Source organism: Nicotiana tomentosiformis, chromosome 8, assembly GCF_000390325.3.
Source record: "Nicotiana tomentosiformis chromosome 8, ASM39032v3, whole genome shotgun sequence".
In the NCBI taxonomy this organism is placed as follows: Eukaryota; Viridiplantae; Streptophyta; class Magnoliopsida; order Solanales; family Solanaceae; genus Nicotiana; species Nicotiana tomentosiformis.
Genome location: NC_090819.1, coordinates 26,519,936 through 26,592,024, shown reverse-complemented (window position 1 = coordinate 26,592,024; position 72,089 = coordinate 26,519,936). Strand labels below are relative to the sequence as shown.

Genomic DNA, 72,089 nt, shown 5'->3' with positions numbered 1-72,089 from the left:
ATAAGGACCAGGTACATAAATGTGGCAATGTGCCTCATTTCCTTCCTTGGCAGCACACATTTGTTAACAAATTCGAAAAATACTTTGTGGTGGCTTCATCTCACTTCTGTAAATAGCTTTGGGATCAAGCTCCTCTTTATTGTCACCAAACTTCCTAGTAATGGCAAGGGCAGTAGGGAGATTCTCTAGACTTGTCCATTTGAGCTTCTTATAATCATTGTACCCTGCAGCAGATATACCTAAGATCTCTCCTAGTTCTTTATCATCATAAGTCACTGTCACCCCCTTTACCACACTGGTGACCCTACTATCTTTGATCTCGCAATTTACCATGAACTCCACAATCTCAGTTCTGGCCAGCCTTCCATCCATCTAAAGGACCTTGTCCTTCCAACCTTGCAATTGTAACTTCTTCTGCAACAGTAACATACATTCCTCCTCCAAGTCCCTGAGGAGTCTGCCTTTAAAGATGGTTCTCTTCCCAAATTTGACCGTCTTGTCCTTCTCAGCATTAGATTCTTCTTCTTCTTCTTCTTCTTCTTCTTCTTCTTCTCCACTCCATTCCTCTTCCTCCACTATTTTTACTTTTCTTAGTTTCAATGCAGACCTGGTTCTTTTAGCCAAAGTGGATAGCTCCGTAGACTTTGTTTTTAAAACATATTTCTTTGAGGAAGTCTTGTCTTTCTTTGCCTTTGGAGTCACAACCTCCATTTCTTCTGTCTTCTCTTCATCCTGAAGAACCAGGTCTATCTCGTCAATTTCAACAGCCTCAACAGGCTGAACCACCTTCTGTTTTCCTTTAGCAGCAACTTTTCTTTTACTTTCTTCTAAGTTCTTTTCCAGTTCAGCCTCACTTTACTTCTTCTGAGTCCTTGTAGCTCTTCCTCTTGTAGGAGGAATCTCTAAAGGGATAGAAGAGACAGCCTTTCTCTTCTTGTTTTCCCTAGCAGTGCCAGGAACTTTGATTCCTGAACTCCTTTTCTTTTTGGGATTGTAACTGTCAGTCACCCTTTTTAGTAGGTCTGCGAGGGTTTCCTGCTCATATGGAACAGGTTCTTGAGCATTTTTCTCTAATCGGACCAACCCTTCAGCAGCTTCTCTAGACCCACTTCCCCCCGATTTTCTCACACTCTCTTCTTCTCCTCAGATTCCTCACTCCAAACTACCATAACACCTAATTTTTTAGTTAAACCAACATGAGTGGGTGAAGAATCAACCATTCCTTTTCCTATACCCCTCACAACACTTCGAGCACCCTCACTCTCTTTTTCTTTTCTCTTATCATTTTTACTACCAACCTTTCCAGACTCAGTAGTTTCAACACCTGCCACAGTTCCTACCAGAACAAACCTAGTCTCTAGATTTGTAGCAACCTCAGAAATAATTTGAGGAGTAACTTTGGCGCCAGAAGTTACCTTCTATTTCAGAAGAAACTGTTTCTTCCCCCTCAGTATCAAACTTGAATGATTCATCAGATTTCTGGGGTTCTTTTTCTCGACTTGCTTCTAAGTTTTCATTAATTTTCTTGAGTTGTTCTTTACCCAGAACAACCTTGCGAGCAAGCATCTTGACTCTTCTTTTCTTATAGATGGGCGTGGTTGAAGGTATGATAAATGGTGTGGGTGTGATTTTTTTGGGTTGTGATGAGGGATTCTCGGAAGGGTTTGCCATTTGTGTATTTGGAAATTTTGGGAAAATGGATTTGTGTGTGCTTTGGAAGATAAGAGAAGAGAGGAATTCTTGACGGCTTGAGAATTGAGAAGTGAGGAAGAAACTGAGGCCTAATCAATTTAAAGTGAAAGTGTTTGATTGGGTAACGACAACCTTTGTAGAAGTCTAATCAAACTGGAATTCAGTTTGAAAAGACGTTGAAAAGTGTCCCTAGAATCTAGGCACTTAATGTGGTTTGGACTCTGTTGAATGAAACCAGTCCATTTCGTAACTGATAAGATCAAGGGGTTTAGGATTGAATGGGACTCTCCTCTTGATCATAATCCAAATATAATTATTTCAAAATATGTAGAGTGGAGAATACGTGCCGAATAATTTTGATGAACCAGGTTCTACACTGAGAAAACTCTTGTGTAAGTTTGAATTTTCTAAGAAAATATAGATAATATCATTATAGATTTAATGACTCATTTTAGAACGTGGCACAAGAGTATACTGATGAAAGTATGAGACTAAGCAAAATCTAATCTAATTATATACAAAAGTTCACAAATTTTCTAACCAATTTTTGAGTTAGAACTGGTTCCGTTTAGGTGATCTTAATCATCCCTAATTCTAACCTGTTTCTTTCAAAGTGATCTCTACTTGGAGATTTTGTGAAGATGTCAGCTATTTTCTTGTCAGTAGCACAAAATTTTACAGTGATCAAACTTTTTTCATAATTGTCCCTTAAAAGTGAGGCCTAATATATATGTGCTTCGTTCCCTTGTGATGAACCGGATTCTTGGTCATACTAATTGCACTAGTATTATCATAGTATATGGGGATACAACTCAGATTGAGCAGTAGATAAGGCCATAGAATTTCGCTTTTTTGGTGGCCCAAGACACAAGACATGAGCCAAGAAAGTGTGCCATACCTGAAGTGCTCTTTCTGTCCACAAGAAAACCTGCATAATCAGCATCAACATATCCCACTAGATTAAAATTACTACCTTTTGGATATCATAGACAAAGGTCAGTGGTGCCTTTTAGGTATCTCAAGATCCTCTTGACAACAGTCAAGTAATACTCATTTGGATTTGCTTGAAATCTAGCACAAAGGACCACATTGAAAATAATGTCAGGTCTGCTAGCAGTGAGATACAACCAAGAGCCAATCATTCCCCTATACAACTTCTGATCAATAGATGAACCAGGTTTAACTACATCTAATTTTGTGATTGTTGCAATAAGAGTGTCAATTTCTTTGGAATCTTCCATTTTAAACCTTTTAAGCAACTCTTTCGCATACTTTTGTTGATAGATCATAGTTCTATTTGAGTTTTTTTTTAATTTGTAAGCCTAAAAAAAAAAATTAAGCTCACCCATCATACTTATTTCTGTAGTTGCTCCAAAGATTATCTCATCAACATATATCTGAACTACCAAGAGATCTTAACCCTTTTCTTTAAAAAATAAAGTATTGTCAATTTTACCTCTCTTATAGCCATGCTCAAGAAAACAATTTGATAATATTTCATACCATGCTCTTGGAGCCTGCTTTAGCCCATAAAGTGCCTTGTCAAGCTTGTACACATGATCAGGACATTCCTTTCTTTCAAAGCCCGGAGGTTGCTTAACAAACACTTATTCCTTTAGATAGCCATTGAGGAAGGCACTCTTGATATCCATCTGATGGAAAGTGAATTCCATGTAAGTAGAAAAGGCTATGAGGAGTCTAATTACTTCCAATTTTGCAACAGGAGGAAAGGTCTCATCATAGTCTATGCCCTCCTCTTGACTATATCCTTGAACCACCAATCTTGCCTAGTTTCTTGTAACTGTTCCATCTTTATCAAGTTTGTTTCTGAAGACCTATTTTGTGCCAATTACTGATCTGTCCTTGGGTCTTTGTACCAGATGCCAAACTTGACTTCTCTCTAATTGGTTGAGTTCATCTTGCATTGCATTCACCCAGTCTGCATCCTGCAAAGCTTCAACAACATTTTTAGGTTCAATAAGAGATAGAAAAGCATCAAAAGTACAAAGATTCTTCAACAAAGATCTGGTTTTGATTCCAGAGGTTGGATCAGTAATTATGTTCTCAATGGAATGAGAACTTTAATACTTTTAAGGTTTCACAACCAACTTGTTTCCCTTAGATATCCCTTCAATGTTTTGTTGCTGAGGAACAAGTTCAAGGATAGGTTCCCTTGAGGTTTGAGAATCACTTCCCATTTGTTCAGTTCCCCCTGTCAAGTTGCCCTGGGTGGAAGGACCTGTTTCGTCCCCTGTTCTACTTCTGGTGCAGCTTCAGTCTGGGCTGTGATTCATTTGAGTTTCTCAGCAGCACAATTGCTTCATCATCATGTTCCTGTCTCTCAAAAGGAATGTTAGTTTCATCAAAAACCACACGCACACTTTCTTCTACACACATAGTTCTTTTGTTATAAATCTTATAAGTTTTACTATGTGAAGAATATCCCAAGAATACTCCCTCATCATTTCTGGGATCAAACTTACCTAGGGAGTCTTTACCATTATTGTGCACAGAACATTTGCATCCAAATGCCCTAAGATGGGATATGTTTGGCTTTCTCCATTTAAGTAACTCATAGGGAGTCTTCTCTACAAGAGGTCTAGCCATGCACCTATTTATGATGTAACATGCAGTGTTCACAGCTTCTGCCCAGAAACTATGGGGCAGTTTACTAGAAAGAAGCATAGTCCTAGACATATCTTCAAGTGTCCTATTCTTTCTTTAAACTACTCCATTTTGTTGTGGAGTCTTAGGAGTAGAAAAATTATGATCTATGCCATGCTCATCACAAAATTCAACAAATTTAGCATTCTCAAATTTAGTACCATGATCAGACCTAATTGATACAAGTTGATTACCTAGTTATTTCTGAGTTTTTCTAACAAAAGAAATGAACATGTCAAATGCTTTATCTTTAGATGTTAAAAACAATGTCCAAGTAAACCTAGAGTAATCATCAACAAGCACCATCACATATCCCTTACCGCCTCTGCTTAATATTCTCATTGGTCCATAAAGATCCATATGGACTAGTTCCATCGTCCTGGTGGTGCTTACCACTTTCTTCCTTTTAAAAGAGGATCTTACTTGCTTCCCCCCTGCACAAGCTTCACAAACATTATCTTTCTTGAACTTAATGTTAGGCAGTCTTATCACTAAGTCCTTGGAGACTAGTTTATTGAGTTGATTTATACTAGCATGTCTAAGTCTCTTGTGCAAAAGGAGGGGATCATTATCCAACACAGTTATGCAAGTGAGTTCATTTTCTGAAAGTGTGTACAGATCTACAACATATATGTTGTTCACTCTTTTTCCCTGCAAAACAATCTTATCAGTGGTAAGATTAATCACAAAGCATTTGGTAGAGGTGAATGCTACCATGTTACCTCTATCACACAATTGTGATACACTTATTAGACTGTACTTCAGTCCATCTATCAAGTAGACGTTCTCAATAGAGTGAGAATCGGTCTTACCTACCTTTCCAACACCAATGATCTCACCTTTCTTCCCATTTTCAAAGGAGACATTACCTCCTTTAAGGCCCTCAAGTGAAAGGAACTGGTTTTTGTTTCATGTTATATGCTTTGAGCAGCCACTATCCATGTACCATATTTGACTGCTCCCCTTCACTTGGACCTGCAAAAGTAAATCAGAGTTTAGTCTTAGGAACCCAAACTAGTTTGGGTCCCTTTGTATAGGCAAAAGGATGAATCAAATTCTTTTTAGTCCAACTTGATATCCTATTCTTCCCTTGAACAAATTCTTTGTTCTTTTGACTTGCCTTTTCTTTTGCAGTGCATTCACTTTTATAGTGACCTGTTTTACCACAGTGTGTGCAAATCTTGTTCTCAGGAAGTGTGAGGTACTTACTTTTGGGATTCCATTTAGGTGCCAGATTCCCAAAGACAAGTCCTCTTCTGTTGCTACTATGGTGTTCCTGTAGCCATGAAAGTGCATCGGAGGACCTGTTCTATTTACAAGTTCTGTCTAGATCATTCTTGACCTTTCTTAGATCCTCTTTTAGGATTCTCACCAGCTCATTCCTTTTATACAACTCATCTTTCATTTTCCCTACATTTTCTTCTAGAGTGAGTTGTGTGTGATCAATTGTCTTTTTACCTGTTCCTAATTTCAGTTTTAGATTTTCAGATCTAAGTTCTAGAACAGTTAAGTCAAGTGCATGAACCTAGTTTTTCAATACAGAATTTTCACTTACAGTCTCACTAGCCCTAAGTTCTAGGTTTTTGTACTTAGCCTTCAAAATCACACATTCTTTAGACAACTATTCTTTTTCATTGTTTACATACTCAGATTCATCAATTAGTTCGAGAAGTAACTCAGATAACCTTTCTTTAGACAAAAATTTAATCTTGTCTTTGAGATGATTTACACTTACCTCAGTTTCTTCATCAGATTCTCCAATGGCCATAAGTGCTTGTTCATCCCCATCATCATCTGAGCTTTCATCTGATCTTTCTCCCCAAGTAGCGACCATAGCCTTGGTTAATCCTTTGCTTTTCTTGGGTTGAACCTGTTCCTTCTTTCTGTTCCTTCGTTCAGCTCTTTCCTTCTTCCATTCAATTTCCTATTAAGGACAGTTCTTGATGTGGTGATCAGTCTTTCCACACTTGTAACATCCATCGTTGGTTTGCTTCTTAGGAATTTTGACTTACTATAGCTTCCACTTCTTGAGGGACCCTTTCCTCTCCTCAGGTACTTCTTGAAGTCCTTGGTGATCATAGTCATTTCGTCATCTTCTAGATCAGAACCTTCAGTGATTCTGAGTGCCAGACTCATTTCTTTCTTAGATTCATCCATTTTCATGGTTTGTTTCCTAAGTTCATAGGCAGTAAGATTTCCAATTAATTCATCCAGTGGGAGAGTGTTAATGTTCTTTGATTCCTGAATGGCAGTGATTTTGCTTTCCCAAGTAATAGACAGGACCCTTGTCAATATGTTCTCGACTCTATATTCTTCAGAAATAATCCTTCCAAGAGATTTTAGTTCATTTGTCAATGTAGTGAACCTTGTGTACATCTCTTGAATGGTTTTTCCTTTCTTCATAGTAAAGTTCTCATATTGAGAATACAGTATAGTTCCTCTGGATCTCTACACCTGAGGTGTTCCTTCATGAGCCACTTGCAGAGTGTCCCAGATTTCCTTAGCAGTGGTACAACTTTGGATTCTGCTGTACTCATCTGGACCAAGTCCACAAACAAGCCATTTCTTGGCTTTAACATTCTTCTCCCATTTCTTTAAGTCCTCAGCAGTGCAATCAACTCTTGTCTTTGGCACCTCTACTCCTTCGGTATTTATATTCAAGGTAGTTAGTGGACCATCGATGACAATGTCTCATAGCTCATAGTCCTCTCCTATAATGTGATCTCTCATCCTGTTTTCCACCAAGAGTAGTACTGGCCATTAAAAGGTGGTAGACTAGTAGTGGATTGCCATTCCCAGTTTCCAGGTGGTGCACCCATCTTGATCTTCTCCTAAGGTGTTAGGCTCTTCAAGGATAACCTCGCTCTGATACCAATTAATGTTTTATACTTCAATGCCACATAATAGGGGGTTATTTGTATGATGTCCAATTTTTGCATGCATTGATTATAAAGGGACCTAGTTCTTCTAAGTGTTCCTTATACTACTGTTGCAGAAATAGTAAATGCGGAAAGTAAAGAACACAAGTATTTTTACGTGGAAATTACCCGGCTCAAAAGGTGAAAAAACCACGACCTACTACTCAGTATGATTTTCCCCAACACTTCACTAAATCAATGAGATAAAACAACATTTACAATACTCTTTGTAAACCTAAGGATTAACTCTAATTCCGTTGTGGCAACCAGCCTCTAACTGTTACGACAACTTCAAGTTAACTGTAACTTGAATACTCAAAGTACCTAATACAATTGCTTCTAGATAAAGCTAAAAGGTACAACTTGAAAACACCTACTACAATTGAACTAGAATAAAAGAAAGACGCTTGAAATTGGTTCTTCTATCTGGTTCATGTAGCTTCAGGTTCGCACACTTGAATCACACAAGAATTGTTTGCAAAATGCCTTGCTATTTTGCTCTCAACTCACATTTAACTTCAGCTTTTGTGCGTCCTTGTAGAATGAGAACATCCTGTAATTTATAGAGTAGAATAAGAAATAACTAGAGTTCTAATGCTACTCGTCCTTGGTAGAAGAGTTCTAGTTATCCACAATTTCTAACTCCTCCTTTATCTTGGATAATGTTCTCTTTGAGTAAGGATTCCTTCCCCTTATCAATTATGCAATCTTTTCGATCAGGCGATATCAGATATAACAAGTTAAGCTTATTTCCTTCACGTGCATCCGTTATACTCGAATATGCCCTTGTTTGTGTACATAAAGGATGGACCTGGTTCATGCCTGAGTTCCTTTGTCAATCTTCAAAACAAACTTCACTTGGGCCAACAGGTTTTTTATAGGCTATAGCTGTATTAAATTTTTCATTCACTCTTGTTGGCAAGACTCTGAGCTTTCTTAATGATGCACGTCTTGCATTTGCTATGGTAAGGTAATGGATTCTCGTAAGTATCATATTTTACTGCACATCCAGCCTTCAAAATAATATCATCAAAAGGCAATTTTCTTACTGAATCCTCCACACAAGAAAGGACATCTTAAAAGGGATATATTTTTGCCAAATCTTCTTAAAGAAATGCAATTTAGCACTATTTGCGTGATCAAATTCCAAGATGAAGCAGCGGTAAAAGAACCAGTACCACTTGGAACCCAAATAGGTAAATATGGACAGTTAGGATGTCCTATGGTTATGGACTTTACATGTTTAACTAAAGACTCAGGGAAATGCATATGTTCATCCCTGATCATTTGGTTCCTAGGAGGTTATTCCAAGTGTATGAAACTACTATGCATTATATTATATATAAGAGATAGCAACAAAGAACAATAACAACAAAACCCAGTATAATCTCACAAGTGGGGTTTGGAAAGGGTAGTGTGTATGCAGACCTTATCCTTACCTTGTAAAGGTAGAGAGACTATTTTCGATAGACCCCCAGCTCAATGAACAGTGACAAGAAAGCAACCAACCATAACAACAACAAGGAAAAGAAAAAGAAAAAACACGTATACCAACAAATATCTAGAGATAAGAAATATAAGAATATTACTAATACTATTGGTAAGAAAGACACAACATATAATAAAAAGGTCTAGGAATAGGAAATAAGAATATAACTAATACTACCGATAACATTAGGAGACACCCTCAACTACCTATCAACCTACGACCCTAATTCCCGGCCTCTGATGACGTCTAAATCTACTACTAAAAAGTAAATGGACACGGTCGCATATAATATAATATACCCAACTATGAGTCTAGGTCGAATCCCATAGAGAACAATATGTAGGCGATTAGGCAATGTAAGAAGATTATCGCTTATTATGCTAAGCCAAACACTTAAAAGGTGATTGTGAAAATAATTATGTCTAATTACGAAAATGTAATCTAAACTAAAAAGCGAGTAAAGTGATAAATGGCTACAAGCATGAATACAAAAAAAATTACACTCAAGTAACGATCTAATGTATTTCACGATTTTACAAATATGAGCGTGTTTATGTTAATTAGCCTCAAATATTAATTCTATATTAGCTTTTTTCGAAGACTAACAAGACTTCCTAATTGAATTATCCCTAAAATAATTAAAAGATTAAGCACATCCGAATATGGCTACAAGTAGTTCAATCTTATCCCTAGGTAGAATCTATAAAGTGAGGGTTAATGCCTCAAGTTCTTGTTAATTAATCATTCTCAAACCCAAATTACCTTTTTCAAGATTAATTCAAAGTTAATGGGCGAGTCCTAAGGTTAGTTAATACCTTTGAAAACATTAAAGAATAAGAATAATTAAAGAAATAATAACTCACTTCATAATAAATAAAAACCGTTCAATACATAAGCACAATAAGATATTTAATCCACCCTTTAAATATGAATATTTCCATAAACAAGATTCAAGTGTTGAAAAAAATATTACACTTAGATATACAATAAAAAGCAAGGAAATAAAGAAATGAGTAAAAATGGGTAAGAAATTCTCAACCAAAAATTTCAAATCTTCAAGACCCAAGTGTGTGTGCAAGAACCCTAGCTCCAAAACTTGTCTTCTCTAGTCAAGAGACTGAAAAATAAGCTAAAGATCTGCCAAAGATGTGCTAGGTCGTGTATTAAAGGGTTTGGGGCCAAAAAATATAAAATTACAGAAGTGCCAAGAATTGAAGCGCAATATTCGCATTTGCGAAGGAATGTTCGCATTTGCGAACCTTGACTTTTCTGTTGATTATCGCATTTGCGATGAAGGACTTCGCATTTGCGGCCCTCATTTCGCATTTGCGAATATTGTTTGACTTAGTTGTCTTCGCAATTGAGAATAACATGTTCTCATTTGTGAACGTTGACTGGCATGGTTGACTTCGAGATTGCGGGCTCCTGCTCGCATTTGCGACACCTGAGGCCAATTTCTAGATTTCTGCTTTTGAGCCCCTTTTTGATTTGTTTTCGCTTGGTTTCTTCCCGCTCACTTCTAAATCAAATAAAACATGTAATATAGAAGTAAACGACATTGAACACACCATTTTATCAATCAAATATAGCAAAAATCGAAGATTAAAGACGAGATAAGTTGGTAAAATACCACCTTATCAACATCCACACCATCCTATCTAGGGTCATGTCGTCTTCGGTAAGTTGAAGAAACGCCATGTCCTGCCTAATCACCTCTCCCTGTTACATCTTAGGCCTACCTCTACCCTTCCTCAGACCCGCTATGGTCAACCTCTCACACCTCCTAACCGGCGTGTCTATGTCTTTTCTCATCACGTGCCCCAACCATCTCAGCCTTGATTCCCACAGTTTGTCTTCCACAAGGGCCACTCCCACATTAACCCTAATAACTTCATTCATAATCTTATCTTTCTTGGTATGCCTACACATCCATCTCAATATTCTTATTTCTGCTACTTTTATCTTCTGGACATGGGATTTCTTGACTGGCTAGCACTCTGCGCCATACAACATAGTTGGTCTAACTACAACTCTGTAAAACTTGCCTTTAAGTCTTGGTGGCACATTCTTATCACACAAAACACCAGATGCGAGACTCCATTTCATCCATCATGCTCTAATACGATGTGTAACATCCTCGTCTATCTCCCCACTGCCTTGGATAACATAGCCAAGATATTTGAAACTATCACTATTGGGGATGACTTGTGTATGAAGCTTCACGTCCCTTCTGCTTCATGCATCCCATCACTGAACTTGCACTCCAAATGTTTCATTTTCGTTCTACTCAACTTAAAACCTTTAGACTTCAGAGTCTGTCTCCAAACCTCTAACCTAGTGTTGACCCCGCTACGCGTCTCGTGAATCTTCACTATGACTATATATAAGATATAGCATAAAAACATAAACTATATCTCTGTAGTCTCATCTTATAAGTTATACAAAGAATATCATAACAACTATCTAATGACATATTATTTTCCCATAGTGTGTCAAAAGACTCTATGAATGACAAAAAAGATACTCATGAATGCACGGGACGCAGCCCTCTTATACAAAGGAGTGGTCACTAAAGCGCGATTAAATATGTTTATGGTAGTTTCTTCAGCACCTCACATGCCTTTTTTCGCTAAAGTGAGATACTATCAACTGCACTACTACCCTTCAGTAAAAATGCAATATAATGAACGTTTTGTGGAGTTGAAAAATAGTCTTAAAGGGCTTTATATTTTGTTGTTGCTAGGAACATGCATTTTATTGATAAACAGAAACTAAAGTATTACATGGAGGGAACTGAACGGGTAGTTATCGTGCCCATTATGTCTGAAAGTAAGTGCGATAAAGTAAAGGTGGGAGGGTTATCAAAAATAACAATATGTTGTTGTTAATCAGCAATTAGGTCTTTCAAAAACATGCCAAAGCATCCGCCACGCCATTCCCTTATCTAAATGTGTGTTGGATCCTTGGTAGGCATAACTCACGGAGCATCAAGCTGCAATTATTAAAAATATGTGAGTATTTTAACTTTCCAGTTGACAGTAGTGTTATCAATACATGTGAGTCAGTTTTCACTATGAATGGTGTGAAGTTGTTGATAACAATGTATAATCTGTAGAAGAGTAGTAGGATCGACATCACCATCAATATTGAGTTCGTAAGTACCTTGTTGTGGTGGCATCCAGCAGACAGGGATGGGAGAGTAGGAATGGCACTTGGAGGAAGTGGTTGTCAAGTAAAGGAATTCAATTGCTTGAAGGGATATAGAGCGAGTAGAGATAGTGGCAAGAAATGATTAAAAATGTTATGGTTATAATTTAGTAAGATATGCCATAGGATAAATGGTGTAAGAATGTCTAAGGATATGGCTAAAGTATGATTAATGGGGATGAGATTGTGGGACGTACAGAGATTGTGCAACCAGTCGATGTGGTCAGTGCTTGGGATTTAGATTTAAACTGGCTCCAAATTTGAACTGCCGGAGGGCAAATGGTGAAGATATGAAGGATTTCTTCTATGTGGTGGCCACAAATAGTGCTGGCAGCAGTAGGTAGTATCTTCAAATAAAAGAGCATGGCTACAATGGTAATTTAGAACATAGTAATAACCAGAGAAAGTGTTTTGATATTTTGTACTCCAATACCACACGAGAGGGGATGATTTGTGTGGTGTTCAATTTTTCGCGTGCATAGATTATAGAAGGACCTGGTTCTTCTATGTGTTCCTTATACTACGATTGCAGAATAATAAATGCAAGAACAAAAGTATTTTTACGTAGAAAACACCTTGCTCAAAAGGTGAAAAAACTACGACCTACTACCCAGTAGGGTTTTTTCCAACACTTCACTAAATCACTGAGCCAAAAATAGCATTTACAAAACTCATGTAAACCTAAGGATTATCTCTAACCCTTTGTGGCAACTAGCCTCACTTTGTTGCGACAATTTCAAGTTAACTCTAACTTGAACAATACACTCAGAGTACCTAGTACAAATGCTTCTAGAGAAAGCTGAAAGGTACAACTCAAAAGCCCTACTATAATGAAACTAGAATAAAAGACACAAACTTGGAACTGGTTCTTCTATCCGGTTCATGTAGCTTCAGGTTCGCACACAGGAATTACTTGCAAAATGCCTTGCTATTTTGCTCTCAACTCTCTTTTAACTTCACTGTTTGAGCGTGCCTGTAAAATGAGAACATCCTAAAATATATAGAATTAGTAGAATAGGATTAACTAGAGTTCTAATGCTATACTCTTCCATGGTGGAAGAGTTCTAGTTATCTTCAACACTACAAAACAAAAACTAAAATTAGCTACGAACAGCGTCACTAATCTATCGCTAAAATGCTCGCAGCTAGCGAAATTTCTTGATAATCCGTCGCTAAATGAGATTAGCGACGAATTTTTTATTTAGCTATAGAATTTGTCCATCGCTAAAACCTGATTTTTTAGTAGTGCAACTTCTAACTCCTCCCTTATCTAGGATAAAGTTCTCTTCAGGTAAGGAGTCCTTCTCCTTACCAAATATGTAACCTTTTCGTTCAGGAGATATTAGATTTAACCACTTATACTTATCTCCTTCACGTGCATGACTTGTGCTTGAATCTGCCTGTGCCCTATATATACTGTGTCTGGACATGGTTCATGCATATGTTCCTTTTTGTTAATCATCAAAACTTACTTAGACCAACAAATTCTCCTTTTTTGATGATGATAAAATCTGTGCTTTTCATAAGCATGAAACCTGTTTCACCTCAGCTCAACATTAACATAATCTTAGAGCACTTTTTATTTTAAAGTCACAAATCATCAAGGACCAATTTTATTAGGTTATAAATATCACAGTCCAAAGTAGAAAGCACAACCTATCTTCCCCTTTTTGGCAACATCAAAAAGTTGCATAATTATATTAGATAACCAGATTTTAGCAGATCTTACTCATAACCACTAAGGCTACTTCAAATGCAATCATGAAGTCAAGTATCAATTATCAATCTAAGGATATTAGCCATCTAAGAACATCAACAAATAATTAGAGCAAAAAGCGGTGATTATCATTGATTATTATTGATAAGAGTCGTCTACAAATTATAGAAAGAAATAAAAGTACTACATCATGAGCAAAAAAAACAAAAGCAAAAACATCCCATTCGGGTCATTGGTTTTCTAAATGGGCTAGGAAGGGTTTAAGGCTGGGACGGACCAAGTTCTTAGTTTTCGGCCTGAAGCAGCTTCAACATGTCATGAAAAATGCCCTCATTCATCTCTTTTTCCTTTGCAAGATCATTTCTGAGAGCATTATAGAAGGACGTGGTTCTTCTATGTGTTCCTTGTACTACAATTGCGGAATAATAAATGCAAAAAGTAAAGAACAAAAGTATTTTTTCATAAAAAATACCTTGCTCAAAAGGTAAAAAACGCATGACCTACTACCCAATATGACTTTTCCCAAACATCACTAAATCATTAAGCCAAAAATAGCGTTTATAAAACTCTTGCAAACCTAAGGATTACCTCTAACCCTTTATGGTAACCAGTCTCAGGTTGTTGTGACAATTTCAAGTTAACCTTAACTTGAACAATATACTCAAAGTACCAAGTACAAATGTTTATAGAGAAAGCTGAACGGTACAACTCAAAAACCTTACTACAATAAAACTAGAATAAAAGATAGACACTTGGAACTGGTTCTTCTATCTAGTTCATATAGCTTCAGGTTTGCACACTTGAATCACACAGGAATTGCGGGCAAAATGCCTTGTTATTTTGCTTTTAACTCTCGTTTAACTTCAGCTTTTATGCATGCCTATAAAATGAGAACATCCTGAAATATATAGAGTTAGTAGAATAAGATTAACTAGAGTTCTAATGCTATACTCTTCCATGGTGGAAGAGTTCTAGTTATCTTCATCTTCTAACTCCTCCCACATCTAGGATAGAGTTCTCTTTAAGTAAGGAGTCCTGCTCCTTATCAATTATGCAATATTTTCGTTAAGGATATATCAAATCTAACCACTTATACGTATCTCCTTGACGTGCATGCCTTGTGCTTGAATCTGCCCGTGCCCTGTGTATACTGTGTATGAAACTAGTTCATGCATGTGTTCCTTTTTGTTAAACATCAAAAATTACTTAGGCCAACATGTTTAATGTTATTGAGTGTAGGATATTTCCAAAGCCAAATGGCATGGGAAGAAAGGGGGAGGGGATCCAATAATTAGAAGGAAGAAGGCATAGGCTGAGGTTGTGGCGAAGACCCCATTAGTATTAGGGGACCAGTGTGATGTATCTGGTTAATCAGAAGTGGGATGGATATAGATATTGTGTATTAGTAACTTGACATGGTGGGTGAAGTCAATGAAAAGCAAGGTGAGGTCAAAGGTAGAGGACGTCAAAATATGGTTTAAAATGAGTCAACCTTCATGATTGGTTAGTGGTCCGTGTATTAGTTGGCGAAGATCAAAGCTTGGGGATATCCAATGGTTATACCAAAAGTTAATTTGATTTTCGATCGTAATATTCCAAGTGGTTCCCTTGTGGAAAAGTGGGAGCAACCTTGTTTTATCTCTTCCAAATATGTGAGTATGATGTTTTGGTAAGAAAGGTCAGGGAGTGTGAAAGGGTTAAAAAAGGTGTGCAATATTTTCGTTGAAGTATTTAAACCCATAATGGATGGGAGAGTGTAGCAAATCTCCAAGCGAAGCTAGTAAGCATAGCCAGATTCTTAGCATGAATTTTTGGGATACCTTGTACACCATGTTTCATGGGTGTGGTGACTGCATCCCAGTTGAGAAGGTTGTTTTTTTTTTGTTGTGTATTTGAGTCCCATAAGAAACTATGTCGGATATGATCAATATTGGTAAGGATTTTGGGAGGAAGTAGGTTATTATGCATTGGGTACGTGGGATAGAGTTAAGAACTGACCGTACAAGCGTAGTACGAGCCATAAGATTGAGATATTTAACTTTTGAACCTTGTAGAAGATTGATTATGCGGTCGAGAATGTATTGGTAGTTGAAGGATTTAGGATATATATTAGGTACGGGAAAGCCTATATATTTTTCACGACCCTAAAATCCCACCTTAGGTAGTCGTGATATCACCTTCTCTCTAAGACTAGGTAACCCCAGCACATGAAGAGATCTAACAGAGATAGCCAACTTAACTACATAAAAATTAAACTGATAAATAAAATAACATAACTAAAACTGAACCAATGTTATAGAATTCCCAGAATCGGCAGTACATAGCCATAAGCTCTACTGACATACACTAGAATTTTAAATACAATATTATTTTGAAATAAATGTAAACAACAGTAAAGATAATATCGGAAGGTGACTCCGAGGGCTGTAAACATCAAGCAGGTATACCTTGAAGTCTCCGGCGCGCAGACATAAATCTCAAAACCAACACGATCAGAAGTATTTGGATCTGCACAAAATTGTGCAGAAGCGTAGCATGAGCACACCACAACGGTATCCGATAAGTATCAAGACTAACCTTAGTGGAGTAGTGATGAGGTAAGTCGAGACACTTACTAGACATAAAACTTGTGCATAATATTAATATAAAGCTAGAAATGGAAAGAACGTCAATGTAAGGCTAACACCGTAAAGATTATTAAAGTAAAACCAACAAAGGAATAATAGAACCATAATTGGCAACAAGAAGTAAACGGGTAATAAAGCAATAACACAATCAGAATACAAATGAAATATGAATGAACTCAAATTAAGAAAATATATTACAATTCCAGTAATCAAAATCGTTCCCAATGCAAAAATTACAACAAGAATTTCTCCGAGGCACCACTCCACGTATCACAAATCATAAGCCACAATTCAGAATCTTACACGCATGGCATCTTGTGCCCACATAATCACCTTCGCATGGTAAAGTCGACGTGCTACCATGTACATTGCATCTGTTTCAAATGCCAAATAAATTATTCAAGAGATTTATTTAAATACAATAAGGTATAATAGCAAATTTTGAGTAAGGTAAGGCGTCAAATGGGATAATGAATTTATTTTAGAAATCAAATAAAGTAAAATAAAGTATAGTTTATACAAAAATAGAGTATCAAATGAGTTTAGTTAGAAATCAATACGGTAAAGGGAATTAAAGTTTTTAAACAAAGTAAAACATCAGACAAATTAGCGATTTAAATATAGAATTTGCTAATGTATAGCGTGGTAACAATTTTAAGTAAAGTAACACATCAAATGGGCAATGCGTTTAATTTGAGAACCCAACTAACGTAAAATGTGATAACCATTTAAAGATAGTACAATGCCGAGAGAGATAACGAGTTCTATATTACTGGTCACAAAAAATACAGCATGTTAATAATTCTTTTATTTAGAACCCCATCCACGGTACAACAACAACAGTCAACACAATAAAATTAGTCTTCTCCATTGCAGCGTGCAACCCAGTCTACTAATATATATAAATATCAATTCTTCTCCGTTGCGGCGCACAACACGATCCACAAATATATATAAAGAAAATACCGTTGAGGCGTGCAACCTGATTTCACCTATAGCATATCGTCTGTCCTTATCTCTCCATATCATATCTTTTCTTTTTTCATTACGGCGTACAACCCGATCCCAACAATATCAAATTACTAACATAAATAACTCAGCACCAATATTTACGAAATACCAACACAAAAAAATGAAACGTACGGAATTTAAAGACCAATACAACGGAGAATATCCAACACTTCAAAATTCTAACCTTATCTATTCATTAATACAAGAACAGCTAAACGACTCAAGTAAGCAAAATGACATAATAGAGTGCATCGAGTAACATATGGATAATGAAATCAGGTAAAACATGTGACAATAAAAGAGGTTACAACTTCAATTAAGGCATATAAGAGTAAACTTGACAATAAAAGATAGAACAGGTACTAACAACTTCAATTTAATGCATGAAAGAAGTCTAAGAGTCTAAACCGGTCAAATACCACATATAAACCCGTGTACACACTCTTCACCTCGTGTATACGTCATTCACATAACTCAAATAATACAATCAACCCAAATACTAAGGGGTAGTTTTTCCCACACAAAGTTAGGCAAGATACTTACCTCAATTAGGCCAGCTCATCACTCAAAATAGCTTTTTCTTTAAAATTCACTTCCGCTCGGCTCAAATCTAGCCAAAAATAACTTAATATTAACAAATAATGCAAGAAAATTGACCCCGACTCCGAATCAGAACCTGACAAAACTTATAAATTCAGAAAATCCATTCGATTACGAGTCCAACCATACTAATTTCACTCAAATCCGACTCTGAATCGATGTTCAAAATCCAATTGTTCACTTTGGGAAAGTGTAGATAAACCCCCTAATGTTTCTTTTAAAATCATCAATCAAATGCCAAACTCGAAGATGGAATCATGAAATATAATCAAAACCGAGTCAAGAATACTTACCCCAATTTATGCGATGAAAATCCTTTCCAAAATCGCCCAAATCCGAGCTCCCCAACTCAAAATATGATAAAGTGAGCTCAAGGTCCGAAATATAGTACTTTATAACACTCCCCAGGTGAACCCTTCGCGATCGCGGGATACGTTTTGTGATCGCGAAGCACAAAATCATAGCCCACAGAAATACTCATCGCATTCGCGAAAAACACCTCGCAAACAATAGCACTACGATACCAAACCTACGTGAACGCGTCAAAAACCTCACGAACACGATGTTAACTCCACCAGTCCCTAGCTCCTCAATGCAAACGCGGTACCATTGTCGCGATCGCGTAGAGCAACTCGCTCAAACCTTTGCGAACGCACTCCCCCTGTCACCACTACAATGACTAGACCACCAATGTCCCCAAATCAATCTTCGCGTTCAGGATACACCTACGCGATCACGATGACCAATAGCCCAGCATAAGAAATAAGAGAAATCAGCACTGCCAATATGAGAAAAATGATCTGAAATCACCCGGGAACTCACCCGAGCCCCTCGGGACCCCGTCCGAACATACCATTAAGTCTATAAACATAACATGAACCTACTCAAGGTCTCAAATTACGCATAACGACATAAAAATCACGAATCACACCTCAAATCAAACTTATTTAACTTTTAACCTCCAAAACCCGTGCCAAACTATATCAAATCAACTCGGAATGACCTCAAATTTTGCACACTAGTTCAAAATGACATAATGAACCTATTCCAACTCTCGGAACCAAAATCCAAACTTGTATAATCAAAGTCAACTCTCGGTCAAACTTGTGAACATTCCAAACCTTCAAATTGCTGACTTTTATCAAATAGTGCCGAAACTTTCTAGAATCATCTAACTGCAAATCTGGGCACGCGCCCAAGTCTAAAATCACCATCCAGACCTACCAGAACCATCAAAACTCTGATTCGAGGTCAAATACACAAAAGATAAACTTGGTTAACTCTTTCAACTATAAGCTTCTCAAGTGAGAATCATCCTTCTAAATCAATCCTGATCCACTCGAAAACTAAAGCTAATGATACATGCAAGTCATAATACACCATAGGAAACTACTCATGACCTCAAACTACCGAACTAAATGCAAATACTCAAAACAATCGATGGAGTCGTTACAATATTTTCCAAAAGCTAAGCTGGGCAAATGTTGAGAGCGTTGGCCAAAGTATTTTGGGAGGTTAATGACATTGTTACAGAATATGAGTTTGGACTTGGAAAAGTTATCTTTTTTATGAGCACTAATGTGATTGGATATATGGAGGATGGAATGTACATTATAAGTGTTTGCTTTGGGGACTAGAACGAGGTTGTCAGCAAAGAGTAAATGTGAGAGAAAAGGTCCTACACAAGATAGTTTAATGAGTGTATATTATTTTATATGAACAACATCCTTGATTAGTTGAGATAATATCTCCATACAGATTATGAAGAGATAAGAGGAAAAAGGTCAGCTTGTCAAATGCCAGGACTTGGCTAGAAGCAGGTGGTGGGTTTGCCATTGACCAAAATAAAAATGGAAGAGGTCGTAATGAAGGACAAGATAGATTATGTAATAGAGGAAAGATAGTTTAATTTTTGGAGGAAGTATCGAATGAAGGACCATTCTAACCGGTCGAATATTTTTTCAAGGTCGATCTTAAGCTTTATTTTTTCAAGCAGGTCTTTGGTTCTTTGGGATAAGTGTAGGACTTCTTGTATGTTGGCCCAAGTGAAGGTTAGTTTTGAAGATTGACAAAGGAAGCTTGGGCATGAACCAGGTCCATCCCTTGTGTGCATAGACACGAGAAGATTCGAACATGTGGGATGCACGTGAAGGAGATAAGATTAACTTGGTCTAATTAATATCTCTTGATCGAAAAGGGTTGCATAATTAATAAGGAAAAGGACTCGTCTAATTAATATCACCTGATAGAAAAGGGTTGCATAATTGATAAAGATAAGGACTTCTTAATCAAAGAGAACACTATCCAAGATAAGGCAGGAGTTAGAGGTTGAGATCAACTAGAACTCTTCCACCAAGGAAGAGTAGCATTAGAACTCTAGTTGTTTTCTACTCTACTAACTCTATAAATCACAAGAAGTTCTAATTCTACAGGTGACGCACAAAAGCAGAAGTTAATCATGAATTGAGAGCAAAATAGCAAGGATTTTGCAAGCAGTTCGTGTGTGATTCAAGTGTGCGAACCTGAAGCTACATGAACCAGATAGAAGAACCAGTTCCAAGTGTCTGTCTTTTATTCTAGTCCAATTGTAGTATGTGTTTTCAGATTGTACCTTTCAGCTTTATCTAGAGGCAACTGTAAAAGGTACTCTGAGTATTCAAGTTAGAGTTAACTTGAAGTTGTCGCAGCAGTTAGAGGCTGGTTGCCACAACGGGATTAGAGTTAATCCTAGGTTTACAAAAGTATTTTGTAAATGCAGTTTCTAGCTTAGTGATTTAGTGGAGAGTTTGGAAAAATCCTACTGGGAAGGAGGTCGTGGTTTTTTCACCTTTTGAGCCAGGTGTTTTCCACGTAAAATACTTGTGCTCTTTAATTTCTGCATTTATTATTCCGCAACAGTAGTATAAGGAACACATAGAAGAACCATATCCTTCTATAATCTGTGCATGCAAAAAATTGGATACCACACAAATCACTCCCGCCTCCGTCTTGTGTGGTATTGAAGTTAAAACATCAATTGGTATTAGAGCAGGTTATCCTTAAAGAGTCTAACACCTTAGGAGAAGATCAAGATGAGTGCACCACCTGGAAACTGGGAAGGGTAATCCACTGCTAGGCCACCACTCTTCAACGGCCAATATTACTCTTGGTGGAAAAACAGGATGAGAGACCACATCATAAGAGAAGACTATGAGCTATGGGACATTGTCATAGATGGTCCACTAGCTACCATGAAGATAAATGCTGAAGGAGAAGAGGTGTCAAACACAAGAGCTGACTGCACTGCTGACGACTTGAGGAAATGGGAGAAGAATGCTAAAGCCAAGAAATGGCTCGTGTGTGGACTTGGTCCGGACGAGTACAGCAGAATTCAAAGTTGTACTACTGCTAAGGAAATTTGGGACACTTTGCAAGTGGCTCATGAAGGAATACCTCAGGTGAAGAGGTCCAGAGAAACTTTACTATATTCTCAATATGAGAATTTCACTATGAAGGAAGGGGAAACCATCCAAGATATGTATACAAGGTTCACCACACGAACAATGAACTTAAGTCTCTTGGAAGGGTTATTCTTGAAGAAGACAAAGTTGAGAAGATATTTAAAATGGTTCTGCCAGTCTCATGGGAGAGCAAAATCACTGCTATTCAGGAATCAAAGAACATTGCCACTCTTAATTTGGACGAGCTAATTGGAAATCTCAATGCTTATGAACTTAAAAGGCAAATCATGAAGATGGATGTACCCAAGAAGGAAAAGAGCCTGGCACTCAAAATCACTGAAGGTTCTAATCTAGAGGAAGATGAAATGGCTATGATCACAAAGGACTTCAAGAAGTACCTAATGAGAGGAAAGGGTGCTTCAAGAAGTGGAGGATACAACAAACCAAGGGTTCCTGAAAAACAAACCAAAGAGGGCTGCTACAAGTGTGGGAAGACTGATCACCACATCAAAAACTGCCCTCAATGGGAAATTAAATGGAAGAAGGAAAGAACTTAACGAAGAAACAGAAAGAAGGAACATGTTCATCCCAAAAAGAACAAAGGATCAACAAAGACTATGGTTGCTGCTTGGGGAGAAAGCTCAGATGAGGACTCAGATGATGAAGATGAAGATGAACAAGCACTTATGGCAATTGTAGAATCCGATGAGGAATATGAAGTTAGTATAATCCATCTAAAAGACAAGATTAAATTTTTGTCTAAAGAAAGGCTATCTGAGTTACTTCTAGATTTCATTAATGAATCTAAGGATATAAACAATGAAAAGAAACAGTTGTCTAAGGAATGTGTGATTTTAAAAGTAAAGCGTAAGAACCTGGAACTTAGAGTTAGTGCGACTATAAGTGAAAATACTGCACCAAAGAACCAGGTTCATGTATTTGAATCAAATGTCCTAGAACTTAGATCTGAAAACCTAAAACTGAAATTAGGAACAAGTAAGAAGACAACTGATTGCACACAACTCACTCTAGAAGAAAATGTAGGTAAACTAAAAGATGAGTTGTATAAGAAGGATGAGTAGGTAAGAATTTTGACAAAGGATCTAGGCAAGGTCAAGCGTGAAATAGACAGAACTTTTAAATGGAACAGGTCCCCCGATGCACTGTCATGGCTACAGGAACATCACAGTAGCAATAGAAAAGGAATTGGCTTTGGGAATCTGCCACCTAAATGGGATCCCAAAAGCAAGTATCTCACACTTCCTAAGAACAAAATTTGCACACACTGTGACAAGACTGGTCACTATAAAAGTGAATGCACTGCAAAAGAAAAGGCTAGTCAAAAGAATAAAAAGTTTGTTCAAGGGAAAAATAAGCTGCCAGGTTAGGCTAACAAGAATTTGATTTATCCTTTTGCCTATAGAAAGGGACCCAAAGTAGTTTGGGTTCCTAAGACTAACCCCTGATTTCCTTTTGCAGGTCCAAGTGAAGGGGAGCAACCAAATATAATACATGGATAGTGGCTGCTCAAAGCACATGACAGGAAGCAAGAACCAGTTCCTTTCACTTGAGGACTTCAAAGGAGGTAATGTCTCCTTTGGAAATTGAAAGAAATGTGAGATCATTGGGGTTGGTAAGGTAGGTAAGACTGACTTTCACTCGATTGAGAATGTCTATTTGATAGACGGCCTTAAATACAGTCGAATTAGTGTATCATAACTGTGTGATAGAGGTAACTTAGTAGCATTTACATCAACTAAATGCTTTGTGATTAATCTTACCACTGACAAGATTGTTTTACAGGGAAAAAGAATAAATAATATATATATATATTGTAGATCTGTCCACACTGCAAGAAAATGAATTCACTTGCTTAAGTCTGTTGGACAATGATCCCCTCATTTGGCACAAGAGACTTGGACATGCAAGTCTGAGTCAACTCAAAAAATTAGTCTCCAAGGACTTGGTGATAGGACTGACTAACATCAAGTTCAAGGAAGACAAAGTTTGTGAGGCTTGTGCAAAGGGGAAGCAGGTAAGATCCTCCTTTAAATGCAAGAAAGTGGTAAGTACCACCAGAACAATGGAACTGGTCCATATAGATCTCTGTGGTCCAATAAGAATATTAAGCAGAGGTGGTAAAAGATATGTAATGGTGCTTATTGATGATTACTCTAGGTTTACTTGGACATTGTTTTTAACATATAAAGATGAAGCATTTGACATGTTCACTTCTTTTGTTAGAAAAACTCAGAAACAACTAGGTAATCAACATACATCAATTAGGTATGATCATGGCACTGAATTTGAAAATGCTAAATTTGCTGAATTTTGTGATGAGCATGGCATAGATCATAATTTTTCTGCTCCTAGGACTCCACAACAAAATGGAGTAGTTGAAAGAAATAATATGACACTTGAATATATGGCTAGGGCTATGCTTCTTTCTAGTAAACTGCCCCATAGCTTCTGGGCAGAAGCTGTAAATACTCCATGCTACATCATAAATAGGTGCATGACTAGACCTCTTGTAGAGAAGACTCCATATGAGTTACTTAAAGGGAGAAAACCAAATATATCCCATCTTAGGGCATTTGGATATAAGTGCTTTGTGCACAATAATGGTAAAGACTCCCTAGACAAGTTTGATCCTAGAAGTGATGAGGGAGTATTCTTGGGATATTCTTCACATAGTAAAGAGTATAAAGTCTATAACAAAAGAACTATGTGTGTTGACGAAAGTGTTCATGTGATTTTTGATGAAACTAACATTCTTTCTGAGAGACAGGAACATGATGATGAAGCAATTGGGCTGGTAATAAAAAACTTAAATGAAACCACAGCCCAGACTGAAGCTGCACATAAAGAAGGAACATATGATGGAACAATGGAACAGGTTCTTCTACCCAGGGCAACCTGACAGGGGGAATAGAACAAAGAGGAAATGATTCTCAAACCTCAAGGTAACTTGTCCATGAACCTGTTCCACAACAACAAAGCATTGAAGGAACATCAAGGGAAAACCAGTTGATTGTGAAACCTTACAAGTATCAAAAATCTTATCCCATTGAGAACATAATTACTGATCCAATCTCTGGAATCAAAACCAGATCTTCACTAAAGAATATTTGTGCTTTTTATGCTTTCTTATCTCTTATTGAACCTAAAAATATTGTTGAGGCTTTGCAGGATGCAGACTGGGTAAATGTAATGGAAGATGAACTCAACCAATTTGAAAGGAGTCAAGTTTGGCATCTGGTGCTAAGACCCTTGGACAGATTAGTAATTGGCACAAAATGGATCTTCAGAAACAAACTTGATGAAGATGGAATTGTTACAAGGAACAAGGGAAGATTGGTGGTTCAAGGATATAGCCAAGAGGAGGGCATAGACTATGATGAAACCTTTGCTCCAGTTGCTAGGTTGGAAGCAATAGGACTCCTTATAGCCATTGCTGCTTATATGGAATTCACCCTCCACCAGATGGATGTCAAGTGTGCCTTCCTCAATGGTTATCTAAAGGAAGAAGTGTTTGTCAAGCAACCTCTAGGGTTTGAAAGCAAGGAGAGTCATGATCATGTGTACAAACTTGACAAAGCACTTTATGGGATCAAGCAGATGCCAAGAGCATGGTATGAAAGATTATCAAAGCTTTTGCTTGAGCATGACTACAAGAGAGGTAAAATTGACAATACTTTATTCTTGAAAGAAAAGGGTAAAGATCTCTTAGCAGTTCAGATATATGTTGATGATATAATCTTTGGAGCAACTACTGATAAGTTAAGTAAAGAATTTGCTAAACTAATGGGGAGTGAATTTGAAATTAGCATGATGAGTGAGCTTAATTTATTTTTAGGCTTACAAATTAAACAAAGTTCAAATGGAATTAAGATCCACCAGCAGAACTATGTAAAAGAGTTTCTTAAAAGGTTTTAAATGGAAGACTCTAAAGAAATTGACACTCCTATTGCAACAGCTACAAAGTTGGATATAGATGAACCTGGTTCATCTGTCGATCAGAAGTTGTATAGGGGAATGATTGGCTCATTGTTGTATCTCACTGCTAGTCAACCTGACATTGTTTTCAGTGTAAGCCGTTGTGAAAGATTTCAAGCAAATCCGAAGGAGTCTCACTTGACGGCTGTCAAGAGAATTTTGAGATATCAAAAAAGCACCACTGATCTTTGTCTTTGGTATCCAAAAGGTAGTAATTTCAATCTTGTGGGATATGCTGATGCTGATTATGCAGATTTTCTTGTGGATAGAAAGAGAACCTCAGGTCTGGCACACTTTCTTGGCTCATGTCATGTGTCTTGATCCACCAAAAATCAAAATTCAGTGGCCTTATCTACTGCTGAAGCTGAGTATGTTGATGCTGCTTCATATTTTACTCAATTGTTGTGGATCAAACAATAATTAATGGACTTTGGAATTGATATTGGTTGTATTCTCATATTTTGTGATAACACTAGTGTTATTAGTATGACCAAGAACCTGGTTCATCACAAGACAACTAAGTATATAGATGTTAGGCATCACTTTTTGAGGGATAACTATGAAAAAAGGTTGATCACTGTGGAATTTTGTGCTAGTGACAAGCAAATAGCTGACATCTTCACAAAAGCCCTAAGTAGAGATCACTTTGAAAGGAAAATGCTAAAATTAGGGATGATTAAGATCACCTAACAGGACCAGTTAAGAATTCACAACGAAAAAAAAATTGTTGGTTTTGGTTAGAAAATCTGAAAATGTGTACTCTCCCTGTTCCAGTTTATGTGAACTTATTTTCTTTTTAGTTTGTTCCAAAAAGAATGAACCCTTTCTAAATTGGGAAGCACTTTAACTTTAGGATTCCTATATTTCCCTTACTATCGTTTCTTTAAAAAACTGATCTGGACCCAATTAATTTAAAAATTACAGCAATTTATGAATGTTTTATTAAGTTAAAAAGTCAATGTTTAAAATATTGTGCATATGTGTAAGAATAAATGTAAGAGAAGGGAAAAAAGCAGACTAATTTATGACTTTGGAACTAAAGCTTAAAGCTGATATATGAGTAAAGTATGGGGAAATGGATACCTCAATTAATTTGTAAGAAGAAATAGGACACGTTGGTTCTGCTTATTTCTTTTTACTGTGTTTTCCATGTAAAAGGTAATCAGTGGGACTTTAAGGGTATTTTTGTTACTTGCTACAGATTTAAGTGACATGGCCAAAGTCTTCTCCTAAATATTAAACTCTATGCCCAGACAAACAAGTTCACATTAATTAGAACGGAGGGAGTATATAATTAGATTAATTTTTGCTCAGACTCATACTTTCAATAGTATACTCTTGTGCCATGTGTTAAAATGACTCATTAATCTCTAATGATATTTTCTCTATTTTGGCAAATTTAGACTTACACAAGAGAATTATCAGTGAAGAACCTGGTTCATCAAGATAACACGATATGTTTTATACACTATGCATAATTTGAAATAATAATATTTGGATCATGAGCAGAGTCCTACTTAATTCCAAACTCCTTTTGGACTTATCTGTTACAAGTGAATCGGTTCTGTTCAAAAGAGTCCCAACTGAATTGAAGTACCTAGATTCTAGGGATACACTCCAAAGTCTTTTCAAAACTGAAATTCAGTTTGATAAGACTTTCACACCCACTATCATCCCTTCCACCACCCCAACCTCTAAGAAAAGAGTAAAGATGCTTGCTCGCAAGGTTTTTGCGGGGAAAGAACAAATTTGGAGAATATGTTTGCACTAGTAGGGTCTAAAGCAGGTGTTGAAACTGCAGAGTCTGGAGGAATTGGTGGTAAAAATAAAAAAGAAAAAGAAAAAGAGAGCAATGATGTTCGAAGTGTTGTGAAGGGAAAGGGTAAAAGAGTGGTTGATTCTTCACCCACTCATGTGAGTTTAACCAAAGACACAAGTGCAATGGTTGTGGGGAGAAAAATATGCTGGAATAGCGGAGAGTGTAAAGAAAACAGGGGGAAGTGGGTCTGGCGAAGCCGCTGAAGGGCTGGTTCAACTTGGAAAAAATATAGATGAAACTGTTTCATTTGAACAGGAAACCCTTACAGACCTACTGAAGAGAGTGACTAAAAGTTATAATCCAACGAAGAAAGGGAGATTGGTATAAGCAAGGATCATTTTTGGGCAAATACGCTGCCTTCTTGTGACTATGAAGTCCATGTCACTCTTAAAAAACCTGGTTCATCTAAGAAGGTACCAGTGAATAGCAAGGTGCGAGCCTTGGTACAAGAAAGTGGGGCTAAGGATGCTGAGATTGAGAGGCTAAAGAAGAGGTTGGCAGAGGTGAAAATTGAGAGAGATGCTCTCAGAACTGAGCTGGCAAGAGAAAAGGAGAAGAATGATGGTATTCTTAAGGACATGCTGAAACTCCTCCAAGCAAAAAACCAAGCACCTAGTTCTTCCCAACCTTAAGCCTCCTAGCCTAGTGTAGATTAACCAGTGACCCAGTTCGGGATTTTTTTGGTTCTTTTGCTCATGTTTCCAGTATTTTTATTTCTTCTTATGCTTCGTGGTACAATCTTACCAATCATCAATGAAATTCACTGTCTTTTGCTCTAACTGTTTGTTTATATTTCTTTGATGGTTAAATTCTTAGCTTGATCTATAATGATTAATCCATGATTGCATTTGAAGTTGCCCTAGTGGCCATAAGTAAGTTTTAAAATCTGGTTATCTCACATTCATTATGCAACGTTTCGATTTTGCCAAAAGGGGAAAAAGGTTGTACTTTACACTTTGAACAGTGATATTTATAACCTAATGAACCTGGTCCTTGATGATAATTGAAAATTGTTCTAACATTGTGTTGATGTTGGGCTAAGTTGAAACAGGGCCTAAGCTTATGAAAAATACAAAGTTTGTCATCGTCAAAAAGGGGGAATTTATTGGCCCAAGTGAATGTTAGTTTTGAAGATTGACAAAGGAAGCTTAGGCATGAACCAGGTCCATCCCTTGTGTGCATAGACACGTGCAGATTCGAACCTGTGGGATGCACGTGAAGGAGATAAGATTAACTTGGTCTAATTAATATCTCCTGATCGAAAAGGGTTGCATAATTGATAAGAAGAAGGACTCGTCAAATTAATATCTCCTGATCAAAAAGGGTTGCATAATTAATAAGGAGAAAGAATCCTTAATCAAAGAGAACACTATCCTAGATAAGGGAGGGGTTAGAGGTTGAGATCAACTAGAACTCTTCCACCAAGGAAGAGTAGCTTTAGAACTCTAGTTATTTTCTACTCTACTAACTCTATAAATCACAGGAAGTTCTCATTCTACAGGTGACGCACAAAAGCACAAGTTAAACATGAATTGAGAGCAAAATAGCAAGGATTTTGCAAGCAGTTCGTGTGTGATTCAATTATGCGAACCTGAAGCTACATGAACCAGATACAAGAACCAGTTCCAAGTATTTGTCTTTTATTATAGTTCAATTATAGTAGGTGTTTTCATATTGTACCTTTCAGTTTTATCTAGAGGCAATTGTAATAGGAACTCAGAGTATTCAAGTTAGAGTTAACTTGAAGTTGTCGAAAAAGTTAGAGGGTGGTTGCCACAACGAGATTAGAGTTAATCTTAGGTTTACAAAAGTATTTTGTAAATGCAGTTTTTGGTTCAGTGATTTAGTGGAGAGTTTGAGAAAATCCTATTAGGAATTAGGTCGTGGTTTTTTCAACTTTTGAGCCAGGTGTTTTCCACGTGAAATACTTTTGTTCTTTAATTTCTGTATTTATTATTCCGCAACAGTAGTATAAGGAACATATAGAAGAACCGGATCCTTCTATAATCTGTGCACGCGAAATATTAGACACCACACAAATCACCCCCTCTTGTGTGGTATTGAAGTTAAAACATCATTGTACAATAATGGTATAATTCATAGCCCATCGACCGGTGATAAGGCTGCATTGGTTGGGCTAATTAGGGTAGGGGGAGGGGGCTTGTACGAGTACTACGATTTTAGTGATAATTTTACAGATGGTGTTATAGAGACCAATGGGTCGGTATTGTGAGATATTGAGGTGATTTTATACTATTGTAATAAGAATGTGGAAAGGTTTATTAATATTAAGTGATGTTGCATTAGTTGTGAAGGGTTCCATACAAGTGGCAATCACTTCGTGCTTGGTTAGATGCCAGAACTTTTGAAAGAAGATAGAGTGAATACCATCAGGTCCAGGGACTTTAAGTGGTTTATTTGATATAACTACCATATAAATTTATGAATGTGTAAGGGGACAAGTTAGTTTTTGTTTGCTATTAGTAAAGTGGGAATGCACATGTGGGATAACAGGTGAATCAGTGCAGTAGATAGCTGGGTAGTGTAATATTCACAAAATGGTTGAGTATTGTGGACTGGATAAGGGAGGGCTCAAATTTTTGATTCCCAACTGTGCCATTGGTTCCTAAGATATGGCTATGTTGATGGCGTTGAGTGGTAGAAAGATAAAAAAGGCAGTATTGGAACCGTTGTCCTTAAGCTATTACATTTAGGACTTATGTTTTCGGAATATTTTCTCATTCTTAAAATGGACTAAAGTTCAGTGAAAAGCCTATTTTAGAGGTTGTAGTGGAAGCTATTTTTTTGCGCTAGCGTATATATTTTCTAAGCCATTAAGATGGGAAAGGGTAATTTTCTTCTTGTAGTACGTATTTTCAAAAGTATATTTGTTCCAGTACTGAGCATGGGTGGTAATGTTTTTCAGAGTAGTATAATCAGGATTATAGGACAGGTGGTCGCAACAACAAAGGTGAAATTTTGATGATTAAGACACATAGATTTAAACCTAAAAAATGGCAGAGGGCGTGTAGTAGATCTACTGAGATTTAAGTGGAGTGGACAATGGTCGGAGTGGATATGAGGGAGATGAAGCACACCAGATTTAGGGAATAGATTCATTCATGCAGCATTTGCATAAAATTTGTCTAAGCATTCTAGAATTAATACTATTAGCAGTTCGACTACTAGTCCACGTAAAGCTTGGGCCAGTGAACCCTATATGTCTATTATGTTAATGTTATTGAAACGTGTATTAATGGTTGTGGAACGTGTAAGATTAATGGAATTACCAAAAATATTTATCTACAATGTTAGTAATTTCATTAAAATTGCCACACAACAACCAAGCAGAACGATGGTGATATGCAAATTGCTCAAGGTTTTGCAATAGTATGATGACATTGATATGAAGTGCTAGCTAATTGACAAAATAAGCGGAGTAATAGAGGACGAGGATACCTGAATCAAGGCATGAATATCTTAAACAGTAATAGCAAATGGGTCAATGGTCTACTCGTAAGCACGCCAATAACATAATTCTATTGAAACCTCGAGCCGCAACTTTGATGCGATTAGTAAAGTTGAAAGAATCTACCAGTGAAACATGGTCTTATATCTTGGTCTCAGTGAGATAAAGAACTGTGGGGTTGTTCCACTCAAGTAGAAAATTCAAGGTACACTAAAATTCTGGCTCATTTGCCTCACGGCAATTCCAAGGCATTATCTTCATGGATCTAGGGATTGGCTGGATGAGCTTTCTCCTGGAGCTAGCGACATTTCCAAGTTGCATAGTAAAGTGATGTTGATTGAGAAACGCCTCTTGTATCTTAGATGGAACTAGTATTAGGACCATGCGGAGCACATACCTCTGCTCTGCAAAGAGGGGGTGGAGTAGGATATTGGAGGAGGGTTTATCCAAAGTTGGCACTATCAGAATCATGTACCTTTTTGATACTTTCTTGCATAGAGATAGTTAGGGAATTTTGTCATATTCAAATATCTCCATGACATTCTTTGGCATGTTTGGTGTGGTTCCTCCATCGGTGGCATGGGCGGCAACAACGTAAATGGGGGAGGGGGGGATGGAGGTGGTAGGAATAGTTGATCCTCCCGAGGTAGTGATGGTTGATGAGCCTCCATTGGTTGTGGTGGTAGAGGAAGGTCATTGTAGCAAGTAATATTTTGGATATTTTTGTGTAACCAATTCTAATTTTGGTGTTGAGCAATCTATTTCTGAGCTTGTGTGAGCTGGGAATAAAGTTCTATCGATAAAAGATCTACAAGACCTAGTCCTGTTGTAGAACGTCCGGCATATCATATTGGATGAGGGTCATGAGCATGTTGTTATTGTCGTGAAGTATCATTGCATGTTGTAGTAGGATAGGTAAATTTCATAGAGTCTGGGGTAAAAATTTTTACGATACTAGTAGTTCCTGGAGAATACCGGTAGAGGTGGTAGTAGTTTGTGAGGAGGCATGCAGAGGCCCATGGGGTACTGTGACGGTGGTGCATGGTATTGGATCATCTGGATGGTGGATGTGAGTAGTGTTGATTTGGATTTTGTTGAGGAGCGTCATGGTCTATGATGACGCTGACAAGGAGGGTAATTACAATAGATTGTTAATTAAAATAGTACAACAATAACCCAGTATAATTCCACTAGTGGGGTCTGGGGAGGGTAGTTTTTACGCAGACCTTACCCTTACCCTGGTGTAGAGAGGCTATTTCCGATAGACCCTCAGCTCCCTCCCTCCAAGAACTTCCCACCTTACTCTTGGGGTGACTCGAACTCACAACCTCTTGGTTGGAAGTGGAGGGTGCTCACCACTAGAGTTACAATAGTGGAAACTTATTTTGGACGGTATATCACTGGGGTCATAGGGATAGGGTGTGGACTTAGGTTATGATGAGGGAGGGGATTAACTATGGGAAATAGAGGCTCAACCGAAAAGTTTGCACAAGTTCTCATTTGTGAATGTAATTGAGAACCTGAAGATACTAAACCTTGTGTAGGGATTTCCGAAGAATAGGGTAAGTTGCTATGGTGAAATTCTTATAGATGTGGAAACGAATATGAGAAGGTAGGGGATAACTTGTAATGACCTGACCAATCGTTTTGTGTATTTGAGCTCCATTTTCCTATTTGATGCTTTCCGTATACTTATTTGTTATATAGTGACTTGCGAAGATGGTTAGTTTGATTTCAGGAAGGTTTTGGAATAAATTGGAATACTTAGTTCCATGGTTGGAAGCTTAAGTTATAAGAGCTGATCGGGGTTTGAATTTTATATAGATGATCCCGGAATGATATTTTGATGGTTTCAATAGGTTCGTATGGTAATATTAGTCTTAAGCATATGTCCGGATTTGGATTTAGATGTTCCTAGGTTGATTTGATTCTTTTTGGCGGAAGTTGGAAATTTGAAGTTTCAGATGTTCATAGGTTTGAAGGGGAGATGAATTTGAGACTATCGGGTTCAAATTGTTGTTCTGGTAGATGGAATAGATTTGTTATATCATTTCATACTTGTGTACAAAATTTGACCATCTTGAGTTGGTTAGACATGGTTCAACATGACTCTTGAAAGTTAGAAGTTGATTAGTTCATTAATCTTGAATTGAGGTATTATTTATAGTTTTGATGTTATTTTGTGTTATTTGAGACCTCGAATAGGTCCGCGTTATATTCTGGGACTGGTTAGTATGATTGGACGGGGTCTGTGGGCCTCAGGTGAGCTTCAGATCATTTTGATCTTGTTTGGCAGTTCTGTTACCGGTGTTTTTGCACCTGCGAGGTTTTGTCTGCAGGTGTGAGTTCGCAGATGCAGACAAGGGGGTCGCAGATGCAAAGGAAGCTGAAGGCAATAGAGTTTGTTGGTGCGGCGCTTTGGGCGCAAATGCGCTAGTTTGGCCGCAGAAGTGAGAATAGCTTTGTAGAAGCGAAGGGTCGGGAGTCAGTGAACTTCACAGACGGCCAGCGTGGGCTCACATAAGCGTTATCGCAGATGCAATAGGATGGTCCACATAAGCAGAAATTGTTGGGCAGAGTATTTTAATCGAGGGTTGGCTTAATTTATCATATTTTGAGATTGGGAGCTCGGACTGGTGCGATTTTTGAGGGAATTTTCACCACTTAGATTGGGATAATTATTCTGACCCGAATTTAATTTTATTCCATGATTCTATCTTTGATTCTGACTTTTGGTTGATGAAACCTAAGGGAGAAAATGGGGGTTTTGTGAGTAAATTTTGGACAGTGATTATTTAGGACTTGAATCTCGATTCAAAGTCGGATTTGGATGAAACTTACATATTGGACTCGTGTTAGAATGGATGATCGGTATTTGTGACTTTTGTCAGGTTGTGGGAGGTAGGCCGAGGTTGACTTCTTTGTTGACTTTTATATTTGATAAATATCGGAGCTTTATTACTTGGAATTGGTTTCTATAGCGTGTTTGATATGTCTATAGCAGACTCCCGTCGCTTGCACATCAGAGCAACCAGCTCATATTTATCAGACAATAGGTGTTGTGCCTGTGCAACTTATAGTTGTAGTTCAGCCCGAGGTAGGGCTGTTGTGTCGTTGAGAGGCAGAAGAGTTTGGAGAGGTTTTAGAAATTTCATCCTCCCAAGTTCAGTGGGGGGATTCTGAGGATGCATACAGCTTCTTGGATCAGTGTCATTGCATTCTGCGTATGTATTTGGTGGAGTCGAGCGGGGTCGAACTTACTACTTTTCATTTGACGGGGCCGGCAAATAGATGTTGGTAGATTTATGAAGCTAGTAGGCCAACTGCCTCAGCACTTTTATGGTCCCAGATCTCTGATTTTTCTTGAGAGCATTTATTCCATAGACCCGTAGGGATGAGTTGCGCAGTGAGTTTGAGCATTTGCACCAGGAAAGTATGACTATGTCCGAGTATGCTATGAGGTTTACAGAACTATCTCGTTATGCACCTTCCTTGGATTCCACTGATATATATTTAGAGATAGAGAGAGAGAGTCCAGAGATTTATTGAGGGACTCGCTTACAACCTCAGATTTAGGATGACACGAGAGATGGAGGTGGAGACCACATTTCATCAGGTTATGTAGATTTCTAGGAGGTTAGAGTGTATCTGCAAGCAGGATAGGAAGAATAAGAAGCCTCATGGTTTTGGAGGATTTAGTGGCTCCTACTTTGGGGCACGGTCCGTCATAGCAGAGGTCATCCCAGTCGACCAGTTCAGTCTGCACTTCAGGTTTCCCGTAGTGCTCTAGCTAGCCATGGATTTCAGGCACTCGTACCGAACATCTATCTTTCAGAGCACCTTTTCAATGGGGTTCCTACAATGGTTATTCCAGTCGTCCATGGTAGACTTAGTACCCGCAACCATATCCGTAAAAAGGTTGTTTTGAGTGTGGTCTTACTAGATACATGGTAAGAGATCGTCCCGGACATTGGATGGGTGGAGCTCAACTTGGTACTCAGGCTATGGTTCCCGCTCTAGTTGCTACTCCACCTACACGGCCAACTAGAGGTGGGGGACAGGCAAGTAGAGGTCATCCTAGAGGGGGAGGCCTGGCTCGTTGTTATGTTTTTCCTTGTAGGACTAAGGCAGTTGCATCAGATGCAATTATTACATGTATCGTTCCGGTCTGTCATAGAGGTATATCAGTTTTATTTGATTCGGGTTCTACCTTTTCGTATCTGTCATCCTATTTTACTTCATATTTGGATATGTCTCGTGATTCTCTGGATACTCTTGTTTATGTGTCTATACCCGTAGGGGATTTTATTATGGTGGACCGTGTCTATTATTTTTGTTTGGTCACTATTGGGGGTTACGAGACTAGGGTTGACCTTTTGTTGCTTAATATGGAGGATTTTGATGTAATTTTGGGTATGAATTGGTTGTCTCTGTACCATGTTATTCTTGATTGTCCCACTAAGAACGTGACATTATCTGTGCCGTGGTTGTCGAGGTTTGAATGGAAAGGTTCCTTGGGTCATATTCCTAGTAGGGTGGTGTCTTTTCTGAAGGCTTGTTGGATGGTTGAGAAGAGGTTCTTGGCGTACTTAGCCTTTGTTAGAGTTATGAGTGCTGATATACCCACAGTTGATTTAGTCCCCGTGGTGAGGTAGTTTTCATATGTGTTCCTCGCAGACCTACTGGGCATGATACTCGATAGGGATATTGATTTAGGTATTGATTTGGCACCAGACACTTAGCCTATTTCTAGTCTACCGTATCGCATGACTCTAGCATAGTTGAAGAAAGAGTTGTAGGAATTGCTAGGTAAAGGTTTCATCAGCACTAATATGATTGGATATATGGAGGATGGAATGTACATTATAAGTGTCTGCTTTAGGGACTAGAACGAGGCTGTCAGCAAAGAGTAAATGTGAGAGAGAAGGTCCTGCACAAGATAGTTTAATGAGTGTATATTATTTTATATGAACAACATCCTTGATTAGTTGAGATAATATCTCCATACAGATGATGAAGAGATAAGAGGAAATAGGTCAGCTTGTCAAATGCCAGGACTTGGCTAGAAGCAGGTGGTGGGTTTGCCATTGACCAAAATAAAAATGGAAGAGGTCGTAATGAAGGACAAGATAGATTGTATAATATAGGACAAATAGTTTAATTTTTGGAGGAAGTATCGAATGAAGGACCATTCTAACCGGTCGAATATTTTTTCAAGGTCGATCTTAAGCATTATTTTTTCAAGCCGGTATTTGGTTCTTCGGGATAAGTGTAGGACTTCTTGTATGTTGGCCCAAGTGAAGGTTAGTTTTGAAGATTGATAAAGGAAGCTCGGGCATGAACCAGGTCCATCCCTTGTGTGCATAGACACAGGCAGATTCGAACATGTGGGATGCACGTGAAGGAGATAAGATTAACTTGATCTAATTAATATCTCCTAATCGAAAAGGGTTGCATAATTAATAAGGAGAAGGACTCGTCTAATTAATATCACCTAATAGAAAAGGGTTGCATAATTGATAAAGATAAGGACTTCTTTATCAAAGAGAACACTATCCAAGATAAGGGAGGAGTTAGAGGTTGAGATCAACTAGAACTCTTCCACCAAGGAAGAGTAGCATTAGAACTCTAGTTGTTTTCTACTCTACTAACTCTATAAATCGCAATAAGTTCTCATTCTACAGGTGACGCACAAAAGCAGAAGTTAATCATGAATTGAGAGCAAAATTACAAGGATTTTGCAAGCAGTTCGTGTGTGATTCAAGTGTGCGAACCTGAAGCTACATGAACCAGATAGAAGAACCAGTTCCAAGTGTCTGTCTTTTATTCTAGTTCAATTGTAGTATGTGTTTTCATATTGTACCTTTCAGCTTTATCTAGAGGCAATTGTAATAGGTACTCTGAGTATTCAAGTTAGAGTTAACTTGAAGTTGTCGCAGCAGTTAGAGGCTGGTTGCCACAACGGGATTAGAGTTAATCCTAGGTTTACAAAAGTATTTTGTAAATGCAGTTTTTGGCTCAGTGATTTAGTGGAGAGTTTGGGAAAATCCTACTAGGAAGGTGGTCGTGGTTTTTTCACCTTTTGAGCCAGGTGTTTTCCACATAAAATACTTGTGCTCTTTAATTTCTGCATTTATTATTCCGCAACAGTAGTATAAGAGACACATAGAAGAACCATATCCTTCTATAATCTGTGCATGCGAAAAATTAGACACCATACAAATCACTCCCGCCCCCCTCTTGTGTGGTATTGAAGTTAAAACAACAATTGGTATCAGAGCACGTTATCCTTAAAGAGGCTAACACCTTAGGAGAAGATCAAGATGAGTGCACCACCTGGAAACTGGGAAGGGTAATCCACTGCTAGGCCACCACTCTTCAACGGCCAATATTACTCTTGGTGGAAAAACAGGATGACAGACCACATCATAAGAGAAGACTATGAGCTATGAGACATTGTCATAGATGGTCCACTAGCTACCATGAAGATAAAGGCCGAAGGAGAAGAGGTGTCTAAAACAAGAGCTGACTGCACTGCTGACGACTTGAGGAAATGGGAGAAGAATGCTAAAGCCAAGAAATGGCTTGTGTGTGGACTTGGTCCGGACAAGTACAGCAGAATTCAAAGTTGTACTACTGCTAAGGAAATTTGGGACACTTTGCAAGTGGCTCATGAAGGAATACCTTAGGTGAAGAGGTCCAGAGAAACTTTACTATATTCTCAATATGAGAATTTCACTATGAAGGAAGGGGAAACCATCCAAGATATGTATACAAGGTTCACCACACTAACAAATGAACTTAAGTCTCTTGGAAGGGTTATTCTTGAAGAAGACAAAGTTGAGAAGATATTTAAAAGGGTTCTGCCAGTCTCATGGGAGAGCAAAATCACTACTATTCAGGAATCAAAGAACATTGCCACTCTTAATTTAGACGAGCTAATTGGAAATCTCAATGCTTATGAACTTAAAAGGCAAACCATGAAGATGGATGTACCCAAGAAGGAAAAGATCCTGGCACTCAGAATCACTGAAGGTTCTAATGTAGAGGAAGATGAAATGGCTATGATCACAAAGGACTTCAAGAAGTACCTAATGAGAGGAAAGGGTTCTTTAAGAAGTGGAGGATACAACAAACTAAGGGTTCCTAAAAAACAAACCAAAGAGGGCTGCTACAAGTATGGGAAGACTGATCACCACATCAAAAACTGCCCTCAATAGGAAATTAAATGGAAGAAGGAAAGAACTTAACGAAGAAACATAAAGAAGGAACATGTTCATCCCAAGAAGAACAAAGGATCAACAAAGGCTATGGTTGCTGCTTGGGGAGAAAGCTCAGATGAGGACTCAGATGATGAAGATGAAGATGAACAAGCACTTATGGCAATTGGAGAATCCGATGAGGAATCTGAAGTAAGTATAATCCATCTAAAAGACAAGACTAAATTTTTGTCTAAAGAAAGGTTATCTGAGTTACTTCTAGATTTCATTGATGAATCTAAGGATATAAACAATGAAAAGAAACAGTTATCTAAGGAATCTGTGATTTTAAAAGTAAAGTGTAAGAACCTAGAACTTAGAGTTAGTGAGACTATAAGTGAAAATACTGATTGCACACAACTCACTCTAGAAGAAAATGTAGGTAAACTAAAAGATGAGTTGTATAAGAAGAATGAGCAGGTAAGAATTTTGACAAAGGATCTAGGCAAGGTCAAGCATGAACTAGACAGAACTTGTAAATAGAACAGGTCCCCCGATGCACTGTCATGGCTACAGGAACATCGCAGTAGCAATAGAAAAGGAATTGTCTTTGGGAATCTGCCACCTAAATGGGATCCCAAAAGCAAGTATCTCACACTTCCTAAGAACAAAATTTTCACACACTGTGGTAAGACTGGTCACTATAAAAGTGAATGCACTGCAAAAGAAAAGGCTAGTCAAAAGAATAAAAAGTTTGTTCAGGGGAAAAATAGGCTGCCAGGTTAGGCTAACTAGAATTTGATTTATCCTTTTGCCTATAGAAAGGGATCCAAAGTAGTTTGGATTCCTAAGACTAACCCCTGATTTTCTTTTGCAAGTCCAAGTGAAGGGGAGCAACCAAATATAATACATGGATAGTGGCTGCTCAAAGCACATGACAGGAAGCAAGAACCAGTTCTTTTCACTTGAGGACCTCAAAGGAGGTAATGTCTCCTTTGGAAATTGGAAGAAATGTGAGATCATTAGGGTTGGTAAGGTAGGTAAGACTAACTCTCAATCGATTGAGAATGTCTATTTGATAAATGGCCTGAAATGCAGTCGAATTAGTGTATCACAACTGTGTGATAGAGGTAACTTGGTAGCATTCACATCAACTAAATGCTTTGTGATTAATCTTACCACTGACAAGATTGTTTTACAGGGAAAAAGAATGAACAATATATATATTATAGATCTGTCCACACTGCCAGAAAATGAACTCACTTGCTTAAGTCTGTTGGACAATGATCCCCTCATTTGGCACAAGAGACTTGGACATGCAAGTTTTAGTCAACTCAACAAATTAGTCTCCAAGGACTTGGTGATAGGACAGACTAACATCAAGTTCAAGGAAGGCAAAGTTTGTGAGGCTTGTGCAAAAGGGAAGCAGGTAAGATCCTCCTTTAAATGCAAGAAAGTAGTAAGGACCACCAGAACGATGAAACTGGTCCATATAGATCTCTGTGGTCCAATAAGAATATTAAGCAGAGGTGGTAAAAGATATGTAATGGTGCTTATTGATGATTACTCTAGGTTTACTTGGACATTGTTTTTAACATATAAAGATGAAGCATTTGACATGTTCACTTCTTTTGTTAGAAAAACTCAGAAACAACTAGGTAATCAACTTACATCAATTAGGTATGATCATGGCACTGAATTTGAAAATGCTAAATTTGCTGAATTTTGTGATGAGCATGGCATAGATCATAATTTTTCTGCTCATAGGACTCCACAACAAAATGGAGTAGTTGAAAGAAAGAATATGACATTTGAATATATGGCTAGGGCTATGCTTCTTTCTAGTAAACTGCCTCATAGCTTCTGGGCAGAAGCTGTAAATACTCCATGCTACATCATAAATAGGTGCATGACTAGACCTCTTGTAGAGAAGACTCCATATGAGTTACTTAAAGGGAGAAAACCAAATATATCCCATCTTAGGGCATTTGGATGTAAGTGCTTTGTGCACAATAATGGTAAAGACTCCCTAGACAAGTTTGATCCTAGAAGTGATGAGGGAGTATTCTTGGGATATTCTTCACATAGTAAAGAGTATAAAGTCTATAACAAAAGAACTATGTGTGTTGACGAAAGTGTTCATGTGATTTTTGATGAAACTAACATTCTTTCTGAGAGACAGGAACATGATGATGAAGCAATTGGGCTGGTAAGAAACTTAAATGAAACCACAGCCCAGACTGAAGCTGCACATGAAGAAGGAACATATGATGGAACAATGGAACAGGTTCTTCTACCCAGGGCAACCTGACAGGGGGAATAGAACAAAGAGGAAATGATTCTCAAACCTCAAGATAACTTTTCCATGAACCTGTTCCACAACAACAAAGCATTGAAGGAACATTAAGGGAAAACCAGTTGATTGTGAAACCTTACAAGTATCAAAAATCTTATCCCATTGAGAACATAATTACTGATCCAATCTCTGGAATCAAAACCAGATCTTCACTAAAGAATATTTGTGCTTTTTATGCTTTCTTATCTCTTATTGAACCTAAAAATATTGTTGAGGCTTTGCAGGATGCAGACTGGGTAAATGTAATGGAAGATGAACTCAACCAATTTGAAAGGAGTCAAGTTTGGCATCTGGTGCTAAGACCCTTGGACAGATCAGTAATTGGCACAAAATGGATCTTCAGAAACAAACTTGATGAAGATGGAATTGTTACAAGGAACAAAGCAAGATTGGTGGTTCAAGGATATAGCCAAGAGGAGGGCATAGACTATGATGAAACCTTTGCTCCAGTTGCTAGGTTGGAAGCAATAGGACTCCTCATAGCCATTGCTGCTTATATGGAATTCACCCTCCACCAGATGGATGTCAAGTGTGCCTTCCTCAATGGTTATCTAAAGGAAGAAGTGTTTGTCAAGCAACCTCTAGGGTTTGAAAGCAAGGAGAGTCATGATCATGTGTATAAACTTGACAAAGCACTTTATGGGATCAAGCAGACGCCACGAGTATGGTATGAAAGATTATCAAAGCTTTTTCTTGAGCATGACTACAAGAGAGGTAAAATTGACAATACTTTATTCTTGAAAGAAAAGGGTAAAGATCTCTTAGTAGTTCAGATATATGTTGATGATAGAATCTTTGGAGCAACTATTGATAAGTTAAGTAAAGAATTTGCTAAACTAATGGGGAGTGAATTTGAAATGAGCATGATGAGTGAGCTTAATTTTTTTTTAGGCTTACAAATTAAACAAAGTTCAAATGGAACTAAGATCCACCAGCAGAACTATGTAAAAGAGTTGCTTAAAAGGTTTAAAATGGAAAACTCTAAAGAAATTGACACTCCTATTGCAACAGCTACAAAGTTGGATATAGATGAACCTGGTTCATCTGTCGATCAGAAGTTGTATAGGGGAATGATTGACTCATTGTTGTATCTCACTGCTAGTCGATCTGACATTGTTTTCAGTGTAGGCCTTTGTGCAAGATTTCAAGCAAATCCGAAGGAGTCTCACTTGACGGTTGTCAAGAGAATTTTGAGATATCAAAAAAGCACCACTGATCTTTGTCTTTGGTATCCAAAAGGTAGTAATCCTAGCTTAATCCCTTGGGATTTTACCTTGATGCTGTCTTTGAGTATGTTGATGTTGTTGGTTCTATACCCCTGAACGTGATCCTAGCTTAATCCCTTGGGATTTTACCTTGACTTCAAAGCTCTAGCTCAAAAAATAAAAAAGGGTTGGAAATGGGACGAATCCCATTTTCTAGAACTTAAGTTCTATTTCTCGGATTTTTACCCTTCGCGAATGCGGTTAATGCCTCGCGTTCGCGAAGCATATTTTTTTGTTGTCAAAACTTTGCTCTTCGCGAACGCGAAGGCAATGTCGCGAACGCAAATTATGGATCAAACAACAATTAATGGACTTTGGAATTGATGTTGGTTGTATCCCCATATTTTGTGATAACACTAGTGTTATTAGTATGACCAAGAACCTGGTTCATCACAACATAACTAAGCATATAGATGTTAGGCATCACTTTTTGAGGGATAACTATGAAAAAAGGTTGATCACTATGGAATTTTGTGCTAGTGACAAGCTAATAGCTGACATCTTCACAAAAGCCCTAAGTAGATATCACTTTAAAAGGAACATGTTAAAATTAGGGATGATTAAGATCACCTAACAGGACCAGTTCAGAATTCACAACGAAAAAAAAATGTTGGTTTTGGTTAGAAAATCTGAAAATGTGTACTCCCCCCGTTCCAGTTTATGTGAATTTATTTTCTTTTTAGTCTGTTCCAAAATGAATGAACCCTTTCTAAATTGGGAAGCACATTAACTTTAGGATTCCTATATTTCCCTTACTATCATTTCTTTAAAAAACTGATCTGGACCCAATTAATTTAAAAATCACATCAATTTATGAATGTTTTATTAAGTTGAAAAGTCAATGTTTAAAAAGTTGTGCACATGTGTAAGAATAAATGTAAGAGAAGGAAAAAAAGTAGACTAATTTATGACTTTAGAACTAAAGCTTAAAGCTGATATATGAGTAAAGTATGGGGAAATGGACACCTCAATTAATTTGTAAGAAGAAATGGGACACGTTGGTGCTGCTTATTTCTTTTTACTGTGTTTTCCATGTAAAAGGTAATCAATGGGCCTTTAAGGGTATTTTTGTCACTTGCTACAGATTTAAGTGACATGGCCAAAGTCTTTCCCTAAATATTAAACTCTATGCCCAGTCAAACAGGTTCACATAAATTGGAACGGAGGGAGTATATAATTAGATTAATTTTTGCTCAGACTCATACTTTCAATAGTATACTCTTGTGCCATGTGTTAAAATGACTCATTAATCTCTAATGATATTTGCTCTATTTTGGCAAATTTAGACTTACACAAGAGAATTATCAGTGAAGAACCTAGTTCATCAAGATAACACGATATGTTTTATACACTATGCATAATTTGAAATAATAATATTTGGATCATGAGCAGAGTCCCACTTAATTCCAAACTCCTTTTGGACTTATCTGTTACAAGTGAATCGGTTCTGTTCAAAAGAGTCCCAACTGAATTGAAGTACCTAGATTCTAGGGATACACTCCAAAGTCTTTTCAAAACTGAAATTCAGTTTGATAAGACTTCCACACCCACTATCATCCCTTCCACCACCCCAACCTCTAAGAAAAGAGTAATGATGCTTGCTCGCAAGGTTTTTGCGGGGAAAGAACAAATTTGGAGAATATGTTTGCACTAGTAGGGTCTAAAGCAGGTGTTGAAACTGCAGAGTCTGGAGGAATTGGTGGTAAAAATAAAAAATAAAAAGAAAAAGAGAGCAAGGGTGTTCGAAGTGCTGTGAAGGGAAAGGGTAAAAGAGTGGTTGATTCTTCACCCACTCATGTGAGTTTAACCAAAGACACAAGTGCAATGGTTGTTTGGGGAGAAAAATATGCTGGAATAGCGGAGAGTGTAAAGAAAACAGGGGGAAGTGGGTCTGGCGAAGCCGCTGAAGGGTTGGTTCAACTTGGAAAAAATATAGATGCAACTGTTTCATTTGAACAGGAAACCCTCACAGACCTACTGAAGAGAGTGACTAAAAGTTATAATCCAAAGAAGAAAGGGAGATTGGTACAAGCAAGGATCATTTTTGGGCAAATACGCTGCCTGCTTGTGACTATGAAGTCCATGTCACTCCTAAAAAACCTGGTTCATCTAAGAAGGTACCAGTGAATTAGCAAGGTGCGAGCCTAGGTGCAAGAAAGTAGGGCTAAGGATGCTGAGATTGAGAGGCTGAAGAAGAGGTTGGCAGAGGTGGAAACTGAGAGAGATGCTCTCAGAACTGAGCTGGCAAGAGAAAAGGAGAAGAATGATGGTATTCTTAAGGATATGCTGAAACTCCTCCAAGCCAAAAACCAAGCACCTAATTCTTCCCAGCCTTAAGCCTCCTAGCCTAGTATAGATTAACCAGTGACCCAGTTCGGGGTTTTTTTGGTTCTTTTGCTCATGTTTTCAGTGTTTTTATTTCTTCTTATGCTTCGTGGTAGAATCTTACCAATCATCAATGAAATTCACTGTCTTTTGCTCTAACTGTTTGTTTATATTTCTTTGATGGTTAAATTCTTAGCTTGATCTATAATGATTAATCTATGATTGCATTTGAAGTAGCCCCAGTGGCCATGAGTAAGTTTTAAAATCTTGTTATCTCACATTCATTATGCAACATTTCGATGATGCCAAAAGGGGAAAAAGGTTGAGCTTTACACTTTGAACAGTGATGTTTATAACCTAATGAACCTTGTCCTTGATGGTAAGTGAAAATCGTTATAACATTGTGTTGATGTTGGGCTATGTTGAAACAGGGCCTAAGCTTATAAAAAATACAAAGTGTGTCATCGTCAAAAAGGGGGAATTTGTTGGCCCAAGTGAAGGTTAGTTTTGAAGATTGACAAAGGAAGCTTAGGCATGAACCAGGTCCATCCCTTGTGTGCATAGACACGGGCAGATTCGAACCTGTGGGATGCACGTGAAGGAGATAAGATTAACTTGGTCTAATTAATATCTCCTGATCGAAAAGGGTTGCATAATTGATAAGAAGAAGGACTCGTCTAATTAATATCTCCTAATCGAAAAGGGTTGCATAATTAATAAGGAGAAAGACTCCTTAATCAAAGAGAACACTATCCAAGATAAGGGAGGAGATAGAGGTTGAGATCAACTAGAACTCTTCCACCAAGGAAGAGTAGCTTTAGAACTCTAGTTATTTTCTACTCTACTAACTCTATAAATCGTAGGAAGTTCTCATTCTACAGGTGACACACAAAAGCACAAGCTAAACGTGAATTGAGAGCAAAATAGAAAGGATTTTGCAAGCAGTTCGTGTGTGATTCAAGTATGCGAACTTGAAGCTACATGAACCAGATAGAAGAACCAGTTCCAAGTGTTTGTCTTTTATCATAGTTCAATTGTAGTAGGTGTTTTCATATTGTACCTTTCAGCTTTATCTAGAGGCAATTGTAATAGGAACTCAGAGTATTCAAGTTAGAGTTAACTTGAAGTTGTCGAAGCAGTTAGAGGATGGTTGCCACAACGGGATTAGAGTTAATCTTAGGTTTACAAAAGTATTTTGTAAATGCAGTTTTTGGTTCAGTGATTTAGTGGAGAGTTTGAGAAAATCCTATTAGGAAGTAGGTCGTGGTTTTTTCACCTTTGAGCCAGGTATTTTCCACGTAAAATACTTATGTTCTTTAATTTCTATATTTATTATTCCGCAACAGTAGTATAAGGAACACATAGAAGAACCGGATCATTCTATAATCTGTGCACGCAAAAAATTAGATACCACACAAATCACCCCCTCTTGTGTGGTATTGAAGTTAAAACATCATCGTACAATAATGGTATAATTCATAGCCCATCGACCGGTGATAAGGCTACATTGGTTGGGCTAATTAGGGTAGGGGGAGGGGGCGTGTACGAGTACTATGATTTTAGTGATAATTTTATAGATGGTGTTATAGAGAACAATGGGTCGGTATTGTGAGATATTGAGGTGATTTTATACTATTGTAATAAGAATCAGGAAAGGTTTATTAATATTAGGTAATGTTGCATTAGTTATGAAGGGTTTCATATAAGTGGCAATCACTTCGTGCTCGGTTAGATGCCAGAACTTTTGAAAGAAGATAGAGTGAATACCATCAGGTCTAGGGACTTTAAGTGGTTTATTTGATATAACTACCGCATAAATTTATGAATGTGTAAGGGGACAAGTTAGTTTTTGTTTACTATTAGTAAAGTGGGAATGCACATGTGGGATAACAGGTGAATCAGTGCAGTAGATAGCTGGGTAGTGTAATATTCACAAAATGGTTGAGTATTGTGGACTGGATAAGGGATGGCTCAAATGTTTGATTCCCAACTGTGCCATTGGTTCCTAAGATATGGCTATGTTGATGGCGTTGAGTGGTAGAAAGATGAAAAAAGGCAGTATTGGAACCGTTGTCCTTAAGCTATTACATTTAGGACTTATGTTTTCGAAAAATTTTCTCATTCTTAAGAATGGACTAAAGTTCAGTGAAAAGCCTATTTTATAGGTTGTAGTGGAAGCTATTTTTTTGCGCTAGCGCATATATTTTCTAATCCATTAAGATGGGAAAGGGTAATTTTCTTCTTGTAGTACATATTTTCAAAAGTATATATTTTCTAAGCCATTAAGATGGGAAAGGGTAATTTTCTTCTTGTAGTACATATTTTCAAAAGTATATTTGTTCCTGTGCTAAGCATGGGTGGTAAAGTTTTTCAGAGTAGTATAATCAGGATTATAGGACAGGTGGTCGCAACAACAAAGGTGTAATTTTGATGATTAAGACACATAGATTTAAACCTAAAAAATGGTAGAGGGCGTGTAGTAGATCTACTGAGATTTAAGAGGAGTGGACAATGATCGGAGTGGATATGAGGGAGATGAAGCACACCAGATTTAGGGAATAGGTTCATTCATGCAGCATTTGCATAAAATTTGTCTAAGCATTCTAGAATTAATACTCGTAGCAGTTCGATTACTAGTCCACGTAAAGCTTGGGCCAGTGAACCCTATATGTCTATTATGTTAATGTTATTGAAACATGTATTAATGGTTGTGGAACGTGTAAGATTAATGGAATTACCTAAAATATTTATCTGCAATGTTAGTAATTTCATTAAAATTGCCACACAACAACCAAGCAGAACGATGATGATATGCAAATTGCTCAAGGTTTTGCAATAGTATGATGACATTGATATGAAGTGCTAGCTAATTGACAAAATAAGCGGAGTAATAGAGGACGAGGATACCTGAATCAAGGCATGAATATCTTAAACAGTAATAGCAAATGGGTCAATGGTCTGCTCGTAAGCATGCCAATAATATAATTCTATTGAAACCTCGAGCAGCAACTTGGATGCGATCAGTAAAGTTGAAAGAATCTACCAGCGAAACATGGTCTTATATCTTGGTCTCAGTGAGACAAAGAACTGTGGATTTGTTCCACTCAAGTAGAAAATGCAAGGTACACCAAAATTCTGGCTCATTTGCCTCACGGCAATTCCAAGGCATTATCTTCATGGATCTAGGGATTGGCTGGATGAGCTTTCTCCTGGAGCTAGTGACATTTTCAAGTAGCGTAGTAAAGTGATGTTGATTGAGAAATGCCTCTTGTATCTTGGACAAAACTAGTATTAGGACCATGCGGAGCACATACCTCTGCTCCACAAAGAGGGGGTGGAGCAGGATATTGGAGGAGGGTTTATCCAAAGTTGGCACTATCAGAATCATGTACCTTTTTTTATACTTTCTTGCATAGAGATAGTTAGGGAATTTTTCATATTCAAATGTCTCCATGACATTCTTTGGCATGTTTGGTGTTGGTTCCTCCATCGGTGGTATGGGCGGCAACAACGTAAATGAGGGAGGGGGGGATGAAGGTGGTAGGAATAGTTGATCCTCCCGAGGTAGTGATGGTTGATGAGCCTCCATTGGTTGTGGTGGTAGAGGAAGGTCATTGTAGCAAGGACAATATTTTGGATATTGTTGTGTAACCAATTCTAATTTTGGTGTTGAGCAATCTATTTCTGAGCTTGTGTGAGCTAGGAATGAAGTTCTATCGATAAAAGATCTACAAGACTTAGTCCTGTTGTAGAATGTCCGGCATATCATATTGGATGAGGGTCATGAGCATGCTGTTATTGTCGTGAAGTATCATTGCATATTGTAGTAGGATAGGTAAATTTCATAAAGTCTGGGGTAATAGTTTTTACGATACTGGTAGTTCCTGAAGAATACTGGTAGAGGTGGTTGTAGTTTGTGAGGAGGCATGCAGAGGCCCATGGGGTACTGTGACGGTGGTGCATGGTATTGGATCATCTGGATGGTGGATGTGAGTAGTGTTGATTTGGATTTTGTTGAGGAGCGTCGTGGTATATGATGACGCTGACAAGGAGGGTAATTACAATAGATTATTAATTATAATAGTAGTGGAAACTTATTTGGGATGGTATATCACTGGCGTCATAGGGATAGGGTGTGGACTTAGGTTATGATGAGGAAGGTGATTAACTATGGGCAATAAATGCACAACCGAAAAGTTTGCACAAGTTCTCATCTATGAATATAATTGAGAACTTGAAGATACTAAAGCTTGTGTAGGGATTTCAAAAGAATAGGGTAAGTTGCTATGGTGACATTCTTGTAGATGTGGAAACGACTGTGAGAAGGTGGGGGATAACTTGTAACGACCTTACCTATTATTTTGTGTATTTGAGCCCCATTTTCCTATTTGATATTTTCCATGTACTTATTTGTTATATAGTGACTTGCGAAGATGGTTAGTTTGATTTCGGAAAGGTTATGATATAAATTGGAATACTTAGTTCCATGGTTGGAAGCTTAAGTTATAAGAGTTGATCGGGGTTTGAATTTTATATAGACGATTCCGGAATGATATTTTGATGGTTTCAATAGGTTCGTATGGTAATATTAGTCTTAAGCATATGTCCGGATTTGGATTTAGATGTTCCTAGGTTGATTTGATTCTTTTTGGCGGAAGTTGGAAATTTGAAGCTTCAGATGTTCATAGATTTGACGGGGAGATGACTTTGAGACTATCAGGTTCAAATTGTTGTTCCGGTAGTTGGAATAGGTTTGTTATTTCATTTCAGACTTGTGTGAAAATTTTGACTCCATCCCGAATTGGTTAGACATGGTTTGACATGACTCTTGAAAGTTAGAAGTTGATTAGTTCATTAATCTTGAATTGAGGTATGATTTATAGTTTTGATGTTACTTTGTATTATTAAAGACCTCGAATAGGTCCGCGTTATATTCTGGGACTGGTTAGTATGATTGGACGGGGTCTGTGGGCCTCAGGTGAGCTTCAGATCATTTTGATCTTGTTTGGTAGTTCTGTTACTGGTGTTTTTGCACCTATGAAGTTTTGTCTGCAGGTGTGAGTTCGTAGATGCGGACAAGGGGGTCGCAGATGCAAAGGAAGCTAAAGTCACACTACTAAATAATCAGGTTTTAGCGACGGATAAATTCTATAGCTAAACAGAAAAATCTGTCCCTAATCTCATTTAGCGACGGATTAGCGACATATTATCAAGAAATTCTGCTAGCTACGGGCGATTTAGTGACAGATTAGCGACGGCGTTCGTAGCTAATTCCAATTTTTTTTGTAGTGGCAATAGAGTCAGTTGGTGCGGAACTTTGGGCTCAAGTACGCTAGTTTGGCCGCAAAAGCGAGAATAGCTTCGTAAAAGTGGACGGTCGGGAGTCAGTGAACTTCATAGATGCCCAGCGTAGGCTCTTAGAAGCATTATCGCAGATGCAATAGGATGGTCCACGAAAGCAGAAATTGCTGGGCAGAGTATTTTAATCGATGGTTTGACTTAATTTATCATATTTTGAGATTGGGAGCTCGGACTGGGGCGATTGTTGAGGTGATTTTCACCACTTGGATTGGGATAATTATCTGACCCGGATGTAATTTTATTCCATGATTCTATCTTTGATTTTGGCTTTTGGTTGATGAAACCTAAGGGAAAAAATGGGGTTTTGTGAGTAAATTTTGGACAGTGATTATTTAGAACTTGAATCTCGATTTGAAGTCGGATTTGGATGAAACTTACATATTTGGACTCGTGTTGAAATGGGTGATCGGGATTTGTGACTTTTGTCAGGTTCTGGGAGGTAGGCCCAGGTTGACTTCTTTGCTGACTTTTTTATATTTTATAAAAATCGGAGCTTTATTCCTTGGAATTGATTTCTATAGCTTGTTTGATGTTATTTGAGTTTTTTTGGATAGATTTAACCTGTTCAGCGGCCGATTCGAGAGGCAATGGCTTTTTAGAGTATTAATTTAGCTTGTTTGAGGTAAATATCTTGCCTAACTTGTGTGGGGGAATATCCCTTAGGATTTGGCCTTAATTGTTAATTCTTGTTATGTGAAAAGCAATGTGTACACGAGTTGACGAGCGTGTACACGGGTGCTATGTACGACTTATGACCGGATTAGACCTTAGGCTATTAGTATCCTTTAATTTGAGGATATATTTTGTTTGTAACATGCTTAGTCACTTTGTGGCTTCGTGAATATGATCACTATAATTGTTTTAGTTGTAGTAATGCTTTATTTCTTAAACACCCATCCACATTTTACTATTTTTATGTCCTTGTGCACTTTATTGATAAATTATGGGCATATACATTTGATGAAATTTGGCATTATTGTTTTCTTATAATTATGGCACACGTGGAAATGTTGAGTGGATTGATTGGGTGTTGGCACAAGGTCATTGTCATGTGATTGTGATCATTGTTTTGCGTGTGGGGCAAAATAAGGGTAGCATTTTCTTGGGTTGCCCACGTGACGAAATAAAGGTGGTGACATATTGTTATTTGCCCATGTGGAGAAGTAGGGGGGAGGGGCATTGTTGATGAGGTTATGTGATAATTTGGGGATGTTTCTATTGACGTTGTTTATGTGTTGAAATGGGGTTGATATTTGATCATATGCATATTTCTTAAAAACTCCGTCTTGTATTTTTAATGAGTTGTTAGTTAAAGTTTCCATGCTATCATATGGCACCACTTCTATTTGATGATTTATTGTAAAAGTTGGACTCTTCTACGTTGATTTGTTATTACATGTTCTAATGAGATTGTTGCTATTATTTTCTATTACATATTATGTTACCAATTATTGATATGTTGCACATGTTATTTGACTAGTGAGTATCATATGGCTTGAAACTCATCATTATTTCATCGAGGTTAGTCTCAATAATTACTAGGTACCGATTGTGGTATAATCATACTACACTTTTACACATTTTTATCCAGATCTAGGTGTTGGAGGTAGCAGATCTTGAAAGTGAGAGCTTGCATCGGTCGTGAGGATTCAAGGTAGAGCCACATGTTGTTGCAGTTCCTTAGAGTCTCATCCGTTATGTTAATACTATTAATTTTACATTCGAACAATATTGTACTTTGAATATTTCTTATGTGTTCAGCTAGAGCTCATGACTCTTTACTTCCTAGTTTCGGGGAGACAATATTATTTTAATTCTATTTCCGCTTTTATATTAAACTCTGTCTTATTATATCATATTTTATTGATTTATTGTTGTTAAGTAATAGGCTTACCTAGTTTTAGAGATTAAGTTTCATCAAGACCCCTTTGGTGGAATTTGGGTCGTGAAAAAGTTGGTATCAGAGCTCTAGGATCGTAGGTTCTACGAGGCATGAGCAAGTTTAGTAGAGTCTTACGGATCAGTACGGAGACGTCTGTGCTTATCTTCGAGAGGCTACTGAACTGTTAGGAAACATCACCTTCTTTCATCTTTTATCGTGTTGATTTGTTATTCCGAAGTTTGAATCTTTAGTCTTTTATTCTTTAAAATATGGTAATGACATATTCTGTCGGATCTGCTATGCAGGCACCAGCACCCCTACTAGAGCCGCAAGAGGCTGGGGCCGAGGTAGATACTGATGTGCCACAGGTAGAGAACCTGTTAGAGCATCTGCTATGGAGCCTCCAGTAGCTTTAGTTGAGGATTTGGAGCCTTAGCATGTTGAGCGTGCACCTGAGCAGCCAATTGCTACACTGGGACTCCTAGAGACCTTGGCAAATTTCATGAGTATGTTTGGGACTTTGACCTATGCAGGGTTGATCCCGGTTGCACCCCTACATCATAGGCTTGTGGATGAGCTCAGACTCCCGTCGCTCGCACACCAGAGCAGCTAGCTCATATTTATCAGACAATAGGCGTTGTGGCGGTGCAACTTGTAGTTGTAGTTCAGCCTGAGGTAGGGCTGTTGTGTCGCTGAGAGGAAGAAGAGTATGGAGAGGTTTTAGAAATTTCATCCTCCCTAGTTCAGTGGGGGGCTTCTGAGGATGTATACGGATTCTTGGATCAGTGTCATTGCATTTTGCATATGTATTTGGTGGAGTCGAGCGGGGTCGAACTTACTGCTTTTCATTTGACGGGACCGGAAAATAGATGTTGGTAGATTTATGAAGCGAGTAGGCCAACTGCCTCAGCACCACTTAAATGGTCCCAGATCTCTGATGTTTTCTTGAGAGCATTTATTCCACAGACCCGTAGGGATGAGTTGCGCAGCGAGTTTGAGTGTTTGCACCAGGGAAGTATGACAATGTCCGAGTATGCTATGAGGTTTACAGAGTTATCTCGTCATGCACCTTCCTTGGATTCCACCGATATATATTTAGAGAGAGAGAGAGAGAGAGAGAGAGAGAGAGAGAGAGAGAGAGAGAGAGAGAGAGAGAGAGAGAGAGTCTGTATATTTATTGAGGGACTCTCATACAACCTCAGATTTAGGATGACACGAGAGATAGAGGTGGAGACTACATTTTATCAAGTTATGGAGATTGCTAGGAGGTTAGAGTATATCCGCAAGCAAGAGAGGGAGAATAAGAAGCCTTGTGGTTTTGGAGGATTTAGTGGCTCCTACTTTAGGGCAAGGTCCATCATGGCAGAGGTCATCTCAGTCGACCAGTTCAGTCTGCACTTCAGGTTTCCCGTAGTGCTCTAGCTAGCCATGAATTTCAGAGCACTCATACCGAACATCTATCTTTTTGTGCACCTTTTGAATGGAGTTCCTACAATGGTTATTCCAGTCGTCCATGGTAGACTTAGTACCAACAACCATACCCGTAAAAAGGTTGTTTTGAGTGTGGTGTTACTAGATACATAGTGAGAGATTGTCCCGGACTTCGGATGGGTGGAGCTCACTTGGGTACTCAGGCTATGGTTCTCGCTCTAGTTGTTACTCCACCTGCACAACCAACTAGAGGTGGGGGACAGACAAGTAGAGGTCATCATAGAGAGGGAGGCCAGTATCGTTGTTATGTTTTCCCTTGTAGGACTAAGGCAGTTGCATCAGATGTAATTATTACATGTATCGTTCTAGTCGTTGATAGAGGTATATTAGTATTATTTGATTCGGGATCTACCTTTTCATATCTGTCATCCTATTTTGCTTCATATTTGGATATGTCTCGTGATTCTCTTGATACTCCTGTTTATGTGTCTATACCCATTAGGGATTTTATTATGGTGGACCATGTTTATTGTTCTTGTTTAGTCACTATTGGGGGCTACGAGACTAGGGTTGACCTTTTGTTGCTTACTATGGAGGATTTTGATGTAATTTTAGGTATGAATTGGGTATCTCTGTACCATGTTATTCTTGATTGTCACACTAAGAACGTGACATTAGCTATGTCGTGGTTGCCAAGGTTTGAATGGAGAGGTTACTTGGGTTATATTCCTAGTAGGGTGGTGTCTTTTTTGAAGGCCTGCTGGATGGTTGAGAAGCGGTGCTTAACGTACATAGCCTTTGTTAGAGATATGAGTGAAAATACACCCACAGTTGATTCAGTCCCCGTGGTGAGGTAGTTTTCATATGTGTTCCTCGCAGACCTACGGGCATGATACTCGATAGGGATATTGATTTCGGTATTGATTTTGCACCGGACACTCAGCCTATTTCTAGTTTACCGTATCGCACGACTCCAGCAGAGTTGAAGGAATAGTTGTAGGAATTTCTAGATAAAGGTTTCATCAGACTGAGTTAGTCACCTTGGGGTGCTTCCGTCCTATTTGTGAAGAATAAAGACGGTTCCATGAGAATGTGCATTGACTACAGGCAATTGAATAAGGTTACCATCAAGAACAAGTGCCCTATGCCGTGTATTGATGATTTATTTGATCAGTTTCAAGGGGCTAGGGTATTTTCGAAGATTGACTTAAGAAATGGGTACCATCAGTTGAGGATCAAGGCTTCAGACATTCCTAAGACGACCTTCAGGATCCGTTATGGGCATTATGAGCTCTTGGTGATGTCATTTGGACGGACCAATGCCCCAAAAGCTTTTATGCATTTGATGAACAATGTATTTCAGCCTTATCTAGATTCCTTCATTATTGTGTTCATTGATGATATATTGGTATATTCCCGTAGTAGGTAAGAGCATGAGCATCATTTGAGGATTATGCTCCAAACTTTGAGGGAGAAGAAGCTATATGCTATGTTTTCCAAGTGCGAGTGTTGGTTAGATTTGGTGGCATTCTTGGGCCATATGTTATTTAGTGAGGGGATTAAGGTGGATCTAAAGAAGATTGAGACAGTTCAGAGTTGTCCCAAACCTTATATCACTATAGAGATCTAGAGTTTCTTAGGGTTGACTCAGAAGGGTGCTCCATTCAGATGGTCTGACGAGTATGAGGAGAGCTTTCAGAAGCTCAAAAACAGCTTCGACTACATCCCCAATTTTGGTTTTGCCTGTGATCGGGTTTATATATATTCTATTGTGATGCTTCACTGGTTGGCATCGGGTATGTGTTGATGTAGGATAGTAGGGTAATTGCCTATGCTTCGCGCCAATTGAAGCCCCAGGAGAAGAACCACCAAGTGCATATTATCAGCTATTGTACGTGAACTCAAGATTTGTAGGCATTACTTATATGGAGTGTCTTGTAAGGTTTATATGGATAACCGGAGTCTTAAACATCTATTCAAGCAAAAGGATTTGAACTTGAGGCAATGGATGTGGCTGGAGATATTGAAGGACTATGATATCACCATTATTTATCATCCGAAGAAGGCCAATGTGATGGCCGACGCCTTGAGTAGGAAGGCAGAGAGTATGAGGAGTTTTGCTTTTATTCCAGTTGGGGAGGCCTTTGGCTATGGATGTTCAGGCTATGGCCAACAGGTTTATGTGATTGGATATTTTGGAGCCTAGCAGAGTCCTTGCTTATATTGTATTAGAGTCGTCCTTGTTTGAGCGCATCAAGACTCATCAGTATGATGATCCCCACTTGCTTGTCCGTAAGGAAATGGTGCTGCAAAATATATCCAAGGAAGTGTCTATTATAGATGATGGTGTATTGCGGTCAGGGACGGATTTGTGTTCCTCGTGTGGATGGTTTGAGAGAGTTGATCCTTGATGAGACTCATAATTCGGGGTATTCTACCCATCCGGGTGCTGCAAAGATGTACCGTGATTTGAAGAAACATTATTGGTGGCGAAGGATGCATAAAGAGATTGTGGAGTATGTTGCATGGTGTTTGAACTATCAGCAGGTTAAGTATGAGGAGCAGAGACCGGGTGGTTTATTTCAGAGACTAGATATATCAGATGGAAGTGGGAGCATATTACTATAGATTTTGTGATTGGGATATCACGGACCTTGAGGAGATTTGATATTCTGTGGGTTACCATGGACAGACTGAGCAAATCCGCATATTTTATTCCAGTCATGACTTCCTACATCTCTGAGCAGTTGGCCAAGATCTACATGTCCTTCCAGAGCTGAGTAAGTGATCTTCAAGGGCATCTCCCCAATCCATTCTTCCCAGCGCTCCTCAATCATATCCATAACTGTTATTACTTATGCAGGAGTAACTAGAGAACTGAAAATTGCAATAGAGTTAACAAAGACCGAAAGTCCATGCGAGTCGGGAAGATCTATATCCAGGAGATTGTCCGCATGTATGGTGTACATGTTTCTATCATCTCGGATCGAGGCACTAAGTTTACATCGAATTTTTGGAGAGCCGTGCAGCGTGAGTTGGGCATGCAAGTTGAGTTGAGTATTACGTTGAACCTCAGATATACGGGCAGTCTGAGCTGACCCTTCAGATTTTGGAGGATATGTTGAAGGCATGCGCTATTAATTTTGGAGGTCAATGGGACTAATTTCTACCTTTAGCGGAGTTTGCCTACAACAACACCTACTAGTCAAGCATCGAGATAGCTCCATATGAGCCACTATATGAGCCGATGTCGTTCTCCTATGGGTTGGTTTAAGCCTGGGAGGCTAGGTTGTTGGGCACTGATCTAGTTCGTGATGCTTTAGAGAAGGTAAAATTTATTCAGGAGCTGCTTCATACAGCATAGTCCAGGCAGACGACCTATGTTGATGGGAAGTTTCACGATGTAGCTTTCATGGAGGGTAAGAGGGTTCTTCTAAGAGTTTCGCCTATGAAGCACATGATGAGGTTTGGAAAGAAGGGCAAGTTGAGCCCTCGGTATATTGGGCCATTTGAGGTCTTGGATATAGCCAGTGAGGTGGAGCACAGACTTTCTTTGCCACCCAGTTTATCAGGAGTCCATCCGGTATTTTATATTTCTATGCTTTAGAAGTACTATTAGGGTCCGTGACATGTGTTGGATTTTAGCTCGGTGCAGTTGGAAAAAGATTTGACTTATGATGAGGAGTCAGTGGCCATTTAAGATAGGCAGGTTCGAAAGGTAGGGTTGAAGGATATTGCATTGGTAAAGGTTCAGTGGAGATGTCAACTGGTTGAGGAGGCAACTTAGGAGACCGAGCATAATATGTGAAGCAGATATACTCATCTTTTTGATATCCTAGGTATGATTCTAAACTCGTTCTAGGATGAACAATTGTTTCAGAGGAGGAGAATATAATGACTCGGCCTGTCGTTTTGAGTTCTAGCATTGAGTTCTGTGATTTGAGACTTCGAGTGGATTCAGAAAGTATATCATGACTTTCTTATATGGTTGGTTTTTATTTTCGAGTGGTTCCGGATTTACTTGATAGACTGTGTTCCAATTTGGAAGCTTTAAGTTGGAAAGATTGACAAAGGTTTGATTTTTGAGTAAACGGCCTTAGATTGGTGATTTGATTATAATCCAATAGGTTCGTTTGGTGATATTGGACTTGGTGTATGTTTGGACTTGAATTTAGATGTTCCTAAAAGGTTTTGGATCTATTTATTGAAAGTTTCACATGCTCACCCAAGTCTTGCAAGTGCGACACACCAGAGACTAAAAAAGTTCCCAACGTAACAAAGTGTTCCAGAACCACCCCAGGTCACACCCGAGCCCCTCGAGACCCTGTCCAATCAAACCAACAAGTACAAATACAATATCAAAACTTATTCAAAAGCTCAAAATACCACAAATAACATCAAAACAAAGAATCGAAGATCAAATCATTCTCTAATTACTTTTAAACCTTCAAAATTAGCCAAATGAGTCTGAACCGCACTTAGACATTTCGGATCACTACCAAACTTCGAATACAAGTTCCAATCAACTAAATGAACCTATTCAAGATCTCAAAACCACATTAGGAGTCCGATAATACTGAAGCCAACTCCCGCTCAAACCTATGAACTCTCCAATTCTTCCAATTGCAAACCTTCAACAAATAGATCCAAAACCTTCTAGGAAGATCCAAATTCAAGTCCAAACATATGCCCAATTCCAAAATCACCATATAAACCTATTGGAATCATAAAATCACCAATTCGAGGTCGTTTACTCAAAAGTCAAACCTTTGTTAACTTTCCACCTTAAAGCTTCCAAATTGGGACATACTCTATCAAATAAATCCCGAACCACTCAAAAATCAAAATCAACCATATACGCAAGTCATGATACACTATATGAATCCACTCGAAGTCTCAAATCATAGAACGAAATGCTATAACTCAAAATGACCAGTGGGGTTGTTATATTCTCCCATACTTAAATATATGTTCATCCTCGAACATTCCAAAAATCATTCCAAAGTCATCCAATCACAACATAAACTCATCAAATACATTTGCATGGATGATTTCACACTACCACAATCCATATATGTCCATTAGCACAACCCTGATTGAAGATTCTCTCCTCAACGTTAGCCTATAAACCTTAGAACCAATTTCCAACATCTGGATTTCCTTACAAGATCCGATTCTCATATATGTACACCGTATAAGCCTCAACAATATGAATCAAGCCTTGACTATATTCCCAATATATAACCACACGAAGTACCACATAACGCATGTACACATAGTAATATCTTCAGACCGCAATTGTTGCTCATTACTAAATTCGGTACCAGTAACATACCTCATATCAAATAAAACCTTATGCCTAACCTTTGGAACACTACTAATGATAAAAGAACATATAGAAAGTTATAACCACCTATCAAATCACCAAGTCGTGGATTTCTCTCGCCCAACAAGAACCATTGCCAAATTCTAAGCTGACTAATGACGTATTCATCCAAACATACTTATCCAAATTCAATTTCACTAATCCAAAGTCCAATAACCTCATCATACTCAGTACCAGCTGCTCGACTGGCATGCCAGTATGAATTCCACCTAGAACCACATACGACGCAATTCATGCACCCAACAAGCAATAACTCGAATACAACCAAAGAAGGAAGGAGAACCAAATAAGAGAACTATCAAACAAGTTCGGCAGATACAACCTCCAAGGCACTGTCACGACCCGATTTCCACCATAGGCCGTGATGACGCCCAACGCAGTTGTTAGGCAAGCCAATAATAAATTAACACATGAAGATCGATAGTTTATAACACATTTTAAAACAAGTGATGAAATAAATAAGCGGAGGTGTTCCCTTTTTTTATAGTAAAATATTAACATTATCTTCAAGGTCTAACCATGATCGAAACATAAATCCGAATATCATAATAGAAATACAACTAAGAACAATAGTCTAAATCCCCAAAATTTGGTGTCACAAATGCGTAAATATCAACTGGAATATACAATACTACTACAACCACTGTCTGGAATAGGAAACAGACATAATATAGTAAATGAAAAGGAAGGGAACCCTATGCACTGCGGATTGCCACATGGAATGCAGCTCACTACAAAGTCTCCTCCGCAGGTGCGTCTACGTGCCTGTATGACCACCAAATGTGCATATCTCAGTACCTACACAATTAGTGCAAAAGTGTAGTATGAGTACATAAATCAACCCGTACCCAGTAAGAATCTAGTCTAAACTCAAAGAAGTAGTAGTGAGGGATAAACATCGATATTTACTAGTGGTTCAATAATCAAAGAACAATGAAAGTAGACCAGTATGAAGCATAGCAAATAAAAGCAACAAAAACAAATATATGTGTATAACACGATCCTCAACAAAAGAATAATTACGAAATCCCCAAATATCGAATACCATCTCAAATGGAATATATATGACCAATGTCAGGTGTAAACATCAAAATTCGAGTCAGGATACATCATATATGTGCTGACTATATATCAAAATATTATGCAAAATTTTGCCGAGGCGAACTGTCTGATCCCACAAGAGTGTTTCATAGAACTACCAAGGTGAACGACCCGATCCCATAAATATATCGCATAATCTTGTCGAGGAAAATGGCCCGCTCACATGAGAGTGTGTTACATGATACTGTCGAGGTCATAACCCCGCTCAAATGACTGATACGTCACTCATACACAATTTCCTCATGAGAAGTACTCCCGTAAATCTTCCGCACTAAGTAGCAAACCTGAACATCAACAATCACCAACCATATGGTTTCTATAGTACCAAGCATCTGCAGATCATTACACAATATATCTTTTGTAACATACATCCCCCTCATGTGATACAAAATAGTGCTAGAATCCTTATAAACATCTGAAATCTCCCATGCCGTCTAGAACTCGTGACCTTCCTTTTGATACTAAACTGCAACCTTTCCTATGCAATTTCAATCTCACACGGCGCATCGCATCTATCATGTTATCATATGAAAATGCGAGAATCTCATAATCAATTCTAACTCATAAGCAGGATAGAAACTCTATCAACCGGGAATCTTCCACTTAACTTAATGCAGAAGAGCATCATAACACGCAACAAACCTTCCATACTCGTAGAAGACATCAACCTCGAGTTGCAGTCAATACCATCATGAACTCTTTGAATCCCATTAACACACAGCCAAGCCGTCAGAGCTGAATCTATCCAAATCAACCAAGTTATGCAGACTGCCAAACCCAAAAGTGTTACCATAAAACACCTGTAAAGCCATATCATACGAAAGGAACCGATCATTTCTATTATTACACTGATCCAAACCACTGCTAATCTAACCTAACCTCTTTAATTCTTCCTGATTTGCAAAATTAACACTTCTTTTTCCCTGCATACTATGGACCTCAATCAAAACACACCATAATCATCCGAACATGAAACCATGTTGTCCTAATATCCATTAGTCATATTATTCCCTCTCATTCACCAAACAGTACCACAACCAAAATGCCCGCTCTGAAGGTACCTTCTAAAAAATCAGAGTTATTTCTTCATCTCTTAATACTGTAATGTAGAATAAATAATGATATATAAATACTGCAAGTACCTGTACCATCCGATGCAAATCTCATATCATAGCCATACACACATCCAGAAATTCTTAAATACCACATATGAATCTTAAACCCATTAGACCTTCTCGAGAGTCATTTACATTGCTCTAATCTCCAATGCATAGCTAACATGCGTTAAACGACTTATGCTCCACCGGCACATGAATATCCAAAAAGAAGCAACCAAGTAATTTCTTTTTCTTCCATACTACATCCACAATGAATATCAAACTTGATTCATTCCTAGATCCCCATGTACCCATAACATATAGTACATCCTGCATCCAACAATTTCCTTGCTTGTATCATCCTCGAAGTCATCCTCTCTAAGTCATAAATAATCGACAAGCATCCCTTAGTCCGAAAAACTAATATAACACATGACCATGTGATCTGGTCGTCGATAGTAGACTCATCCACTTGGCTCGAAGCCACAAAACACATTATCTGATATCTCACAATACTCTTCTTAAATAACTTCCATGGTCTCACATAATCATACGGTTGAATCTCCTCGTAATCTCATGTAGTATTAGTTCTCACACCTTCCAAATCATCTACCAAGTACATACTCATCCTCGTGGAAGTGATGCCAACATCCTCAAGTGATCTGAACCCTAATCGTAGGATATGCATCCCACTGAATAAAAGGAAAGCTCTTCATAGAAAACTCATAACAATCATACAACCTCGAACTTTCCACCGGGAGATAACTCACCCACTTAGCCTCAAATTAATATCCTCTATGATCCTACTATAGTCACAACCATTATGCAATCAATTAATCTTTTCGAGTCTAAACTCATCAACAAGATATATAAATCTACTTTATTCCTCAAAAGAACAACTAAAAGATCCATCAACACAGTCATAACTTAAGACTGGATTTCACATCTTGATGACAATCAAACATCCAAAGCCCTTCGCACACCAAGAAAATCCTTCTCGTCACATCCATACTATCTAAGTGTAGTCCTCAATCACATAATACTAATCATATTGTTATCTAGCCACTGACTGAGCCATCATTCCAGCCACTAGGGACACCACCAGATGTAAGAGTCCAAAGTCAGATACTTATACAACTGAATTAGCTGAGCCCAAGCTGCGGTCCAAACCTGGCCTCAAGTCCTCCATATTGGCCTACCTTCTAAACACAGAAACACCTCTCGCACCCCATCCACGATATCACAAGCCATCAGTTCACAACTGATATGGAGTACTCGACATCATATATGAGTGAATGGAAAGAAAAAGAAGGTATAAGCTTCAAGATAAATCAAGGACGTATGATAAGGAAAGAAAGAAGGTGAAGTTTCCTAGATGCCTTGTAGCCTCTCAAAGATAAGTATGAACGTCATCATACCGATCCATAAGACTCTACTAGACACTTGCTTATGATCTATAAAACTTATGAATCTAGAGCTCTGATACCAATTTATCACGACCAAAAATATTACCTAGTTGTGATGGCACCTAATCCCAGCATGTTAGGTAAACCAAACAATGAATAATACAACCCAGTGAAAGATCATCAATAACAATTAAAATTGATGAATTCCATACAATATCCCAAGGATTGGAAGTACTATTCATGAGCCAATAAGATTTTTGGATTACAAAGTTGGTAAGAGAAATAAATACAACATATGTTCGGAATACACATGAACGGAAGTACAAATGCTAAATTGCCAAGAACAAGTGGTAGCTTATATCCAGAACACAAGCACATCTTCAATGCTAGTCTCCATCATTCATAGCAGCTCAACTCCAGGATCTGCACGCAAGGTGTAGAATCATAGTATGACTACAATTGGCCCTAACTAACCTCAGTAAAATAGCGACGAGGTCTTCGGTCGAGGATACTCACTTTATATAACCTGTACAACTCAATAACATATACCTGTGCTAGCAACAATATCAAAATCTAAGCTTGAAATACATGTACAACCAACCTGTGCACACAGAGAAGATGTGCAAAAGTCTAACAATAGTTCAACATATAAAGGAGATACACATTTGATATTCGATAACACGTCAACAATTGCATATAGAGAAGATATACACAGGTACTGCAGTAGTTTAAAAGCTCAGCATGTAGAGGAGATATGCGCCTAACACCCTTGAGTAATTTAAGATTGCATATAGAGAGATATGCATGAAATGTCAAATAATCTGCAAACCCTTTCATATTGAGAAGATATGCATGAAATATCAAATAATATGCCAAACCTTGTATATAGAGAAGATATGTATGAAATATTACCTAATATGCCAACCTTTACATATATAGAAGACATGCATGAAATATCAATTTAAGTACACACAGATCAACATATAGGAAAGATATGTACCGTGAATCATTTCGTCAAGTAAAACAATATATATATAGAAGATATGCATAAAAGGTACGTATACATTCTGGAGCTAGCATATAGGAAAGATATACAGTAAAATTATGTATACATCCAAGAAGTTTGCAAATAGAGAAGAGATACAAAGTCCAACCAATAATCAATTTTTCAATAATTCACATCAACCAGAAATTCATCCGTTTCTCACACCTGTGTGTACATCATCAAGAGAGAAACATGAGAGGGCGGCCCTAAGGGGATGAATCCTTATCCACACGATGTGAGGATAACTCACGTCCCATACACCGCACAGACAACTCACGTACCACAATCATAAAAGCTACACGGATAACTAACGTGCCATAATAACTCAATTCGCATGGACCAATCATGTGATGTCCATCCAGTCTATCACATAGATCGCATATACAAGTTCACATGTATGCGAATAACGGATATCAAATCACATACTCATGGATTGAGGAAAATAGCATGCGAGAGTATATTCATGTGTAAAGTGTACAACTACATGGGAATATGCCATACAACAATAAATATCATGTTCAAATAGGGAATCAACACCTACACATGATCTCTAGCACAATACACGGAGTTCACGTAGTCATACAAATATATAAAGCAAGATAGCAAGAAGCACAATATCCAAATCAAGGCATGGTACAACCTAAAGCCTACTCCGATTTTGATTTATAATAGCACCAGTATATACGCTCGTCATCTCACATATACATCGCTTCTCACACATTCAATTAGGCAAAAAAGGTCATATCCTAAAGGTTATTCCCTCAGAAAGATTATGCAAGATACTACCTCATTCGGGCTACACTTCACTCTCAAATCATGTAGAAACCTCGCTCTAGCCCTCTAATCACGCAAATTCGAGCCAATCATCAATCAAGTAAGTCAAAACAATACTATAGGAAGACATTCTAATCCATAAAATATTGATCTTTGAAGAATTCCCATGAAGTAAACAATAGTCAACCCAGTCCGCGTGCCCGAAATCCTAAACCAATACCAAAATTCGATGAACCATAACCTGCAGAGTCTAAATACATAATTAGATTCCAAACCGAGTCCATATCGGTACTCAAATCCTCAATATACACTCTCTTAAACTGTAAGCAAATCCCCCCATGTTTTCCTTCAGAATTCCATGTTCTTATTGTAAATCCATGGAAAAGCATAATATATAATCAAATACAACTAGAAATTATTTACTCATGAAATAATAGTGAAATTGTCCAAAATCGCCTCTTCCGAGCTCCAAAACTCAAAAGAATAATAAATAAATGATGCCCTCGAAATAACCTCCGTCAAGTCCATTGCATATGTGACCAATTGAGTCGTATCTGCAGCCTCTGCTTCTGCGACCCAAGGCCCGCATTTGCGAGCTACCTCATCACTAGCCTGCCTTAACCTATGTGATGCACGCGCCGCATCTGCAGCTCCACGGGTGTGACCCCTTCTTCGCATGTCTTCCTTCGCATCTACGCTTCCCTTTGTCATAGATGTGAGCACGCCTTAGCCAACCGCTCCTTGCAAATGCGCAAATGACACTACAGGTGAGCCCCTCGCACCAGCACACCCAAGTCTTGCAAGTGCGATGCACCATACGTCAGAAAAGTTCCTAACATACCAAGTGTTTCGAAGCCACCCCGGGTCACATCCAAGCCCCTCGAGATCCCGTTCAATCAGACCAACAAGTCTAAATACAATATTCATTGCTCCACCCTGCCAATAACACAATAGCCACCGGTATCTCTTCGCCCAAACAATATATCAATAGCCACCCGTATCGCTCCGCCCTAACAAGAACACAATAACCACCCGTATTGCTCCGCAAAATCAACAATAGTGAAATGCCACCCTTATGCTCCCCACAACAAGAATCAATCCCCACAATATGTCCACATATGCCACAATATGGCCAAAACAACAATACCAATATCACAATAAAGCATAGGCTACGGCTCAACAACACGGTGTACAATAGTTTCAACAATAACAAAATGAAATGGGAATTAAATCAACAAAGAAAGGTGTCCCAAATAACAACAACTTCAATTAAAGGCATAAGAGTCTAGACCGGTTAAATACCACATATATGCCCATGTATACACTTGTCACCTCATGCACACGTCTTTCACTTAATTCAAATAGTGCAATTAAACCAATACCTATGGGGTAGTTCCCCACACAAAGTTAGGCTAGATACTTACCTCAAAAGCCCTCAATCAATACTCTAAAAATGCTTTTCCTCTAAAATTCGCCTCCGCTCGTTGCAAATCTAACCAAAATCGACTTAATGGCATCAAATAATGCAAGAGAAACCAATTCCAAGGGTAGATCCCTACTACCCATAACCCCACAAGTCCATATATGTGTTTTGTTTTCAAATCTGAGTCCAATTCGACTCTCAAATCCTAAATTTGTATTTTTCAAAACATAGACAAATCCCCAAAATTTCTCTTAGATTCTCATGAATTTGATGTTAAATCTCATATATAATCATGTAATATAATTGAAAATTGATCAAAATCACTTACCCATTAGTTATAGATGAAAACCACCTCTCCAAATTGCCTCCTACCGAGTCTAGAGTTCAAAAATATAAAAATAAGACTTAATCCCGTCTTCACAACTCTTTTGCCGCAACTGCGAAAACGGGTTCATAATTATGAACCCTTGCAAATACGAAGAATGCATCGCAAATGTGATGCTTGCTGAACTCAGGGGTTGTTCCAAATGAGACACATACTTCGCATTTGTGAAGTCCTCCCCCTCCACAAAAGCGATAAAGTTATCGCAAATGCGACGATCCCTGCCCAGGAGCCGAATCGCAAATGCGATTCCTATTTCACAAAGGCAAACCATGTAGTCCGCAGCCGACCTCGCAAAATTTTATTTATAAAGAAAAAAAAGTAATAAATAATGCGATCCCACCTCACAAATACGGGGTTTGCAAATGCGAATAGGATCTCGCATTTGCGAGAACTGACACATCAACAAAACACCAGCAAAAGCTGAACTCTCTCAACCCTCTGAAATGCGTCTGAAACTCACCCGAGCCCTAGGGGCTCCATACCAAGCATCCACACAAGTTTAAAAATATTATACGAACTCGCTCGCGCGATCAAAACTCCAAAATAACATCTGAAACCACGAATTGGACCTCAAAGCACATGAAATTTACAATGAAACTCAAGAACTCCTAGAAATACAACCACGCGTCCGATTCGGAACGACGCCAAACTTTGCAGACAAGTTCCAAATAACAAAACGGACCTATTCCAAGTCCTAAAACTAAAATCCAAAATGATAGCAATAAACTCAACTTACGGTCAAACCTAAAGAAATTTTTAAATCTTCTATTGCCAACTTTCGGCAAAACAAGTCAAGTTAACCTAGGGACCTTCGAATTCAATTTTGGGCATATGACCAAGTCCAAAATCGTGATATAAAACTATCGCAGCCATCAAAACACCATTCTGGGGTCGCTTCAACATCGAACAACATTTTCAACTTAAGCTTCTAAAATGAGAATCATTCTTCCAAATCAATCCAGAATCACTTGAAAACTGCAATCGACCATGTACGCAGATCATAATACACAATATGAAGCCACTCAAGACCTCGAACCACTGAACAGAACGCTAAATCTTAAAATGATCGGCCGGGTCGTTACATTCTCCCCCTCTTAAACCAATGTTCGTCCTCGAACGTGCCAAGAGTCATTCTAAAGCCATCAAATAAGTGTATAAAATTACCATAAACATCCATACGGGTGATCCCACATCACCCCAATCCACATAAGTCCGAAAATACTATCTCGACTAAAATTATTCCTTCCACCCATACCAATACGACTTAGAACCAAATTTCAACATCTACCAAGACCCAATTCTCACATAAACAAACTGCATCAACCTTAATCAGCTGCAACAACTCATGCATATACCCACAAGGTATAACCACACGATGTAACACGTCAGCCATATGCCCATAGCAATAACTCTGACCATAATAGCTGCCCATTACCAAACCCGGTACCGGTAAATAGCCTCATATCGGCTAAAATCTTATTCCAAACCTTCCCAACACTGATAATGATATAAGAATATGTAAAACTCATAACTATTCACCCGACCAACAAGCCACACCAAACGCCACCTGGGCACATACATTTCAATCCAAACCTAACAAGCATAACTCGAATACGACTGAATATGGAAAGAGAAACACATGAGAGAATTATCAAACAAGTCAAACAGTTACAACTCCCTATCGGTACCATACTACGGATCCAATCCATAAGGAAGAAGCAAGACAGACGCAACCATCACGACAAGTCTTACCCTAACATGATCCCACTACGACACATAGCCCGGTCTAAACACTCCTATCCTCAAAGCATACAAGGTTCCCATCCTCCACTTGGAATCACAAGCGCCAGAGGCCTTGATGACACAAATTGGCTCAGTATATATGTTCCTCACTAACTCTCTTCTATAACGTGTTAAATGTTACTGATTATGTGAAAATTCATTTATTCAATTAGATAAATCCCAAAGTGATAACGTTGTATTTTTCGCTTGCACGGGATACTATGTGGGTTGGTTTAATAAATTGCATGTACCACTGACGGTATATCCTAGATCTGTCTCGAAATGTGAAAGAAAAAAAGAAACAATTAGATCAAGCATATAGAGGTAATTGCTTAAATAAAAGTATACCGCGGATTGAAAAAGCATGCAAATTCTCTGTTTGCCCTAGCATTGGGTTATATTTTATTTAACTACGGTTTCTCCTTTAATATATGCATTGGTTACTGAAGTAAATTGTTTCTTAAAATTCCAAAACAGCTGATATGAATCCTTATGTGGTTGTCACCTGCCGTACTGAAGAGAAGAAAAGCAGTACTGCATCAGGTTTGTAATTAATTAACTGACTTGGACTAAACCATGAAATTTTCTTGTATCCGACCTATGTTAATAAAAATACATTATATATTTTTATAGGTGAAGGATCCGACCCTGAATGGAACGAGTCCTTCCTCTTCACCATCACTCGTGGTTGTGACGAGCTTCACATCAAGCTTATGGATGAAAATACATTCCAAGACGACGATTTCTTAGGAGAAGCAACGTTAATAATCTCCCTGATTATATTCCTTAATAAAATTAATTTTTTGTTATGCGATTAAAATAATATTTGTTTTGTTAATCGGAAACAGAATTTCCTTGGAGGAAGTATTTCGTGAAGGAGAAGTAGGATCAACCTCTCATCAGCTTTACAAGGATGATGAAGAATGTGGATCCATCAGACTTGGCCTTACTTTCACTCGTGAGGAGGTAATAGATAATTTGTCAATTATAAAATTATAATTTTCACCGTCGGTGTAATTCAATACGTTATAACATGTTACTTACTATGTATAGCATGTTTCTATTATATAAAATATACTTACTAATTATATTAAGTTACCAATTAACGTTTGTTATATAAATTAATCTGTAATAATCTTATAAATGACCTGATTAAATAGATTTTTTAACCGTCAATCTATGTAACTTAAACTTTTTTTTTAGTAAAAAAACAAGACAGATCAAGAATATTTTTGATTACTTGCAGAGGGATGAATGTGACGAGGATTACTAATTTTTTCTGTCTAGCGAAGAGTTTGAGTTTATGGAAGGGTCGTTTGGTTACCCGTACTACAAGAAATATTAGTCCTAGAATAAAGTATGAAATGATAGTGAATTGTTTTTGTTCAGTTATCATTTTCTTGTATTAGTCCGAATAATATATATGCATTTAGTTATGCGATACTCTTTGTATTATTTTATATTGAATGCAATAAAGATACACGTGTTAGCAAACACATCATTTGTGTCATCGAGTTGTTAATTAGTCGACTATTATTACTTCTTTTAAAAAAATAAAATTGTATTGCGCTATATGGAGACAATCTGAGACATCCAATTTGTAAGGTCCTTTAGTACATCAGAAAGTCAGAAGCAGAAGAAAATATTATCTTCTGCTTATCAATACTCTATTTAACCAAAGTGTCTGCAACGTGATTTGTTATTTTATATATAGGCTATAGCTGTGTTGAATCTTGCATTCAGTCTGGTTGGCAAGACTTTGAGCTTGATGATATACCTCTAGCATATGCTATGGTTGGTTTTCTCTCCCCTTTCAATATACTAGTGTTAGTATTTGCGTGATGCGCGGACACAAATATTAAATTGTGATTTGGGTTAATTGGATTATATGCAATTTACCTTAACATATGTGATGACCCGATAGATTATCTTATATTTTAGAACCTAATTCTGTGTTTCGAGGTCTCAAAAACCTTATTTTAGCCTTTCTCGATTTACGTGCGTAGTCCGGGTATTTTTCCGGAAGGCTTATATGGTAAAAATTGATAAAAATAAGAATTTTGCCTTAGAAATTCATTTAAGTTGATTTCGGTCAACGTTTTGAGCAAACGGACCCGGATCCGTATTTGACGGTCCCGGTGGGTCCGTATCATAATCTGGGACTTGGGCGTATGCCCGGAATCGAATTCGAAGGTCCCTAACTCGAGTTATGATTATTTGTTAAAAATTAAAAGGCTGAAAGTTTAATGGTTTTTAAGAACTGACTGATGCTTGGTCTTGTTGATACCAGGTCCGTATTTTAGTTTCGGAATCCGGTATAGGTCCACTATAATATTTATGACTTTTTTTGTAGAATTTGGTGAGAAACGGAGTTGATTTGACGTGATTCGGACGTTCGGACGTGAAAATAGAAATTTTAAAGTTTTCTTGAAAATTTTATTTGATTTGATTTCCGATTCGTAGTTCTAGGCATTATTTTGGTGTTTTGTTCGCGCGAGCGAGTTCGTATGAGGTTTTTGGACTTGTGTGCATAATTAGTTTGGAGCCCTGAGGGCTCGGGCGAGTTTCGAATAGGCTACAGGTGTTTTGAAACTTACAATATTTGGTTTTTTTTGTGCTTCAGCTGTTATCTAGTGTCCTCTTCTTCGCGTTCGCGAAGGTACTCTCGCGAACGCGAAGTGTAAACTAGGGGAAGGGTGATTTTCTTAATCGCGAACGCGACCAGCTTCACGCGAACGCGAAGCTTTAGGGACCTGGGGGAGGGGTCAGTCATTCTTTTACGCGAACGCGAGCATTGGCTCGTGAACGCGAAGGCCAAGGGGAACATCCTTCGGGAACGCGAAAGCCACGCGGGCTGCTGCTCATCGCGAACGCGAAGAAGGCCTGACGCATGTGACTTAAAACAGAACAATAACGGGATTTTCTCAAAAAATCATAACCCTTCCATTAGATCTCGACCTAGGAGCGATTTTGAAGAGAAAACTCAACATCAATTCATAGGTTTGTACTCTTTAACTCATTTTCTTCCATTTCTAACATCACCCATTAAATTCCTAGCCCTAAACTCTGTTCTTTCATGGTAGAAAACTAGGAATTTAAGAAGGATTGGGGGGGGTTTGCAAATTGGGGATTTAGACCTCAATTTGGGGTCAGATTTCGAAACTGATTACATAATCGGGCTCGGGGGTGAATGAGTGAATGAATTTTGGTCCGTACCTCGAGTTTTGACCAAGCGGGCCCGGGGTCGATTCCAAAAAGTCTGGAGAATCTAAATTTATGTATTGTAATTGGTTTCTTTAGCAATATTTGGTATTATTGAGTCGTTTGTGGATAGATACGAGTGGTTTGGAGGTGGATTCTAGAGGGAAAGCGGTTATTGAGCATTGAGTGGCCTTCGGAGCGAGGTAAGTGTCGTGGTTAACCTTGACTTGAGGGAATAGGACTTGTTTGTCTATTTTCTACATGTTTAAATATTGGGGAACAACGTATATGTAAGGTGACGAGTAGTTATGCGTTGTAGTCGGGTTAAAGCATGCGGGTGGGGCTTGGTTTATTGCAATTATAGCTTCCTTTGTTCATGTTATCCATGTTTAGACTAGTATTGTTAAATTGATCATTCATATCATGTTTACGGATCTTCTGGTGATAATTGAGTATTGATTCCGAAGTTGAGGTTGATATTGTGGAACCAAATGTTGACGTAAGGCTTGTACTTGTTATTCTATCTCCCTGTTGTTATTGGTTCATTGCATTATGGTAAGGGAGAGTGCTAAGGTACGAAGGGTGATGCCGTGCCATATTGTGAGTGTTAATGCACGAAGGGTGATGTCGTGCCATATTGTGAGTATTAATGCACGAAGGGTGATGCCGTGCCATATTGTGAGTGTTAATGCACGAAGGGTGATGTCGTGCCATGTTATGAGAGTTAATGCACGAAGGGTGATGTCGTGCCGTTTCTATTGATTTTATGGTGAGGTTGAGAGTAAAAGCACGAAGGGTGATGCCGTGCATTTTTTCTTTACTGTGTTTACTTGTTCTTATTGGTTCATAGTATATTGGCTGTTCAAGTTACCATTCTGCTGTAGTTCTCTATCTCGTATCCCTCTCAGCATGTTCCCCCTCCCAATAGTACATGTTTAGCTGTTATTTGTACATATACTGTTAAATTGCAGAGGTTTGTTATGTAGGTATCTAGTCATAGCCTCGTCACTACTTCTTCGAGGTTAGGCTCGACACTTACCAGTACATGGGGTCGGTTGTACTGATACTCCACTCTGCACTTCCTGTGCAGATTTTGGTATTGGTCCTAGCTGATCGAGAGGCGTAGCAGCTCGGACTGGTTCATCAGAGACTCAAGGTAGATCTTTTGGCGTTCGCAGACCTTGAAGTCCCCGTCTATCTTTTCAGTTTTTTTTACTGTTTCTTTCGTTCAAACACTTGTATTTCTTTCATACTTTTACTTGTAGTAAATCCAAGAAGTTCGTGAATCGTGACTCCATATCCGGGTGGTAGTAATTAATGAAGTTATTATATTATTCTGTACTCGCTGTATTTCATTTTAGCTTCCTTGCTGTTATTTACTGTATTGAATAAGGATTGGCTTAATAATTCTCTAACATCGGCTTGCCTAGCAAGTGGAATGTTAGGCGCTATCACGGTCCCGACGGTGGGAATTTCGGGTCGTGACAAGTTGGTATCAGAGTACTAGGTTGTCTAGGTCTCACAATTCACGAGCAGGCTTAGTAGAGTCTGGAGGATCGGTACGGAGACGTCTGTGCTTATCTTCCAGAGGCTATGAAGTTTAGGAACCATTTCACTTGTATTCTTCTCTGTCGTGCGATTTTATTCTATCATTGCTGATTGAACTATTCTATTCTTGTCCTTCCGCAGATGGCGAGAACACGTACCGCATCTTCAGCTGAGCAGCAGCTAGAGCCTCTAGTGGCAGCTCCTACGAGGGGCAAAGGTCGAGGCCGAGGTCGTTCCAGAGGCCGAGGCAGGGGCAGAGCTCAGCCCAGAGCTCGAGCAGCAGCAACAGTGGTGGAGCCTCTGGTAGAGTTTGATGAGGAGGTTCCAGCCCAGGTTGTGCCTGTCGGACCAGCTCAGGTCCCGGAGGGGTTCATTGCCACCCGAGTGCTTCAGGATGCTTTGGTCTATTTGGTGGGTCTTATGGAGAGAGTGGCCCAGACACCAGCCATCTCTCAGGCTAGAAGAGGAGAACA

General features: G+C 38.3%; 4 protein-coding genes across 4 annotated transcripts; all 4 read left to right on the top strand.

Annotated features, from left to right (window-relative positions):
- The first annotated feature begins 23,448 nt into the window (after positions 1-23,448).
- Positions 23,449-25,301, top strand: LOC138897225 (uncharacterized). The gene is made up of 3 exons (XM_070183188.1): positions 23,449-23,847; positions 24,154-24,261; positions 24,984-25,301. Exons 1-3 carry the CDS (start codon positions 23,449-23,451, stop codon positions 25,299-25,301), a joined length of 825 nt encoding a protein of 274 aa, XP_070039289.1.
- A 9,295-nt stretch (positions 25,302-34,596) lies between these two features.
- On the top strand, positions 34,597-35,304 carry LOC138897224 (uncharacterized). The gene has a single exon (XM_070183187.1). It carries the CDS (start codon positions 34,597-34,599, stop codon positions 35,302-35,304), a length of 708 nt encoding a protein of 235 aa, XP_070039288.1.
- A 1,827-nt stretch (positions 35,305-37,131) lies between these two features.
- LOC138897223 (uncharacterized) lies at positions 37,132-37,869 on the top strand. The gene is made up of 2 exons (XM_070183186.1): positions 37,132-37,314; positions 37,396-37,869. The coding sequence occupies exons 1-2, from the start codon at positions 37,132-37,134 to the stop codon at positions 37,867-37,869; spliced, it is 657 nt and encodes a 218-aa protein (XP_070039287.1).
- A 29,051-nt stretch (positions 37,870-66,920) lies between these two features.
- On the top strand, positions 66,921-68,377 carry LOC104096183 (elicitor-responsive protein 3-like). The gene is made up of 5 exons (XM_009602510.4): positions 66,921-66,961; positions 67,345-67,410; positions 67,501-67,627; positions 67,716-67,833; positions 68,114-68,377. The coding sequence occupies exons 2-5, from the start codon at positions 67,350-67,352 to the stop codon at positions 68,138-68,140; spliced, it is 333 nt and encodes a 110-aa protein (XP_009600805.1). The 5' UTR covers positions 66,921-66,961; positions 67,345-67,349; the 3' UTR covers positions 68,141-68,377.
- Positions 68,378-72,089: the final 3,712 nt, after the last annotated feature.

What these genes read in the sequence shown, in the direction of transcription:
- LOC138897225 (XM_070183188.1), top strand. Translation starts at nt 23,449, where the DNA reads ATGGAACTGGTCCATATAGATCTCTGTGGTCCAATAAGAATATTAAGC. An exon ending in ATAGCTTCTGGGCAGAAGCT is followed by an intron (nt 23,848 to 24,153) that starts GTAAATACTCCA and finishes TCTGAGAGACAG; the next exon opens with GAACATGATGATGAAGCAAT. An exon ending in ATGATGGAACAATGGAACAG is followed by an intron (nt 24,262 to 24,983) that starts GTTCTTCTACCC and finishes GGGATCAAGCAG; the next exon opens with ATGCCAAGAGCATGGTATGA.
- LOC138897224 (XM_070183187.1), top strand. Translation starts at nt 34,597, where the DNA reads ATGGTAAGAGATCGTCCCGGACATTGGATGGGTGGAGCTCAACTTGGT.
- LOC138897223 (XM_070183186.1), top strand. Translation starts at nt 37,132, where the DNA reads ATGAAGATAAAGGCCGAAGGAGAAGAGGTGTCTAAAACAAGAGCTGAC. An exon ending in AAATTTGGGACACTTTGCAA is followed by an intron (nt 37,315 to 37,395) that starts GTGGCTCATGAA and finishes TTCACTATGAAG; the next exon opens with GAAGGGGAAACCATCCAAGA.
- LOC104096183 (XM_009602510.4), top strand. Translation starts at nt 67,350, where the DNA reads ATGAATCCTTATGTGGTTGTCACCTGCCGTACTGAAGAGAAGAAAAGC. An exon ending in GATTTCTTAGGAGAAGCAAC is followed by an intron (nt 67,628 to 67,715) that starts GTTAATAATCTC and finishes AATCGGAAACAG; the next exon opens with AATTTCCTTGGAGGAAGTAT. An exon ending in TTACTTTCACTCGTGAGGAG is followed by an intron (nt 67,834 to 68,113) that starts GTAATAGATAAT and finishes GATTACTTGCAG; the next exon opens with AGGGATGAATGTGACGAGGA.